Source organism: Camelus dromedarius, chromosome 14 (assembly GCF_036321535.1).
Source record: "Camelus dromedarius isolate mCamDro1 chromosome 14, mCamDro1.pat, whole genome shotgun sequence".
In the NCBI taxonomy this organism is placed as follows: Eukaryota; Metazoa; Chordata; class Mammalia; order Artiodactyla; family Camelidae; genus Camelus; species Camelus dromedarius.
In genome coordinates, this window is record NC_087449.1 from 12390698 (window position 1) to 12462786 (window position 72089).

General features: G+C 38.8%; 1 protein-coding gene across 3 annotated transcripts; it reads right to left on the reverse strand.

Moving 5' to 3' along the window:
• Positions 1-12233: 12233 nt before the first annotated feature.
• Positions 12234-55262, reverse strand: PTGFR (prostaglandin F receptor). Of its 3 annotated transcripts, XM_031465449.2 has the most exons (4): positions 55040-55262; positions 52729-53598; positions 44290-44363; positions 15265-15395 (listed from the first exon to the last, which is right to left on the reverse strand). In XM_031465449.2, exons 2-4 carry the CDS (start codon positions 53524-53526, stop codon positions 15392-15394), a joined length of 876 nt encoding a protein of 291 aa, XP_031321309.1. In that variant the 5' UTR covers positions 53527-53598; positions 55040-55262; the 3' UTR covers positions 15265-15391. The 3 variants fall into 3 exon arrangements, with proteins under 3 accessions (XP_010987371.1, XP_031321309.1, XP_064349486.1); XM_010989069.3 differs by lacking the exon at positions 44290-44363 and having other exon boundaries at positions 12234-15395; XM_064493416.1 differs by lacking the exon at positions 15265-15395 and having other exon boundaries at positions 43332-44363.
• Positions 55263-72089: the final 16827 nt, after the last annotated feature.

Here is a 72089-nt window from a genome sequence, read left to right on the forward strand (position 1 = left end):
TATCTCATTTTCAGTGTTTAAGAGACTATAAAGAGTAGTTATCATTTTTATTCTCCTGTGATATAGCACACCTTTTGCCTTACAGTAGCTTTACAGTAAGTCTTAAAGTAAATTTAAAATCTGCAAAGTAGAAACTATTAATGATGTCCAGCTTATCAATTATTTCTTTCAAAGGTTATCTTTCATGTTGTATCTAAAAAGGCATCACCTACAAAAAAAGAGAATTATAGGCCAATATCACTGATGAACATAGACGCCAAAATCCTCACCAAAATTTTAGCAAATAGAATCCAACAACACATAAAAAAGATTATACATCATGACCAAGTGGGGTTCATTCCAGGGACACAAGGCTGGTTCAACATATGCAAATCAATCAATGTAATACATCACATCAACAAGAGAAAGGACAAAAACCACATGATCATCTCAATAGATACAGAAAAAGCATTTGATAAAATTCAACACCCATTTATGATAAAAACTCTCGCCAAAGTGGGTACAGAGGGAACGTATCTCAACATAATAAAAGCTATATATGGCAAACCTACAGGCAGCATAGTACTCAATGGTGAAAAACTCAAAAGCTTCCCACTAAAATCTGGGACAAGACAAGGATGCCCACTATCACCACTCCTATTCAACATAGTCCTGGAAGTCCTAGCCACAGCAATCAGGCAAGAGAAAGAAATAAAAGGGATCCAAATTGGAAAAGAAGAGGTAAAAGTGTCATTATATGCTGATGACATGTTACTATATATAGAAAACCCTAAAAGGTCCACAGAAAAGCTACTAGAGCTGATTGAAGAATTCAGCAAGGTAGCAGGTTACAAAATTAACGTTCAAAAATCAGTTGCATTTCTTTACACTAACGATGAATCAACAGAAGAAGAAAGTAAAGAAACAATCCCCTTTAAAATAGCACCCAAAGTAATAAAATATCTGGGAATAAATCTAACCAAGGAGGTGAAAGAATTATACACAGAAAACTATAAACCATTGATGAAGGAAATTAAAGAAGACTTTAAAAAATGGAAAGATATTCCATGCTCTTGGATTGGAAGAATCAATATTGTTAAAATGGTCACACTGCCCAAGGCAATCTACAGATTTAATGCAATCCCTATCCAATTACCCAGGACATATTTCACAGAACTAGAACAAATCATAATAAAATTTATATGGAACCATCAAAGACCTAGAATTGCCAAAGCATTACTGAAGAGAAAGCAAAAGGCTGGAGGAATCACTCTCCCAGACTTCAGGCAATACTATAGAGCTACAGTCATCAAGACACCATGGTATTGGTACCAAAACAGACATATAGACCAATGGAACAGAATAGAGAGAGCCCAGAAATGAACCCACAAACTTTTGGTCAACTCATCTTCAACAAAGGAGGCAAGAATATACAATGGAATAAAGACAGTCTCTTCAGCAAATGGTGTTGGGAAAACTGGACAGCAGCATGTAAAGCAATGAAGCTAGAACACTCCCTTACACCATACACAAAAATCAACTCAAAATGGATTAAAGACTTAAACATAAGACAAGATACAATAAACCTCCTAGAGGAAAATATAGGCAAAACATTATCTGACATACATCTCAAAAATTTTCTCCTAGAAGAAATAAAACCAAGAATAAACAAATGGGACCTAATGAAACTTACAAGCTTCTGCACAGCAAAGGAAACCAGAAGTAAAACAAAAAGACAACCTATTGAATGGCAAAAAATTTTTGCAAATGAAACCAACAAAGGCTTGATCTCCAGAATATACAAGCAGCTCATACGATTCAATAAGAAAAAAATAAGCAACCCAATCCAAAAATGGGCAGAAGACCTAAACAAGCAATTCTCCAAGGAAGACATACAAATGATCAATAGGCACATGAGAAAATGCTCAATATCACTAATTATCAGAGAAATGCAAATCAAAACTACAGTGAGGTATCACCCCACACCAGTCAGAATGGCCATCATTCAAAAATCCACAAATGACAAATGCTGGTGAGGCTGTGGAGAAAAGGGAACCCTCCTTCACTGCTGGTGGGAATGCAGTTTGGTGCAGCCACTGTGGAAAACAGTATGGAGATTCCTCAAAAGACTAGGAATAGACTTACTATATGACCCAAGAATCCCACTCCTGGGCTTGTATCCAGAAGGAAATCTACTTCAGGATGATACTTGCACCCCCATGTTCATAGCAGCATTATTTACAATAGCCAAGACATGGAAACAGCCTAAATGTCCATCAACAGATGACTGGATAAAGAAGAAGTGGTATATTTATACAATGGAATACTACTCAGCCATAAAAACTGACAACTAACGCCATTTGCAGCAACATGGATGCTCCTGGAGAATGTCATTCTAAGTGAAGTAAGCCAGAAAGAGAAAGAAAAATACCATATGAGATCGCTCATATGTGGAATCTAAAACAAACAAACAAACAAACAAAGCATAAATACAAAACAGAAATAGACTCACAGACAGAGAATACAGACTTGTGGTTACCGGGGGGTGGAGGGTGGGAAGGGATAGCCTGGGATTTCAAAATTGTAGAATAGATAAACAAGATTACACTGTATAGCACAGGGAAATATACACAAAATGTTATGATAACTCACAGAGACAAAAATGTGACAATGAGTGTGTATATGTCCATGAATGACTGAAAAATTGTGCTGAACACTGGAATTTGACACAACATTGTAAAATGATTATAAATCAATAAAAAATGTTAAAAAATTAAAATAAAAAAATTAAAAGGCATCACCATCTTCAGGATTATGTAGGTTTTCATCTATGTTACCTTCCAGAATTTTTATAGTTTTCCATTTTACATTTAGGTCTATGATCCAATTTGTTAAAGGTATAAGGTCTATATCTAGATTCATTTGTGTGTTTGAATGTCCAGTTTTTCCAGCACCATTTGTTGAAAAGACTATCTTAACTTCATTGTATTGTTTTTGTTCCCTTGTCAAAGATCAGTTGACTTGTATTTGTGGGAATCTATTCCTGGGTTCTCTGTTCTATTCTATTGGTCCATTTGTCTAGGCTTTTGCCAATACCATACTGTCTTGATTACTATAGACTTATAGTAAATGCTGAAGTAAACATCAGTTCTCCAACTTCGTTCTTCTTCAATTTTGTGTTGGCTATTCTGTATCTTTTCCCCTCTCCATATAAACTTCAGAATCAGTTTGTTGATATTCACAAAGTAACTTGCTGGGATTTAGACTGAGATTGCATTGAATCTCTAGATCAAATTGGGAGGAACTAACATCTTGACAATATGGAGTCTTCCTATCCATGAACATGGAATATCTCTCCATTTAATTAGTGCTTCTTTGATTTCAGTTGTCATAGTTTTGTAGTTTTCTTCATACAGAACTTGTTCATATTCTGTTAGTTGTATACCTAAGTATTTCATTTCAGAGGGCGTTAAAGTAAATAGTACTGTGTTTTTAATTTCAAATTACACGTGTTCATTGTTGGTTTAACATGCAAAAGAAATTGACTTTTGTATTATGTAACCTTGCAGCTTATTAGTTCCAGGAAGGTTTTTTGTTGTTGTTGTTGTTGTTGTTGTTGTTGTTGTTGTTTTCTTTCATATCATCTAACATAGACAGCCATGTCATCTGTTAACAAAGAGTTTTACATCTCCCTTCTCGATCTGTGTGTCTTTTACATCATTTTATTGCCTATTGCATTAGCAAGGACTTCCCGTATGAAGTCAGGCTCTTTGTCGGGTCTCTTTGAGTTTTCTTCCCCGATTTAGAAAAATAAGCACCTCAGGAAATGGAGAATAATGTTGGATTGGTTTACACTTTCCTCATTCCTGCCTTTCACTGTAGTCTTAAATATCACACAACTTGGCAAAAACCCTTGGATTAATATAACCCCTGACACTGGCTGGGAATGAAGTGCTCTCCTTCCCCGTTTCACTCCCATTTCTCCCACCTTCATTAATCTGTAAGGGTCTGGACTACCCTCCCAAAGAACAGCTACACTGAAGTATTTAACCTGCCCAATTTGTGGTCTCCTCCATGTGCTTGAATTGGTAGATTTCTATGTTAATTTTCTCACATTAGAAGTAGCTTCAGTTTTAGGTTCCCAGACTCAGGATTCTAAGCCAAAATGTCGAAACAGCTTGAGTTTATCTCAATTGCAACAGCATCCTTGACCTAATCTGTTAAATAATTATTATTCTTTACTTCTCACTTATTTTATCAATATGCAAGACTCCAGAGTTATAAATAAAAAGCACATTTAAAATGTATTTGCTGCCTTCATGTCCACTTTTAAAGTTTTCCATGTTGACTTCTAAATTGCTCAGTACAATATTCTTCACCTAGCAAGTTCTGTAATGCACGGATGATTAAGAGATATTGAAAAAGTACACACCAACAAGATTGAGTTTTATTAGTGATTGGTTTTATTAGTGATTAATGTATTTGAATACTGTATAAAGGGTAAGCCTTTTGGGACCCTGGTATTTTAAAACATCATAGTCAATATCTCAAAAATATCAACCACTTTGATTCCGGAAATATATTACTAAAGCATTCAAGAGATGAATGGCCAATGATTAAAACCCCTTAGCGAAAGACTTCCCATAATGGGTTTTATTTTGCCAATTCCAGGATGAGGTTGGGGAAGAGGGGGAGGAAATCCTCTATTTGCCAAAGGCATTTATAAAATCAGTTGCTTTACAGGCTAATGATAAAAACTATAAGAGCAAGCAGATCTTCTTGGAGTATTACTTGAAGGATAAATAAGCTATAGAGTAAAAAAAAATATTTAGTCACAGAATTCACCTTTTTTTTTCTTCCAGTAGCATACATAATCTGAAAATTGAACCAAGATTAAAGAAAGGCATTTTAGGAAAAAAGAAGGAGGAAAAAGAGGAAAGACACGGAGAAAGAATAACAAAGCATTTTTGGTTTTCTTCCTAAAAGAGAGGAGAAGGCAAGAAACACCGACAAAGAGGGTGGAAACCTGGAAATCAGTAACCGACAGACCAAGGTCACTGGGTGGGAAAACTTTTCGTCATCTTCAACCGTCACTAGAGAAGTGACCCCCCCCTTCTGATTGGAAACTCTTAGGGCCGTGGCCTCACCCATCAACATGATGATGACACTGCATTCATTCCTTTCTCCTTCTGCTTCAACTTCATGGAGAAGAGTCTAAAGAAATGAGAAAAAGCAGCACCCGTTTCTAGAAAAGAGTGCAGATATTTATTTGTTAACTGCACAAATCAGATTTATTTATTTATTCCTTCAAAAACCTCAACTGGTATAATAGTCTGAAATCAGCCATTCTACTTCACCAAGTGATTGGCAATAACAACTCACCAAAACTATGACATTATAGTTGAGACGAAGATTTTATTTTGGCTGGTCTAGATTATTTTCACTTGTGTCTGACATCCTATTAATCATCAATTTGCGATATTTCCATATCCTAAAAGAAATCAAACAGGCAATGAAGAGAAGCCAACTAGTTAGTCTGAAAGAAACATACCCAAATTACTTTCCCCACTTTGTTTGACTTTCTATTTTATGGATAAATAAATAAATATCACTTAATACACTGCCTTTCCACTGGGTTATCTTTGAGAACAACTAATCCTGGGAAAGTGATTTCATGGACTAATTGTACATATTTCTCACTACTAGCTAATCCTGGGATTTGCTTCATTTGCTGCAGGAGGAGCAATTGGAAGAATTGAGAATAGCTAAGAGAGGACCATGGACAGTGCAAATTTGGTATTAGATAGTGGTTTTCTCCAGCCAGAAGAAATTTCCTAAATCCATGTCAGAGAATGGTAGTTTTCCTTCACAACTAGTTTCCATTTAACACCTTCTCACTGAGTTAACAACTGTCTCGGACATTCAAGGATGAAACCACATCAAACACATCTTCGGAATGTGAGAACAAGAAAGAGATTTCTCTTAAGGAATGAATGATGAAACACTGGAAAATGAAGCAAAAATTGAAGTGTTACTTCATCTTGTCCCCTCAGTAACTTTATTTGAGCCTTCCTGTTTATCTTCCTTTTTGATGAATGTGAATGTTCAGGGGTCAGTAAAGCCGTCTTGATTTAGTCTCTCAAAGATCAAGTATACATAATAGTATTGATGATTCTTGGAATTTTTTGTTATTTTATGGCTTTCAGACCTATAGTTTTCCTTTAGCATCTAAAATAGTAGTACTCAGGAAAAGGTCACAAATTATAGCTAAGAGCAACAGGAAACTGCTCTGCCTATCAAGAATTTCACTCCCCAAAATGATGTTGAGGGATTGCAGCAAGTATGCCAAGCAAGAAATTTTTGCTCCAGCTAAGACATTTTTCAAACCATTAAACAAATTAAACAGGTTTTTATCCTCTTGTGAATTTAAACACACCCTGGTAAAGACTTAGAATCAGTTTCTCAAATGTAATTTGACCAAGAAAGTCTTCGTTTAAACAACATCAATTAATGGTTAATCTTTGATGCCTTACCCTTTTGAACATGCTAGTACATGAATATAGAAACCCTGAAGGCACAGGGTACCAAAGTCAAAAAGAAACCATGAATATTGCTCCATAGCCTTTCCTAGTGCACGAGAAAGTTTCCAGATCTCTAGCACTAAGTGATTCCTGCAATGGCATCTTATGCTTCTGCCCCCAAGTGCTGACCTAATCAATTCTTTGTGATTTTCCTTTAGGTAACCTTCATTTGCACCGGCGAAAGAAAGTGGTGCGAATAATTTTTAAAACTGGAGGTTTGCAAGCTCCTAGCATCACACTTGTCTGTCCTAGTTTAGTAATTCCAAGAGTAAAATCATTTAACATTCCCATGACAAAAATTAAACATAGATGAGATTGACTATCTTAGATTTTCTCTTGTTCTGCTAACCACAACTTTATCAATGCAATTTTTCTAATAGTTTTTTGTTTTGGTTTTGGTTTTGGTTTTGGTTTCTTGCAGAGGGGTAGGGGATTACTAACATAGTTCTCTACACTATTACCTTTAATGGTAGTGTTATGATGTGATGTGATGAATGCACAAAGCCTTTTAGAAATCTACAAATTGCATTTTCTTTACTTCAGTTTCATTGAAAATAGTGACAATAATACATGTCTCATGGAGTTTTCTTGAAGATTAAGAAATGTGCATCAAGCACAATGACTCAAAAAAGGTATGCCCCACCACTCTGCTCCCGACACACACACAAGTTATTCCCCCTTTCCCAGCTGTCCTCTTGAAATTGGTGCAGAAGTATATGGACATTAGTAATGTCAAGGGACTTTATTGCCCCTCAAATTTCTAAGAACCAATTATCAACCAGAAATGAATATTTCTTTTTAGAAAGATACATTCTGTACATAAATTAAAAGAATTTATTCTACTTTTAAGAAGAATAAATAATATTCATGTATTATATATACTTACAATGCTGATTAAAAGTGGCCATGTGTATTTCTGGGAAAAAAAAACAAAAAACGCAATGAGTAATATTAAGAGTATATATGCTAAACAGAGAAACTTTTAATTGCTTTTAGATAACATCAGACTAATGGAATTTTTATGGATGGTTCCAATGTCCAGTCCTATTAATTAGGTAATTTATGTACCTCTTTAATTTTACCACCACGTTCAAAGTTATTTTTCACAGCAGCTGTGTGACCTTGATCTTAAAAGACTGGTGTTTTTAATCCTTTCTCTGTGCTTTTAAACAAATAGTGTAAAAGTCTTCCCAAGTTTTCCCAAGAAATAAATTTTTGCCTATTTAAAGTGACATCATAGTATAGTGGAATAATAATACCAAGTAAGGATCAAATTAGATCACTGAGGAGCTTATGAATCCAAAATTCCAGGCAAGAGAATCTGATTTTCCCAACTTGATGAAGAGGCCTGCTTGTCATCGAATTCCGTGAATTTACCAGAGTTATTGGTAAACACCTCTGAAAATGACAGGAGACTCAGAAGTTTCAGAGAAGGGAGTGTAGTGTATAGAATTGCTCAGACTTTCCAGAAAGGATTCACTACAGACAAGATAATAAAGAGCTTTGTTTGTCATGCTAAGTAATTTGGACCAAATTTGAAGACAATGAAAAATGGAAATAATTTGCAAGCAGGTAGGTAGAATAGTCATAATTCTTCTTTAGGAAGAAAATTCCACATTCTAATGGTCAAAGTGGTGACTCTTGAGGAAACAAAGTGATTAAAAAAAAGAAAGAAAGAAAACCCCAGCTAGGCAGCTATAGATGAGGTAAAACATGATGATACTTGACTTGCCATGGTGATTGCAATGGGGAGCAAAATTTAAAAGCTTTTATGTTGGGACTAAACAGCCATCTACCCTCTCTCAATCAACAGCACAAAGAATAACTTGTATCCATAAAGACAGGTGTCATTAGGCAAGTGAAGGTTGAACTACACAGGCTCAGATGATATTAATAGTTACAAATTTAATAATGACACTTACCTACTTGCAAAATTTACTCAAAATTACAATTGAAATGTTGAATTTCATGGGGTGGTCATAATCTTGTCATGAATTCCTGGCAATGCTTATGAGAGTTGAAATACTTCCTAGAGCAGTGTTGTAATGTGATGGTAGATCATCGTCCATTCTTGAAATCTGCAGAAGTTTTTCTTCAGAGGCTAGAGACATTAAAATCATTCTCTTCCCCTCCGTGCTTACTCCCCACAAATCAAAATTCTGGCAAGTTTCTAAACACATACAGGTGAACGATAGCAATGCCAGCCCATAAGCTAAGTGGTACATGCTGCTTCATTAAGTCAGAATTAATTACTGTCTCAATTTTAAATGGAATCTCAACCCATGACAGATTCTCTTGACATGTAAAGCCAAACTGGTCCAAAATACATTTATATTTTAGTTGGTCATAAACTACAATGGGCTTAAACCAGTAGAGGATCAACAACTTATCATCAAAGGCATGGAGGATGGGGTAGCACATTTAGAAAAAGCCAGTTGATAACTTTATTTTGGCACAAAACCACAGCCACCACACAAATCCACACTCCTTTCACCTCAGGGGCTTGGCACATGGGGTTCTTCTTGGAAGACTTTCCCGATCATCGTAAGTTTCTGATTAGTGCAGTTAATAAGGGTTGGGAGGTGTGTACCACAAACCAAACAGAGGGTAAGATCGACAGCAGCCAGAGCTAAATCTTCTGGAGAATTCGACCTCATGCGAAATGCCGTTATTTCTTAAGCCATCGCTAAAAACATCACTAAAGGACAATTTTAATATCTGCCTAACCACAATTTGGAAAACAAATAGCTATATAGTGCTTCTAATTCTAGCTTCTTTAATTCTTGGGACATTTTTAAGCCCTTTGTTTTGCATTTTCTTTTGAGCATTGCTCTGAGGAAATCACTAATCTTATAAAACCCAAATCATAAAGTGATGACAAATGTCACAATCGTCAGGAAATTATGTCCAGTTGCTGTTTTCCATTCTTTTAATAGTTCAAGTTTTACGAATTAGTGTATTTGGCACTGAGACTTGAGAATAACTATTTAAAGAAGTGACTACTTAAAATGTTTTTATCTGTGTTTACGTTTGATATAGTTTGTAAGTTTCCCCGAAACCAACGATATATTATTCCTAAGAGGGAGAACTTTCATAGGTAGAGCTGTGTCTTAAAAGAGCACAGCCTGGGCTTTTGCACCTGTGGCTTTTTTTCCCTTTACCATAGAAATACTGCTAATTTGAACGTTTATAAAAGTCCTTGTATTTCAGTGCCTTTAGGATGTCATTTTGTGTCCAAGTATTTTTATTTAGTTTCGGTCCATTTTGTTGTCTACTGTTATTCTCATTGTTTTTAATAAAATCCACTATAATAATTGACTTGTCCCAAAAGTATTTGTATTATATTTTATTTGGAAACTGAAAAAGTTTCAGTGCCTCTCTGAAAAGCCAAAAACTGACTAAAGATTTATTTTACCGGAGCAGGAAATTATTTTACGATCAGCTGGACTCAAACAGGAGTGGAAAAATGCAAGGATCAAAGAAGATTATAAACATTCAAAGTGTGGGGAAGAAAATGTAAAATTTATCCAAATAGCCTTGTAAAAGGCTTTTGGTTAGGATTATAAAATAAGAGCAATATTTTCAGACTACTGTGGGAGTTCTGCCTGCCTACAGCACGACACAAAAATTCTTTTGACACCAAGCAGAAATGTACAACCAGCTAAATCATGGCCTCATTTATGTCTGCTTTGTCTTTTATGTATGATTATTTACGTCAAACTATATCAGCCCATGTTCTTCCAGCCCCTTTCTGTATAGGTTTTTGATTACATAAAAGCCTTCAAACTACTTTTTCAGAATTGTGTATCATATCTTCATCATATTACTTTCCGTTGATATTTCTGCAGGGCAGAAAGACAGCTGTACCACAAATTGTTTGCAGCGACTCCCTAAAGAAGCTTTATATATGAACTGACATCTCAAGATTACTAAAATTTAAATTTAGCCAAGTTTTGGGTTTATCATACGCTGTCATGTTTCGGTTCAAAATGAAGAGACTGTTGTCACTTGGAGAAAAAGGAAAGAAACATAGCTTAGTCTCACTCTAGTGCTGCTGTTACTACATTGGTTTGTCTAACAGTTTGATAAAATTCAGTGGCGAGGAGTATATCAAGGTATCACGATATTCTATTATAAGGAAACTAAAAACGCAAAGGCAAAAATATATTTCAGACACTCTCATTTATTAGAAAAGCAACTGGGCAACTCTTGGGCATCGTACAGAAATGCCCCACTCCCTACACTTTTAAGAACCAAGGTTTTCACTTTTTATTCTATAGTGTCTTTTTGTCATCTAAAGTTTCTGTAATTGCAAAAAGCATGTGGAATATACATGACCTTCATTCTACCTTATCTTTGTACATTGTGAGACACTTAGAGGAATGAGACCTAAATATTTTCATCCCATGTTTATAATTTTTTTTTTTTAATTTTTAAGCCTGGTTCCATTTTGAATGCTGTTAGGAAGCAAGGATGGAAAAAAAGTTACCTAAAGTGGAAATCAGCTGTGCTGTCCAGCAGTTATTTTCAGTTCTCCTCCTGGGCATATCACAGCATTGCACTTACCTGCCCTGTGTGAAGTTAGTAGGACCGTATCACCTGCACTGGCCAGAGACGCTTGAGCAAAGTTAATATGTATCACCTCCAGGGGGACGCTCTAAGCCAGTGAGTGACCACTGTACTGTTCCTCCCCTTTGGCATGGCAAACAGCAACACATTGTCAGCTGAGGTCTCTGAGTGGTTGTAATGAGCAAAGCTCCCCTTCTGAGTGGACAGAAGCCATCAGTGAGACACAAATCTTTCTGGGTTCATGGCCCTGAGATTTGGAGGTTGTTTGTTATCGAAGACATATCTGGGTCACTAAGGGAAATGATCAGATTCCTGTCAGAATTATGACCTACGTACGTAAGGTGAGGCACAGGAGAAAGTAAGCAAGCAGATGTCACAGAAGAGGGGGCAGGAGAGGGACTGCACAAGGTAATAATGCAAAATATGCTGAAATTCTTCCCGTCTCAGAGCAGACAAGAATGGCAGTTTAGGTTCAAAAGTTCCAAGTTTTTTATGACCTTCCTTAAAATAACCACTCTTGATAAACATTGGTCCAAGTTTATTTTTGAAAAATCATTTCATGTTTTAAACTAGTCCAAGCACTAAAATTACATGAGTTGCACACTGATGCAAGCAACAGAATATACACATCACTATTTACTCTTATACAATCCAACAAGCACGAAGAGCGCAAAATATACTCGTTCAGGTAACACATTTCATCGACTGTTAAATATCAAGATGTCAACAGCAAGTTGAAGTCCAACGCTATTTACCAGATGGTAAAATATTTTCTGACTCTAAGACAAAGAAGTAAGAAAATATATACTCCCATCCTTTATATTCCGACCTTAGACAATTAATTTGGAGCAATGATGGTGATACAGGTGATGTTAAAGTGAGTTTCACAAAAAAGTTCACTTTATGTATTTAACAAATGATCTTCTCTGGATTCTAAACTCAGGCACAGAACTAAAGCAGGTTTTTTTTTTTCAAGACTGAAAATGAGTGAACAAGACCATTTGTTATACAAGACAGATACATCTCTATATATGTGTGTGTGTGTAACTTTGAAGTATTTTCCACTACAGCAATACAGATAATTAGAAGCGACTTTCTGCTTTCAAAAAAAAAAAATGTTCCGAGAATGTATTTCTATCACTTAGTTAAATCCATCAGTAAAAAGTCTGATATTTTGGGATACATCTGCAGCTAATTATGAATCAGTATTACCTGTCTCTATATTCATAACTTTAAAGACCCATGTGCTATTGGTTTTTTGGTCCCATTTATTTTAATGTTTGCTAACATCATTTAAAAATTGGCATTTTCAAGTATTTTGCCTAGAGTAACATAATTCTCCAGAAACAATGTGATCAAATTGTGTGTGAAGTTGCCTAGATACTACTTTATCCAATGAGAAGGGAAATTCAGTTACTCCTATGTTCTAATGATACATTTGAAAATGAGCATAAATCTTCAAAATTGGTAGACTTGCTAAACACTATTTGTACTATTTATTTCCAGTAATTTGAACAAATGTACTTTCACTTTCAACATTTATATGAAAATTGTTGGTGGATGTTCCACTTTATTATTCATTATACACTGAATGGCCAAACTACACTAAAATGCATATAATAACACAAATACAATTCTGCAGTCAGCTATGCGTATAGTTAGGTTCACTTTGTTTCATCTTCCTGGGGCAAAAAGCCTAAAACAATGTAAACGTACATTCTTTTACAAATTTTTTTTATCAATTTTCAGTGTCTTCTTCTTGGGATTCACATCATCATAAAACCAATTTAGTTGCCCTAAACCTTTGCTCAGAGAATGTACATAACCCTTCCAGGATACACAGAGACTCACCACCCTGCCATGCCCCCAGATCTTGCATGCTAAGCTCATACATTCCCACACATGGTCGTGTCACAATATCTCAACACAGATACACAGTCCCAGGGTGACATCATGGCAACAGAGCAACAATTCTGTCATTTGATTAGAAGCCTCAAGAAGAAGAGGTCTAAAACCCTGGATGAGGGTTTCTCCTCCATGGCTCTCCCTGATCAGGACCCACGGGAGTGTTTACATCCTATCCGGCGATGGGAGAAAGAACGGAGCTTCAGTTCTTTGTGCCTCAGTTTATACAACGCCAACACTCTCTCAAGCAACTATGGGAAATAAATATCTCCTCTAAACCACCTGAAAGTTCTTTTAGACTTTAAGTGTTCCTAAAACACATGAGAACCTTTATGTAATATAACAGCAATCACGAATTGCAGTGGCTTTTTTAAAAGCATATACACTGGTAATATACATGTACCTCAAAATAACCCAATATGTAATTGTCAGTTTAAATTAAAAATGTACAAAAACTTTTTTGCACATCCATGCTCATTTTGCACCAAGAAATTCTTGCCAGTGATTCAATTTTGCAACTATCGAGCATCTACTATGTGCTCTATACATGAGAATGGTCTAAATGTGTGTGATTAATCATTCACCGGTCATACACAAAGAATATCCCATGCCAGTGTGTGGATATGTCTGTTGCCCTACTTTAAATTCACTAGAAAATAATAGTTGTCTTTAAATCTTCAGTGAGGCTATTTGCTGAGTTTCTTTTCATTTATTCCTAAGAATTTATCAAAATTCACCAAAGTTAACAAAGACATCCGATGTAAATTACCAGTCAAAAGCAAAAATTTGTGAAAATACTAATTTAAGCCTAATTGAACTGCACAGATTTCCTAGAGGATCTACCATCAGTCTCCAGGGTAAGAGTAATTTTTAAAGACACCAGTTAACAAAGGCAAAGAACTCTTTTTTACAGAAATGCAATTTCACTACTATAAGGCAGAACTAGCTACCCTATGCTCTGATAGACTCAGGACATTTGGGATGATTATGAAAACTCTTTGGGTTAAATTATACAAACAAGCAAAGAAAACGTTTAAAGTAGTATGGGGAAATGGGGAGAGAACTGTATCCCTTGATCTCTTGGTTCCCCATTATCAGGGTCTCCAAATGCCTGGCTAATTGCCAGCTCTCCCCTTGACACTTGTAGTCTAGGCTTTTTAGAAGATGCCATCTTACAGATTTAATGAGACCTCTTTCAACTGAAATTTCTCATATACTCTGTGTGTGTGTGTGTGTGTGTGTGTAAGTGGAAAGCAGAAACACACTAGCTGCATGGTAGTCTTTGAATATCATACTCTAGAGGTTGTGTTTCTTTTGCTCTCTGACACAGAAATGACAGCTCAAGGTACAGCGCCTTTGCCAACATTCTACGCACCTGTCACTTGGGACATAAGTCCTGCTTGTTTGCATCATCTACAGCAGAGCTTCTCAGGAACCATCATGTAATGCAAGTCACCTATACACGTGCTGACAGATCCTTTGTTTCTCTAAAAATTATTGACTATGCACTAGAATTTTCAGAGGCAAGGGTGGTGACTAGGAAACTGCACAAATCTATGACAAAAAGAATATCTTCAAACAGCAATTGACCTTCATAATAATAAGTGAAGGCAGTCAGATCTGTCAAATATGACAAGAATGGGCTTATTCTAACCAGGCTTCCAAGGTCAGGCAAGCTGACAGCCACACCTCACGTATATTGAGGTCATTATAAGAAGCCACAGTGAATCCCTGTGATGTGACTTGGCAAACAGGCCACGTACATGCTACAGGGTTCCAGAGAGTCACTCACTCCAAAAGTATCAACACCACAGATAAGCCCAATATTGCTTTCAGTTTGACTCCCATGGCATTATTCATCACATTTACAGTTGACAAAAACATGGAAAGATGTGCAACTATACAGTTAATTGAACAAATGTCAAAAGCCAAATCTGACAAACGTGCCCCCCAACTGCCTGTTGAGGGCTGATTTTTCCAGTTGGGCTTTACATATTTATATAATTAACTGAGATACTGCCAAAACTGTTCCTAACTCTGTCCTAGATCCATGCTGACTTATTGTCCCACTGAACCGGGCACTTGCTGAGCTCCTTTCTCTGCGATGGGAGACTCAGAAACAGCAGCAACCTTCAGGGAATTTTTAATGGAGCTAAGCTCCCAAACATGCAGGCTGATGACGTTCACCCCACAGCAGCGCCTGGCGAGCTTGTAGAGGTTCTTGAGGACAGCCTTCCGCAGAAGAATATACACCCAGGGATCTAAGATTTGATTCCACGTTGCCATTCGAAGAGTAAAAAGGATTGCTTCACAGGCCTGCTGAAAACCATTTCCGTTTATTCCAATGTTGGCCATTGTCATCTGCAAAACAAACAAAATAGGGAATTTGGTTGGTTGACAGACATTTTCTCAGTCCTACAGTTTTTTTACCTAAACTAGTTATGCTATGTGGTAGTCACTTCACTTTCTACAAAGTGAGGTTCTTTTGCAGAGCACTGACAAAAAGACACCAACAGTAGCAGAAACATGGATATAGACATCTGAATCCTTTGAATTCAAATTGACATCAGAACTCCAAAGACGATAATTTATTTGATAAGTCAGATGTGCACAAATAGAATGACCCAAGAGAGAACAAGCACTGATCCTAGTAACTGATCTTTTCTTTACTTCTGGGAATAGTAAGTTCAAAGCCAACACATATTTGTATATTTCAATGAAAAAAACTAAAGTTTACGTATGTAAATAAATTAAAGTATAGATAAGCTAAACTACAGATGAGAGGTTTTAAAAATTAATTTAGAGCATGTGATATTAATTTGCCCATGGTATGTTATATTGTTCTGGAATGTTACTTTTAGAATTTTCTGCTTGGTAGCTACAATGATACCAGTATCTTCTCTTTCATATATTCTTTTCTTCATCTCTTACCTTAGCCTTAATTTGGCTCAAATATTCCAAAAGTGCAATGGAATTTCCTATGAGCTTTGAGGAAATGAGTTCCCCATCCCGCTTCATTACCTTTGAGACTTAACAATAACAATGTACATTTGGGTCTCTTTGGTCCGTTTCCTGACCACTCATGATGTTAAAGACCATTTTGTAGAAATAAGTTCCATACGTGGTCCCAGCTATATGCTAAAAATAGTCTAATCACTGAGCCCAGCTCTAACTTTTAACTAAACAGTTGCAGAACAAACAAGACATCTTTGAAAACACCTTGGATATAAAAACAAAGAACCAATAAATAAACAAAAGGTAAAACTGAAAAATTAAGAAAGACAGACAATTATGCCACCAGAATTAAGAGAAGATGTAACAAATTCTAAAACCCAAATGAAAAGAAAATCAAGTCTCCTTGGTCTTCTTAATAGACCATCATCTAAAAGAAATGTCTTCATCTGACCTGGTGATACTAATGGCTGAAGGAAAAATATTCTTTACCGAAACCTTCATTATTTACACCACAAAGTACAAACTCCTAACTTGGCTCCTTGATGATGCATCTAAAGTCCACCTCTACAACTTCATGTCCCCTCCAAGTGCCCTCTGCTCCAACCACTGTGAGGCCTCACCTGTCCCAGGTACACCATGCCCTTCTGAGCTTTGGCTTGTTTGACTCTCTTTGTTTTGAACTTCTAATCTCCTTTTCTCTGCCTGATGAACTCCTATCCATCCTTCAAATCCCATGAAAAATGGGCTCACCTCCAGGAAACTTTCCCCAACTTTACTGAAATGAATCAGCAAGTTGTTCACTTAGCACACTGCATGATAAGTATATATTTACCTGTGTGTGTGTGTGTATATATATATACATATCCCTCCCTTTCTTTTTATTTCTAACATCCAGTAGAAAGCTGATACCTAAGATGTTCTCAATAATCACAAAAAGGAATAAAGCTGTAATTTTTTTTATTTATTGAGGCTATTTTGAGACACACACAACTAGTCATCAGAGAATCATCTGATCATCAATCACAGTGGTCTAATATTTTGAGGCTTAGAATATCTCTAAAAGTTTTAACCCAACAGCATCCACTAGTGAAGGATTTCAGGGTGGTCTGTTGCCACTAAAAGGAACAAGATCTTGAGTCCATGCAGATCCTTTGGGAAACGGTTCTTTCCTTTACAATTCATTGCCTAGTGGAACAATGTATCAAACTGCGGGCCTAAAGATTCTCTAGCTGAAAAAAGCCAACAAGTTTCAACACAGAGAAAACTAGTCCCCACACAGTAATACCTGGGTCAGGGACAGACTCCTTTCACTGCGCCTCAAGTTGGCCAACAGGACTGAAGAAGTAAGCCTAGTTGAGCCTTGTTTCTCTTAGAAGCAAGCAGGGCCAAGACCCAGTTGGCTATTAGATTAAGATATTTTAACTTTATGCTTTTTCTTTACTCGTCAAATACCTATTGGTTATCTGCTATGTGCCAGGCAACGTGCTAGGCACTGAGGACACAACGGCAAGCAAAGCAGACATTGCCTTTCCTCATGGAACTTATAATCTATCTGCTGAGCTTTTGCGGGGATTTTTTGGTTCAAGGATGAAGGAATGAATCTTTCTCTTGCCTCACGAATATTAAGTGAATGTATTTCCCATTAATGACTAGGAGTGCTCCTAGAGATCTGAAAGTCCAACCAACATACTGCTCTGTGTAGTTGGGAACAAAGATGCTCGGTGTAACTGCATGGAACAGCTGGGCCAAGTTTAGAAACATGCAAATTTAAACCGTCTGAGTTACATGGCACGTGCTTCTCCGACCCTCCTCCCTCCCTTGCAGGCAGCAGTGTTGTCACCAGCCGTGAATAAACATTGAGTCCTCTGCTGAGGGCAGCCAGCCATTGAGTGCTCTGCTGAGGCTTCTCTCCAGAACACCAGGGCAGTGCCCAGGCCTCACCCGCAGCCCCGGCCTGGAAGAGAGGTTGCTCTGGGGTCCAGCTTGGGAGAAGCACCAACCACTTAGCCACCAACAAAGATGTGGATGGAATATTTACATAAAACTAAGATAATTAGTATATCATTGATAATAGAATATGACTGAAAATTCAGGAAGACCCAAGTATCAACAGTAGATAAATTATGGTAATTTCATGTAATGGAAAAAATATGTAAGTATTAACATGTATGATTCAGTGCTAATTGTTAAAAAGCAAGTTACCAAACTGAATTGACTGTGTGATCCCAATTTTGAAAAAAATCCAAATACGTGATTCATAATGCATAGGAAAAAAGGGGGGATGTATTTCACTGTTTTCATTAGTTAACTCTAGATAGTAGAACTACAGAGGATTTTTATTTTCTCCTTTGTTTGTCTCTAACTTACTAATGTGTTAGATAGATCATGTATTGCTTCTGTAATCTGTGCTTTTTTCCCAAGTAATTTGTTGAAATACACATGCATACCTCGCTTTATTGAGCTTTGCTTTATTGTGCTTTGTAGATATTGGACTTTTTACAAATTGAAGGTTTGTGGCAACCTTGTGTCGTCAGATGATGGTTAGCATCTTTTAGCAATGAAGTATTTTTAAATTAATGTATGCACATTTTTTTCAGACATAAAGATATTACACACTTAATAGCCTACCGTACAGTGTAAACATAACTTTTATATGCCCTAGGAAACCAAAAACTTTGTGTGACTCGCTTTATTGTGATATTTGCTTTATTGCGGTGGTCTGGAACCAAACCCACATCTCCAAGGTGGGCGGGCACTATTGTACTAAAGGATCAGAACTGTTAATTATTTATGAATGCCCATGGGTATGTGAGTGAGGTGCTGCAGGACTGCTCGGAATTTCAGCCCTGATGAGACGGGTAGACGTCTGGGAGTTGGAGTAAGGACTGGAATGTCTACCATTTTCCCTGGGCTCCGCCAACAGTCATTTCACAGGCATTGAAAGCATTGTGCTCCAGCCAGTCCACCCGAACTTGGATTCCAGACAGCTGTGCACAGATTCTCATCACATCCACAGCCTTTCACCTCGTTTCCAGGAGCTACCTGACACAAGGAACTATGATGTGTTATTTTCTAAAATCTCTTCCTTTAGAAGCTTAGTAGGTTACAGTTGGTCAACTTCATTATTTACTAGAATTCTAACTGAGAAGTGGACAGGGCCAAGTGTTTGGAATATTCTATGGAAAAATCAATTAACTGACCTGGTATTTCTCACACCACTCAACATTAAGATGAGAGAGAAATAATGAAATCAAAGAAGTGTGTGGGCAGGAGTGTTTATGTTCATTGTTAGTTACAAAGAGCAAAAGTGATAGACGATACAATAAAAATCTCCATTCATTTTGGGCCACATAGTACAATTATATCAACTGTTAAAGTCACTGAATTAATGAATCTGCCAGGCTACTTTACTCACAGATAACAGAGCTCAGGTTCACTACAGTTGTATTCTGGAAGTTTCTCCATCATCCCCTACCCTAAGTCTGTATATCTGTTGACTGCTGCCTGGACTGCCGGGGCAGTTCACAATCAAAAGCAATGGTAAATTCAAGATTTATGCTTCTTCTGCCCCTCTGAGTAGTCACGAAAGTAAATCAACCCAGCAGTGAGTCGTTTTTCAGTGTCTGCTCTATCCAGGCGTGGTGCTAGTGATACAAAGAACGATATTTAGAGAAATGCCAACATATGACATATTTTGCTTATTTATCTAGTTTTTACTTCTAGTATCTGACACAAAAGTACAAACTCTAAGGCATATCTTTTTGTCTGATGGGTTCTCTGCTGTATCCTCAGCACCTGGCAGGCAGTAGGACAGTCAGTCTCTGCTGACTGAGTTAAATGAATGAAGTCCCTATGAGAAGAGACTGACAAGACAGCAGACAGTTATAATTTGTAAGTAATGTAATAAAGACATATAAAAGGTGCCACAAGCAGAGCTACTTAGACAGGAACATGATCACAAATGTGGTCATTAAAAGCTGAATTTTTGCAATTTTTCCAGTATGTCAAACTTCATTTACTCAGACTTGACCAATTTTGAGTATATGATGATTCTGCTACAGTTTGTATTTCCCCTTGGCACCCTTTTAAGGACATTTAAATAAATACATAGTCAAAAAATCATTTCTGGTAGAATGTCCAACATTTTTAGATCCCAAACCATTTTCTAGAAATTTATCAACATCTATTTTCATGTGAACAATGTCTATGACAATGACACGTGGTTCTCATCGAGTCACTGAAGCAGGTATTTTCACACAGTTATCTTATTCCAGGAAGCAGACCATTCCTTTCCTCCTGTTTGTCATCACAGAAGAGTTGGTTCAGGAACACTTTCTTGCGGGAATGAAAGTATACACACAGAGGTACAATTTATTGATTTGCAAGTTATTGTCCCTTATGACGTTGTCATCCAAAAACTGATCTTTAGGTTTGGCCCTTGAACAACCACAGAGATCAGGGGCTAATTGTGGTTATGTGATTACAATCCAGGCTTACCAGATGACGAAAAAGGTCCATCTGGAAGCTTTACCAACATTATGTCTCCATGTTTGAGAATTTATATCTATACGTTAATTTGGATAACTAGGGACTAAAGAACCATGTATAGATGGTTGATTTTTAAATGTCACTGCCAGCACCTATGAGTATTTGCAAATTAGAAATTTCATCTTAATTTAACCTCAATAGCAATTTTGAAAAAGCTACATTACATAGATCACTGGATTAATCTCAATACAACAGGTAACTTTTAGAGTTGAATATATTTGTGGTGACTGAACTATATACCATTTATTCTTAGAATATTTTATCTTTGCAACAGTCACTATAAAAACCTTGGGAAAAAAATATTCTAGTGCAACTCTCAAATAATAGACTTTTTTTTAAAGCAATAAATTGAAATATAGAGGCTGTGACAGGACTGATGTTTCAATTATGAGACTTTTCCAAACCTAAACTATAAATCTCTGCATTATTGAATACAGAAGGTATTATTTTAATCATTTCCCATTTGTTGAAGAAGCATTAAATTAAGATAGTATTTGCACATGGTGAATGATTTGGAGAAAAGACAGAAATATTATAGTGGTGGGAAAAAAGAACAAACACACACGGTATTTCTTATACCACAACTCTAGAACAGCTGTGAAATGTTGCCTGCCCCCAGAGTATGCGTCAGGACTGCAACATCCAAACACTTGTGCTGACTCATTTTTTTTTTTTTTCTGTTTGATTTGTTGATAGAGAATTAACCAACGGCCCAACTGACAGCGCATTTTTGTCTCTGCCTAAAGATTTGGAGAGTTACAAAGATATGCTGTCTTGATACAGGGTATGCTGTATCAAGACAGCGCCCTCCAGAATGGGATAACCCCAAATCCTAATACTTTTCATGCATCTTTGGTCCTTCACGCCAGCCCAGGAAATGCTGTGCAAAATGAACAGTGGGGAAAAAAACTGAACGGAACAGTACACAAAGAAGAAAAGAAGTATAATGCCTGAAAGCCAAAACACTAATCTTTCAGAGAAGGGTCATTTGTATATTCCATATACTTTCATTTTTTTTATTGCAGGATCTTCTCCCAGGCTTGCACTCTTTTTGAGTCTGTTTAGGGAGAACATGTATGCCAGAACTCCTACAAATAATTGTCCATATGGTCCCCTGCTGCTAATCCTCACCAAAAAGTTGTAATTTCTTCTTTGGACACTTTTCAAAGGAATAAAATACAGTCATTTATCCCAGAATACAAAATAGAACAAAATTTTTTAATAAATAAAATGTATATATAACATATATATATGACACGTAATCATTACTTTAAGGAAAAAAATATAGGAAATGTGAAATGAATACAATCAAAAGATAACGTCCTACAAACCAAACAGAGATTGTCTTGAGTTGCAGTGAGAGTAACTTATTCATAACTGATTGAGAACAAACTGTACTGTTAGGAGAATATCTTTATTACAACCTGCAGACTCTATCAGAGAACTGGACCACTATCAAAACACAGGCTAGCATCAGTCCAGGGAACAGGTCATTCTAGAAGCCATGAGATCCTAAACCATGGCAAAAAGTCTCCTGTAAACCAGAGCGGTGTGCTATGCCACCTAAGACTGAGAGATACAGTCATGAATAATAACAACAAACATTAGAACTATTTCCCTGGGCTAGGAAACCTCTTTTTGGGTATTAGTTCAAATAATCCTCGCAACAACCCTATGACATGTGTGCTGCTTTATCTACACTTGGCAGATAAGAAAACTATGGTTCAATAAGATAAGGAACCTGTCCATGTTAAGTGTCAGTGCCTGAACAAAGGCATGTCCAGGGTCCGTCCTTCTAATTAAGAAGCTGGACGCCTAAGGGCCCTACAATTTACTTGCTCAATGTTCTTACCAAACTTCTCCCAGGAGAGCAGAGAAAGTTTCCCCAGGAATGGGAGACACTGAGACAGGCACTTGCCTGAGGAGACAGAGCTCTCACAGCAACTAGATCTAGGGGGCAGTGGTGGGGATGGAGGAGAAAATATTGCAGAACTGAAGCCCTGCGCCAGCTGTAAAAATGCATGAGGAAGCCCTTCTCTTCCTCCCTTCAGATTAAAACAGATATATCTACCTTGCCCTTGAGAAAGGTCAAGAAGAAGGCAGAGGCCACAAAACAAGGTTTAGGATTGATGTCTCTGAGTCAGAGAGGTCCAGGGAATAATGTGAAAGTTTCTCTGCCTGAGTCAAGTTCTGATCTACAGCAAACAATTATGTGTTCTTGGGATCACTATCACTAAGACCCACGTTCGTGTTGCAGACAGGAAAGCAAAAAGAGAATTTAATTGATCCTGAGAGCAGGGAAAACAAAACCTACTTCCTTCATTATGTACACACAGAACTGTCTACATCACTTCCCATGAGAAGACAGAGTCACAAAATCTTAGAAAACACAGGAGAGTTTCCTTTATCTAGCCCCGTCTTCTTCACAAAGCAGAAATTTCACACAGGTGCTGGTAAGTGGAGAAGACTCAGCAAGACTCGTGAAAGAATCTCTTCTGTAACTGCGTGAGTGGTTGAACGTTCTCTCTAATTACAAACTAAAATTTCCTCTGTGTATCTTAATTTTTGCTCTCCAAAGCATCATGGAATAAGTCCATTGGCTAAATGTCAGCCTTTCACATACTTTAAAAATAACACTAGCCTTATCACTTGCTTCATGTCTTCAACTGCTGCTCACACAACATAGTTTACAAATCCCTGGCTGTTCACCTTTTATACCCTAGTCTCTTAAAAAATGCACTTGTCAGAAATAAAATTAACACTTTATATATGGTCCAATTAGTACAGAGCTCAATGGGCAATCATTTCCTGTGATCTGGACAAGCTACTGACCTGTGCCTCCAGGATTATGTCAGTTTCTCTTTCCCTGCAGGCTGTGTATTGATTATAACTCCTAGGACATTTCAGGAAAAAAGCTGCTTACGAATTAACTGTACTCTTATGAATACGTAGGGTAAGATGCCCTTTACTTTTCCTTGCTTGTTTCCAAGTTATTCAGACTTAGATGCATGAATATATAAATATTTAAATATAAATATGCAGAGTTACAATTACAGGTTTGTGACTGTATTATTGATGGAGTTACACCATGGTACAAATATCTAGTTCTAGAACCTTGGATATCGAACCTGAGGCAGCACCAACGTATATGCCCTTTGACCCACTTTGATAATGCCCCCCACACCCACATCCTGCCCCTCTTTAGTGTCTTATCACTTTAAAAACAGACCATTATGTATATTACAGGCTCCTAACTGGTCTTCTAGACCCAGTTGCCTATTTATTCATTTATCTTATTTCAATTTGTTTAGTCTATTTATCAAATATCTCATAAATGCCGAAAACATGTCATTTTCCCTGTCCTTCTCTCACTGGGAATGACCTGTGGAAATCTCCCACCACTCCTACCCTATCTTCTCCAGGAAGCCTTCCCTAGGCTCCCTGTAGCCCGGTCATCTCTCAGTCTCCATTCCCATCGTGTGAGGCACCACTCCACGAGCATGGACAGACAGAGTAACAGCAGAGTGTGAAAAAGATACCACAATGAGATGATGTCAGTATAAGTACAATAGCCCTTCAATTATATTACAGGTGCCTTGAGAGTTGGAATTATGTCTTTAACTTTCTCAAATCCTTCTCCTCCACCTTACACGTAAGAGGGAAAAGACTCCCCAGTGTGTGTGAAAGAGACGAGAAGAAACAGGCAGTTTGAAGTACGGAAGTTCAGAGACTTAAGCAGAAAGCAGGTCTGGCAACCCCAGATCCAAGCCAAGGATTTCAGGTGAAAACCAACAGAAGTAAAAGAAACCCTACATGGATGTGTGTTTCAAAGAGTGGAACTGTTCATCCCTGGTCTGCCCAGAGTGCTTATTTACTTAAAGGAACCTGGTTCAGTTAAAGTGAGTTTTACATTTTTTTTTAAGTGATAAACATCTCCCCGGAAGCTTTTACTGTCCTTAGGAAAAGGCCATAGTCTCGTCAAAACTGAGAACCGTTTGGGAGGGTGAAGAGGAGAGATACAGATGCAGAGATTCCCACGTGGCTAGATGCCAGAAGGATCTGGGAGCTTGCAGATGGGGGGATGGGGCAGGGCTGGTCCCTTCCAGGGGCTACAACAGAGGCTTCTCTGCCTTAGAGGTCATCATCTGAGTTAAAAGGCTTGTGCCATCCCTGCACCTGCTGGGTAGGTTGTTAGAACCAACCACTGTTATATCAAACTCACTGGCTAATCAATGAGTTTGATTTAACTTCAGTGAAGCCGCTCACTGCTGGCCACTGGATGCTCCTTTCAGTATCTGACACCTCCAGTCACAGGAGCGGTGCAGGAGGACCAGGTCCACTGCGGGGGCTTGGGCCCAGGAGGAATAATGGAATTCTTTTATCCCAATCTGTCTTCAGTCAAAGGTAGAAAGGGAACATCATGTTGGCATCTTATATACATTAACAAAACTCCCAAGGGTAGTTACTATTTTTCTGATACTACAGATAAATCAGTAGGCAAAATTATTAGTTCTTGGAAGAAGAAAACATGTGTATGAAAATACATATGTCCTGCCTTGTTATAAAAGCAGTTTGAGGCATTTGAGGCATTTTACTTTGAACTATGCTTCTAACAGCATTGTAAACTCTGGCTTTTTCCAGCTATGATTATCTATCTCAAACCCATAGTTGGGCTAAAACAAAATATGATTATGCTCTAAACATTAGCAATGGTAGAGGTATAAGATAGTTGCTTTCTAATCAAGAAATGTTAACCTAAAATTCATGACTAAAGTAATTATTAGCAACTCACCTGTGACTTAAAGAGAGAATAACTAGTTGGAAGTCAGTTGAAGTATTGGAGATGCACTGTTTCAGGGACAAAAACTACGTTGACTGTTGGCAACACTTTTAACAGCAAAAGCAGACTGTAGCAGGAAGGTGTTTCAGGACGGATGTTAAGGTGTTCCAGTAAAACATCCACCCTGAGACGCATTATGTTTTTCCAAAGAGAAATTTCCAACTGGCAAAGTAGGTTTATTATTACAGAAATTCGGAAAGATTTCCTAAAGCCTTCTTTAGGGTCTAGCAATAGTTTATTATTTAATGGGAATTTTTAATAAGTCTTCCTTTAAAGAGAGAAGACATCCATAATTTTTAAGAGGAACATCAATCATTGAAAAAGCTGACCTGAGCCCACAGACCAAACGCAAAGGCTCTCAGTAACCTTACGGGTAAGGATGGTTACATCCTCTTTACACGTGAACAAATTGAGACACAGAACACAGGGATCAGGGCCAAGATTATGAGCAATGTCTATTTAACTCTAAAGCAGCATACACTTCTGGTCATGAAAAAGATCTGACCTTGCAGATTATCCAGTCAATTTAATTAAAAATAATTCCGTTTCATGGTGGCACTTCCGTCAACCTGGTTGTCTGGTCACAACGATGAGACAATTTGTTAATCATTGACTTTTTGTTTGTTTACTTTCTGAACTTACTTCTCTGGGGTTATGTAGTTACACTTTTAATTTTAATTTGGAGAATCTAAGTAGCAAGCTGAAATTCATCTTTAGTTGTAAGTAGTGTATACTCTAGCATTCTCCAGACAACAGCCTACTAGCCTAAATCCAATCAAATTCCCATGTGGATAATCGACACTCTGAATACATATCTTATCTCATGGCCCACAATACTAGCCAGAAAGCTCTGTTCCTAATCCATTTCCTCTATGAAACAATCTAGTGCAACTGCTATACTCCGTGTGGTTCTTTCTCTTGACACTTTGGTATTCGTCATCCAATCTTCAACTGATTCAGAAACATACACTATGGCGCCACTAAACCATAAACTCTATTAAGGAAAAGACTTTGTCTTGTGGACGCCTTTGTCCCCAGTGCCTGGCTCAATGCGTGGTGCATAACAGGAGCTCAATAAATACCAAATGAAAGAATGAATGAGAAGACATTTTAGGGTCCACGGAAGCCACAAACTGTGACTCTTACTTTACACTACATTGGGCACATAGTGAGTGCCTAACGGTTAACTGGCATACAGCCTTCTCTGTAACACACAAAACTGTCCCAATTTGCTTCAATGGCTGCATCATCACCATCAATAAATGAATGGCCAACATTCGTCAAGTTCATGATATTATTATGTTCAAGATCCTATAGAAGGCTGAGTTAATGGGTTGTGGGGTTTGAGGAGACGGGATGTTTTTTATTTTATTTTATTTATTTTCGGCAGGATACAAAAGTTATTTGAAGTGGTAAACTTGGGCCTTGAAAGTTTAGCATGAGCAAGTCACTTTGGTACGATCTCAGGGATGCAACTGCAATGACGTTTTTGCATTCCATGAATGATTACTTCCCTAAGAACTCAGAAAGGCTGTCATTTACTCGTGTATTAGCATCATCATTATTATCATCAAAAACTGCAATAACTTATTTTGTTAGTTTAAAATACAGTTAAACTATATATAAAAATAGACTTTAAAAAGTTTCTTCAGTCTAGTACAGGGAACAATGTTCAATATCTTGTAATAACCTTTAATAGAAAAGAATATGAAAATGAATATATGTATGTATATGCATGACTGGGGCATTGTGCTGTACACCAGAAATTGACACATTATAACTGACTACACTCGATTAGAAAATAAATAAAAATAAAAATAAAATTTAAAAAATACAGTTAAGACTCAGAGACCAGCAATCATTGTCTAAAAGTCAAACCATTTTACTATAATGTGAAAACCCACTGCTCTGATACCATTTAAACTTTTAATCCCATAGATTTTTTGGAAATCCAACTTTTGAAGAAAAAAACAAAACTTCACGATGCAGTATGTACAGTGATCAGGTTGAGCTGATGGTCTTTCTGAAACAAAGTACTAATAGCCAGATTTCTGTCTGTCTTTTATAAAGCATTTTATCTTACCTAAAACCTCGTAGTTGATAATGTGAATTACACCTGCTGCCTTTGCAGCTGAAGTCTACAGCTTGTGGTACAGAGTAAGAAGAACACCTTGAGAATTTGCCAAAGTGGTCCACTGGGAAGGAAACATTAGCCATGCCATCCTTTATCCTTAACAAGAGCTACACAGCCGTACAAGATCTGCCCTTTATGAAGCAGAGTGATTCATAATCCACCTGTTTCACGGATAAGTCATGTTTAGCTCTACAGTGAGCCCAGCGCATTGTATCCCTTTTACTGAGTGACTGCAGCCCATCCCTGGAACGTCTCCTTGACTCACTGTTGACCCCAAACTTTTGCTCCGCCAGAGGCACTTCATTCCCGTCCCTCTCACGTAGCCCAGTGTCTGCAGTGACTATTTCCTCACCGAGCTACTGACTGAAGTAGTGATGACTGCCTCACTTGTCACTCACTAAACAGTGACACACATGGTGATCCCATTCTTGTTATCCATCCAGAATGAGGACCTATATTGTAAAGAGTACACAGAAATGCTGGTGACCTGGCTGCGTTCCGATAAAATCCTTGGTGCCCTTGTCCTGTCCCTCAGTGTTCAGCAGGATCTACAGGTGAAACTGTTTGGGACCCTGTAGGGCTCTCCAGGTCACCTCTGCTCTGTCCACTTACATCACACATTTCTGTCATTCCTTGCTGACAAATGACACCAAACAAAGCAAAAGACAAGATCACTAGGTCACACCTAGCAGGATTTAATCAGCTCATTTAAGACCATGTATGCTTTTAACGGAGGTTCAGAAATGTTCCCGCTTTCCCTACTCTCAGTGTGGTGTTAAACTCGATGCCACATCAACCCTATCCTTCAGCAGCCTCTCAGAAGAGAAGTGTTGGTTATCTTCGACTTTTTATCACTAAGTAGGACACCACTTTGAAATGAAGACCTAGCAATTTTTTAGTTCCAGTGAATAACTTAAATTGCATATAGTTCTTGCAGGATGGGGCAGGATGGGATTTTTCATTGTTGGCTTTTGTTTTTAAGGGTATATTGTCGATCTAGTGTAAATAAGCCTTAGTAACAGACCAAAATCAACGGCAGTCCTCCTTGGTGTGATCGTTATGTGAAGAATTATTACATAAGCATATTACTAATTTCAGAAGATTGCTTCCAATTTATAACCAGTGACTTGGAGCAGTTTCTAAGATCTCAAACCAACAAGCAAAATATTGTAATATCACCTTTAGATCCTGGAGTATAAAAAGAATTTCAGTGGCCATTGTCTCCTGGTTCCTAGGAAGAAGCCCCTAAGCCCTTGGAAATTCCAAAATGATAGGTGTGTCTCTGTCATTCACAGTGGGCCCCTGGAATCAAGCCGAAGTTTATGCTAATGAGGTGACTCAGGATGGACCCCTAAATAATTTCAGGATGGGGACAGACCATGCTGAAAAGAGCACTCATGTAATTAGTAGGTTGAATCACTGAGCCACAGGCAATCAGCCTGACTTCCTGGGGACTGAAAAGGTCAATGATTCAATCAATCGTGACAGGTAATAAAATTTGATAAAAACTCTGGACACAGAAAGCTTGAGTGAGCCATCCTGCTTGGTGCTGCACAGTGATGGACTGGGAGGGTGAAACCTCCTGAAGACAGACAAGCTTGGTGTTTGAGACCCTCCCAGATCTTGCCCTATGTGTCTCTTCTTTTGGCTCACCTGATTTGTATCCTCTACAATAAAACAATGAACAGAAGTATAATTCTTTCCTGAGATCTGTGAGTCACTCTAGAGAATTATCAAACCTGACATGGTGGGGGGAACACCTGAATTTATTTCCAGTTGGTCAGAAATGCAGGTGGCCTGAGAATCCCCAAACTTGTGGTTAGTGTCGGAAGTGAGGGCAGTCTTGCAGGGGACTGTGCCCTTAATCTGTAAAATCTGAAATAACTCTGGGCAGTTAGCTTCAGAATTGCATTTCAGGTCCCTTGTTACATCCTAGAGCACGTAAGTGTGATAAAGGCTAAGTAAGGCTGGAAATATTATAATAGCCCTGGACTGCTTCAGTTCAGGCATCTTGATATTGATCTTACATGCTGGAACTGGTGACTGGGTTACCATTTTCATACCATTACAAAGCAGTTGGAGGATGTATATGAACTTTTCAATTAAGCCATGGTGGTTATCCTACGCATAGCTAGTAGCAAAAATAAATAAATAAATAAATCCTTGCACTTGTTCAAAGTGTAGAGTTTTGAATGAAGTTATTAAGAGCCCCCTCTGATTGACGTAAAACAAATACTTCATGATAGAAAAGTATAAGCGGTTGAAACCGGAAAGAACCTCCAACATCACATAGCCTAATTTTATTCATTTCATGGGGAAGAAAATAACTGAGGCCAAGGAGAGAAGTGATTTGCCCAACAGCTGTTCAGCATCTGGGCTGGGACCAGGTTAGACCTACACAACTCAAATCGCACCGTGCTCCCTAAGCTCTTTGTGGTAAAGCACGTTCAGTTACTGAGGCAGGTGTATTGTGAGGGGACCTTTGTCCCTCGAAAAAAATAAATGCAGCTGTATAACTCCGATGATTAAGGCCACGACAGAGCATGGAAAAGAAAGCTGAGGATATCATGGGTGGGTCTTCTCTGGCTGACTAAGGAATGTGGCCAATATTCTATAAGCATGTCAAGCCATTAAAGGATTTTAAATAAAACAAAACAAAAACCAGAAAGCAAAACAAAACTTCCCTATTGCATACATGGGACATGACCTTGCCAACTGCTTGAAGCTCTCAACAGAAACACTTCCTTTTCTTGTTGCTTTTCTTTCTACCCAAATCAGCAACAACAATGGTCCTCTATTATAGAAGTCTTGTGATGAAGAAGGTAGAACCGAGTCTTTGCCTGAATAGTTAAACTCACATCTGTAATTCCTGGCTCAAGTGAGGTCCGGGAAGGAACTTGAACTAGACAGACAGTAAAGGAATCAGGGACCTACTGATTCTAAGTACATTCGAGAGCCCCCACTGCGTCACCAGAGTGCTGTCTGGGGGAAAGCAGGGAAGAGATTTCTGGCTGCAGAAGTCCTTCCAACATGGTTTCTCCAGTTCCATAAGGAACAGAGGGAGGAATGCTGCCCCTTGTATAATCCTTGTGTAGCTCCTCAGGCTTCCAGGGACTAAAAGTGATACAGTCTACCAACGCAGACACACATATATAAATTAATTATACAAAAATTAATTCAATCTTTGTTAATAGGTTTAGCAGTTAAGGTTATCAGTTTACTATCAGGAGGCAAAGCTAAATTGAGGTGCAACCTACAAAACAATGACAAGAATTCTTCAAAAGTGTCAAGGTCATAAAAGACAAAGAAGGACTAAGAAATTGTCCCAGAGTCTAAGGGGTCATGACAATGTAATGCTGTATCTTGGACTGGACCCTGGAACAGAAAAAGGTCATAAGTAGAAAAACTGGTCACTCAAAGAGAATCTGTAATTAAGTACAGTAAAGCAAGATGTTAACATTAGGCAAAGCTGGGTGAGGGGTATATATATACATATATACATATATGTGTGTATATACATACACACGCACATATACATATACATATATATATGAAATTTCCTTGACATTTTTGAAACTATTTAGTAAACTTAAATTTAAAAAAAAAAAACATTTCCTATTGAAACTATCAATTCTATGTCTATGAATTTATTTTAAGGACATAAATAGGAATGTGTGCAAAAATCCACAGGATGTTCACCTCAGTGTTGTTTATAAAATAGAAAAACAGTAGCAGCCTCCAACAATCAGAAACTTGTAAAATAGGTTATTGTATACCTACACAATGGAATAGTCTGCAGCCATTAAAATGATGCGGCCTAAGAATGCTTACAGGTAACATAAAATATTTATATTATAGTTAAGAAAATAAAGATTATAAAATAATAGCATTTCAGTTTGATTACTATAGTAATAATTATAATAGTTGAAACTTATTGCATAATTACTACATACCTTCTGAAATAGGTCTACTAATAGGTCCTACTTCCATTTTAATGACAAGGAAAAAGAGACAAAATATGGTTAATTAACTTACACAAGGTCAAACAGTTAGTTAAGATAGTCTGGCTTCCAAAATCACACCCTTAATACATCCTCTCTAATACATGTGTGTATGTTTTGAGCAATGCATGGAAGAACATCAACAGAAATGTAACAGGACTTAGCAGAGGCTGGGTATGTACTTGTGGTAAGCAGGCTTTCTAGAATGGCCCCCTGAAGATGTCCCAACCTAATCCTTGAATAAAAGAGCTATGCCCCCCATGATCATGCTATACTACAAGGCACAGCTGACCTTAACACAGTGAGGTTATCAAATCACAAGAGCTCCTTTAAAAGCAGAGAACTTTCTTCAACAGGTAGCACAAGCAGCCAGCGAGCTTCCAAGTGTGAGGAGGATTCAGAGCATTGTTTCTGCTTTGTTGATGGAGGAGACTGTGTGAGAAAGGAGGTCTTCCAGCTGCCTGTAGGACCAGAGAGCGCCCCAGCTGACAGCCAACCAGACCTCACATCTACAGCTGCAAGGAACTGGAGTCCGACAACAACCTGAACGAGTTTTGCAGAGGATTCTTCCCCCGAGCCTCCAGGTTGGAGCCCAGCCTCACCCTTACCTCGATCTCAGTTCCCTGAGCAGAGAACTCATTTGAACCCGCCCCGACTTCTGACCTACAGAACTGTGAGATAATAAAGTGGGCAGTTTCACGCTGCTAAGTTCGTGGGAATTTGTTACAAAACAACAGAAAACTAATACAGCACTTAAGAGGGACTTAGAATTAGGAAACAGCAAAATTTATGTGTAAAAACCTACAACAGCATCACCCTTGATAGAGAAAATATAGAAGCATTTTACGATCTAGAACAAGATAAGGACATCTATTACTACTACCACTGCTTAAGTTAGGATTCTAATTCCTGACCAATGCTATATTTAAAAATGAGGATATAAGAATTAGAAGAAAAACTTTGTTACCTAAAGTGATTAGAATCAATAAATGATGAAACCAATAAAAGAGTTCAGTAAGTTGTTGAACACATGACCAACTTAAAAAAGTCAAAAACACTTCTCTACACTAGCATTACCAACCACAGAATATAAGAAAAAATACCATTCAAAATAGCACAGAAATGATAAACTATCTAGGAATTTACTTAATCAAGAAATAAACAAGCCCTTTAAAGCGGCTTATATTTTTCACTTCTTTTTCTGTACTTCTCAAACTTTATTTAATGAATATATATTAGTTTGCTAATAAAAATGTACCATATCAATAGTGATATTCAAAATATTTAGAGCATTGGCACCAATCAATCAGAACAACAAGGCAATAAAGTAGTTCAGACGTACAGCTATGTGCCTAGTAAAAAAGAGCCTTACGCCTTATACTTGTTAATTAATTGATTATTGTATTTCTCTCCTTCAGCCTTCCACTTTCTTCAAAGAATTTCTCAATCAATTATTTTTCCCTGTAGTTAGAAAACAAGTGAAAAGAGAGCAATTGGCCCAACAAGGCAAGCTGGCTTACTGAAAAGATTGCCAGAAACGAAAAACAGAGCTGGCTGGGAGGAGGATGTGTCCACGGAGATAGAGAATGACAAAGTAAGAAAGCAAAACCAGCGCATGTGGCCGGCAGGTGACCAGCAGGCTGGCCATCCCATCCTGCCTGAGGGGGCAGAGTGAAAACATGTGGCTCAGATTACAACTCCCTGCATGAACTCAGCTGTTCAGAGAATGCAAACACTGGTGACCTGCTTTCAAATTATGAAATGACAAGGTTAAAAATCCTTGGAGCTTGATTTTCAGACCCTGGGAGTAAGCAAAAGCTAGTCATTAAAGCACTTGGACATACCAAATAAGCACTTTTACAAAATCCCCCAGAGCGGTAAGTAAATTTAACATAAAAAGCAACTTAAGAGGTCAAATTGTTTTCACTGTATAAACACATTCAAGGAAGGCAATAGAGGCACCGTCTATACAATTTAACCATGATTGACCCCAAACTGAAAGCAATTTGTTGCCAAATTGCACTGATGATTCATTCATATCACTAAGAAAGGTGCAGTAGGTCTGAAAACGACCGCCAAAAGCATCAAGACTGTTCTTCCCTTGGGAGATTGTCAGCAAATGCTCCAGAAATTTCTCCCTTGCACTGCTGTAAAACTGGTTCTAATGCCACTCCCTTCTTTCCAGTATATAAACTCCTGTCATTTTTTCCATCAAGCTACCAAGTATTGTGGTATCACTTGCAATACCAGAAAGCCAGGCCCTTCCTCTGTGGGTATATAGAAGACATTGTATTCCTAAGAGGTTTTGCAAATAACACCACAAAAATGGCCTCGCTTAAAAGAACATGACGTTTCCCAGAAACAAGAGGAGAGGAACATATGAGATCAACAAGAAGTTGGTCTTTGTATTCAGGTAAGTGATTTGATAAAAAAGGGCTGAACTCGCCTTCAGATTTCCCTGGTTGGGTTAACCAGTGAAAGATACAAGATCCAAAACCCTAAATTGCAAAAGTCCAAAATCCCAAAAAGGTAAAATGGTGTCTGGTTGGCATCTTCGAGCAGAATTGACCTTATTAAACACTTTCATATTAAGAAGCACCTCATGAAAAGAAAGGAGGCAGTACAAACCTAAAATTGGCTTTTACTGCAAGTTTATGGAAAAGAAATCAGGGTGAGGAAAAGATGAGATCATTTAACCCAAAGAAGAAAGGAAAATGGAAAGTTTACAGATCAATGATTGAATCAAAAAAAAAAAAACCCCAAGAATTGCATTTCTAGAAGAGAACTCAGTCTCACGATTGATATTTAAGAGCCGACTTCACTAAATCCAGTGACCACCAGAGACAACATAATCCTGAATTCAAGGGTGCTTTGGTCAAGCATGCTACCCTCCATAGCTTGGTGTAGAGTAAACAGAGAGGAAGTTTCCAGCAAAGCTCCTCCTTGGAAGGTCATGGGCACCTGCTCGCAGGGTTCTTTTGTAATAGAGCGAGTTCTGCTCATGCCTCCCCACATAAGCTCTAAGTTCCTTTGAAGTGAGGATCCCATTTTATTCATGCTTATATAGCCATGTAGCACATGTGCAAATGCCCATGGTAGGCACCTAGGGAGCGCTTTTCAAACTACCACTGAGTTTTACTAGAGTATCATATGGAATCATGGGCATAACAGTAACAAAAAGAATCACACAGCACCTTTTACTGGATGCTCACCAGCTGTCATACGACAACTCACAGGTTACTTGATTAAATGAGTGATACAGTCAGTGAAGTTATCCATATTTTACAGGACTTAAAATTGAAGCCCACAAAGGAGGCGTGGTGAGTATGTGCAAACTTGGGCAGTGAGAAACGTCTGCGCACTGTGAGAGGCCACAGGACTCACCTAGTTAGAAGCAGAGATTCAAGTACAGCCTAAGGAGATTGAGTTGAGTCGTCTGTTGTGGAGTCAGGGCTGACAAAGATGCTTAGTGGTGGGAGACAACATAAAAATTAGGATGTCTTTGCCTATAGAAGGTGCCTGCTAAACATTTGGTAAGTGAATGCAGAGCTGGAGGGGGAAACTCAACCACCTTCCCCAGTCAGGGAGTCCTATGAGGTCCTAACGCTGGCGTTCAGCTGGGGATGAACGCCGATCCTTTCTTCCCACCAGCGGAAACTGGAGAATATTTAAGCACCTTGACTCAGAACGCACTGCCTCTTCTCCAGTCAGAATTTGCTGAGGCTTGTTATGGTAGGGCCTGCTCTCTCTCTGCCCTTAAATATTTTAAGGCCCTGCAGAAAAGCTCTGCGAAATAAAATGATAAGATGTTGTACACAGTTTAAATGGTGTCAACTATGATATTCAAATCATAGCAAAAAAAAAAAAAAGGTTTCTTATGCCAGAGTCAACGCCTAAAAACTCCAGACAAGGGATGTGTAAACTCCTGACCCACGATCCATCTGTAAAGTATTACACACCATCCTAGAAATGTAGGTATGTGTGTGTGTCCTTCATCATGTAATCACAAACACAGTCATGGTCGGACATTTCTCTTTTGTAGCAAAATAATTATTAGGGAATATCAAAGCTGAATTCTCTAGAGTCAAGAAACAGAAAACCACTTGTCACCGAAACATGGAAATATCTAATTTGTGTGTCTCTGTGTGTGCATAGCTATGCAAAACTGAAACCAAAAAAAAATTATAATAATACATAACAATAAAGAGAATTAAAAGAGAGACAAATAACCTCATCTCAAAAGCAAAATAAGCTAACTACTACACATAAAATAGGTAAAAAATAAGGTCCTACTGTATAGCACGGAGAAGTATATTCAATACCTCGTAATAGCCTATAATGAGAAGGAATATATATATATATGTATGTACAACTGAGTCACTATGCTATACACCAGAAATTAACACATTGTAAACCAACTACAGTTCAATTTAAAAAGGAAAATAAAATGGATAATTGCATATTCTCAAATGAGTGTTCATCAAAATGCCCTTTGCTAAGTCAGCAGAGAAGATATACCGAGGTTATTAACCAAGTAGAATAGATAAGATAGAACTAAATGTTCCCTTTAAAATTTGTGCCACACTATATAATTGTATCTTAAGCCTTAAGAAAATATCATTTTGAAAGTGTTTCCTTTGATACTCACGAGTGAATCCGTATTTAATAGTGATGTATCATTTGCCTTACTTCCCAACATAAGTTCTAAAAAAGTGATGTGTTCAATACTCATGTTTCAAATGAAATTTCAAACAACTTTCTGCTATATTCCTGTTCTGTTGTAATCCACTAGCAGCCAAAATTATCTTTTAAAACTATGTATCAGATCATATCCTTCTCTTGTTAAAAAGACATTCCAACTGAATTGAATCCAAACTCACAGTGACCCACGAGGTCACTGCCTCCCTCTCATCCTCAAATCCTACCAGCCTCACCTGGGCTCCCCTTGCTCCAGTTAATGGCCTTTGTTTTGTCTCTCATTACAAGAAGCTCATCCCCAACACTGGGGTGTTTTTTTTTTTATCATTATTATTACTGAACTATAGTCAGTTTACAACATTGTGTCAGTTTCTGGTGTACAGCATAATGTTTCAGTCATACATATACATTTGTATATTCATTTTCATATTCTTTTCCATTATAAGTTACTACAAGATATTGAATATAGTTCCCTGTGCTGTGCAGCAGGACTTTGTCGTTTATCTATTTTATACGTAGTAGTTAGTATCTGCATATCTCAAACTCCCAATTTAACCCTTCCCATCCTCTTCCCACCACAGGGTTTTTGTGCTGGCTGTTCCCTCTATCCAACCACCCTGTCCATATATCTTCCCATGGCTGACTCCTTTTAGTCACCCGGGGCTAACTTCATCCTCAGGCCATCCTTGACCATCCAACCTAAAACAGCCCCAAGTCCCACCGTCAGTCATAGCATTTACTGCCCTTTGAAATCATTCTGTTAATTTCTTTGTTTACTTATTCTCTCTCTCTCTCTTTCTCTCTCTCTCTCTCCAAACAGCCTCTACCTCGGGCAACCATCACCCTCAGAAGAATGAAATCTCCAGGAAAGCGGGGCTGAGGCCTGTCTTGTCCAGCACAATAGTCCTGGAAGACAGGAGTGTCCAACACATGGAAGGCACTGAGAAAAATACTTGTTGAATTAATAAGCAGTCTTCTAATAATGAAATCTATTCTATTTCTGGATGTGTTTTAGTTACTTTTTTACAGTGGATTCTCACTGAGGAGCCATATCTTTGGGTCTCTTTAAAAATCAGGACTATGGCTTCCTCCAGCTGCAAACATGCCTGGTATGATGGCAAGGCTGTTCAGTGAGAGATGAACACATTCTCAAGATAAAAGTTTGTTTTGTTGCAATCAGAATTCTGAAACTGGCTCCTCATGGCATCCTCTGGTTCCAATCAAGCCTCCCTGGTCCTTCCAGACATTCAGCAAGGACTCTCTCCCCTGGATGAGGTGTTAAATTTCAATGACAGAAGAGAAGAGAAAAACACTCTCAAAGTGTAAAAACATTCTGTACAATATCTAGGTTATCTTTAATATTCAATACCAACTAATAGACCTGCCTTTTTTTTTTTTAATTTACCCAAGTAAATTAGAACCCACTTACACTGGGGACAGAGAGGTAGGAGACTAAGGGCATCATCCACCTTCTAGAAGGGAGAAGAGAAGCAATCTTTTTCTAATTTATTGAAGGCAGACTTTTTAGTAAATTTGTTCAAAGATTTACTCCCGATCAAGCCTATGTCAGTAAACAGCAGAGTACAAAAATAATCCTCGTTTTAATCCTGTTCATCTTCCTCCACAAATCACAACCAACACAATGTCTTTGAGCTGTCTTCACATGTGAGCTGCTCCCCATGAGTCTGGACATCATTCTGATGATTCAACCTCATGATGCTAAATGCAAGTGATGTCCGGCCTTATGTGACTGTATCCTTTGGGTAAACCTTCTGAACATGTGGAGTCATAAATATTTTCCATGTCTGAAGAAATATACAACTGAAGAGGTAATAGGGAGTCAGCGGGTTAAACTGTAAAGTGCTGAGAGCGTGGCCAGGCATATGGTAGGAGCTACAGACGAGGGGCTTTAATTAGCTCTTATACAACAAAACAAAGCTTCTAAGCAAAAACTTGACATTTAAGATAAAGCCAATTCCAGGTTCTAGTTATATATCAAAAACTTAGTCCTTTTTTTCAAAAATAACATTTAAAAATAAAATCCTTGTGTGGCATCATATGCATTTAATAACCATCATCATAAGAATGTTGTTTCATTCATTAATTTCATTTCACTTATAATTATATAGAATTAAATGCTATGCTTTATCCATAAAAAGAGACATAAATGTGGGCTAGAATAATCAGAGCAGGTTTCATGAAGAAAATTATTACAAATGTAAATAAAAACAAATCAAGACTTTCAGAATTATAATTCCTCTAGTAAAAAGAAAACCAAATTTTCATCAGTGTACTGTGCTATAGTAACATCTTTTTAGAGAGCTGATATTTAGCCACTGGCCTTATATATATATTTGACTGTACTTCATGCTAAACCATGCAATTTTGACATCCTATTTATGAAACATTGGCCTTTCTTCCAGAAATTTTGGAGGGGAAAATACTTAGTTACTTAACTGACATTCATACATGAATGCTCTGACTTTAATTATAAAAGCAATACTTAATGAACTGTATTCACCTGTTCTTAAAGTCATGCTGCCATGTTAACTTCTCCCTCCCCTCCTCAGGCTGGGTGGTATAGGTCTGTCACTGATGGGGGAGGCCCAAGATCAAACTTCCGGGAGGCCCAGGAAGTTTGATCTTGGGCCTCCCGGTGGTCTTCAGTGGACAGGGAAAATGAAGTTAATTCCAAAATACAGAACTTCTTCCCTCAAGCAGAAACAGTTTTGAGTGTTTGGCCATGGGGTAGGGGTAAGAGAATTCTCAGGACTCACTGGGTTCTATCACTTTGCTTAGGATCTGAATACGCAGAGCATCCTTCAGAAATCATCGTGATGCATGATTTTTAATTGACTGCTTGTGTTATTATCGTGTTTAGCAGATAAATAATCTCTGGGTGACTTGAATTGATGTGAACTTGAGTTTTTGGCAACCATGTAAAACAAACCAAGAAGTCCAAGAGAAAGGCAAAACCCATGCTGTGGTTACAGTGTATGCCAATTAATACTCAGAGGAGGTATTCAAGACAAGGGCACTCATATAGGTAAAGCAGGTCATTCATTCATCTTAACAGCCAAATATTAAGCGGCTTGCTAAGGTGACCATGAAATCCACATCAACCCAAAACTATCTAAATAAGCAGACTATCTTTTGTATTATTACCACTTATCTTAGACAGACAAACCCAAAGTGGGCAATCAGGAGAGGCACAATGACACACAATGGAAATCGTCCCTAGACAGACAAACTGCTGTCTTCTCCACCTTCCAGGAAAGCTTTTAGCAAGCTGGTTTTGATATCCGTATCTACAGATCAGCCTGCTATGAACTTAGACAGATGATCTAAAAAGACAAAGATCTCCAGCAATCCCACTCCTGTGGATATATCCAGAGAAAATTCTAATTCTAAAAGATACATGTGTCCCCATGTTCACAGCAGCACTATTTACAATAGCCAAGACCTGGAAGCAACCTAAATGTTCATGGACAGGTGACTCGACAAAGAAGATGTGATATATACACACACACACACACACACACACACACACACACATATACACACTACTCAGCCATAAAAAAGAATGAAATTATGCCATTTGTAGCAACGTGGATGGACCTAGAGATTATTATACTAAGTGAAGTCATTCAGAGAAAGAGAAATGTCATAGGATATCATTTATATACGGAATCTTAAAAAATGACACAAATGAACTTATTTACAAAACAGAAATAGACTCACAGACATAGAAAACACACTTACAGTTACCAAAGGGGAAAGGGAGGGGGATAAATTAGGAGTTTGGGATTAGCACATACACACTACTATATATAAAATAGGTAACCAACAGGTCCTAATGTATAGCACAGGGAACTACGTTCAATATCTTGTAATGACATATAATGAAAATAAATATATATATATATATATATATTTTATATATATATATATATATATAACTGACCACTACGCTGTACACTAGAAACTAACACAACATTGTAAATCAACTAAACTTCAATAAAGAAAGGCAAAGATCTCCTCTAAATGCCACGCATTTAGAACTACTTAGTATTTCTTTCTTAACTGAAAACAGTTTGTTTGAAATAAGAAACAGTCTGCTTGAGTTGTCTTTGGATTTTAAGTGGAGAAAAGGATCTCCCTACATCCTGTAAGAGCTTCAAAAACACGTCATGCTATCAAAGTTTATACCGTGGATTTTTTTTTAGTTCTTTGGTACGTCAGGTAGTTTTTGGATCCATAAATACTATATGAAAGAAATATTGTCTCAAAAATGTCATTATAGAAGCATATAAAGATTAAGCTGTATCAGACACTAATTCTCTGTTCACCACACTATACACAAGCATAATGACATAGATATCTGTTGTCATTTGGCATTGCAGTTTGGAACCAAGCTTTCATACGAGGAACTGAGGAATAAGAAGGCATTCACACAGTTCGTTCTTTCTATGTGCAATTCCAGTCTGGCTTTTCCCCTAAAGAGTTCATTTCTAATTGAAGCAGATCCATAGGATATGCTGGGTTGGAGGAATATTCTCAGAAGTTTCTTCCTAGTGCACAGGTCTTGGGCAATTCCACACTAAATCCTGGAGCAGGACTGAGCAAGGAACAGGCCAGTTACAGGTGCTGAGGTCCACTGTGGTCTGTAGCAAATTCGTGGGACTAGGCAGAACTGATCTGCTTTCTAAACTAGAAATTAGCCATGCTCTTCCCTTCATTGACCCTCTTCCAATTTAACTTCATACATCCTAAGTTGGCAGAACTAAAGCATCTCCCAGAATACAGGCCATGGAATATGAGGACAGGTTCCTCCCCATGATGTATTTTTTTCAATTTCAGAATTCTGGAGCCCAACCAAGAGGTACCGAGGGGCATGGCTGAGAAGGAAAGAAAAGCTCTGCTAGTTTTGTTTGAATGCTACGATGATGCTGCATTCCATTGATAAGAATGGAGCTGAAGTGTCTTAGACTATCTCAATAACTAACAAATGCAGAAATAAAATCCAAAATACTGAAAAAGTCTACTGCTGTTATCGCGATGATCATGCTAAGCATCAGTATAAGATAAAGAAGATACCAAGGAAAAATGTTTTGAAACATCAGAGAGGGAAGATTTGTTTATATTTATAAAAGGAACAATTTATAACAAAGATATAACAGACATGAATTAGCCCCTGATGACATGACACTGAAATCTAAATCATAAAAATCCAATGAAATACAAATATAAGCTAACAAAACACGAACAGAATAAAATTCTAAGTTCTTATACACACACTGTCTGACAGAACAATTAGAAAAATAAGAAAATAAGATTCTGTAACTAATAATTATGATTCAACAGTTACATGTTGAACTTTGTAACTTAAAAAAAGAGAGAGAATGTAGATTCTTTTCAAATTCCCATGGGCTATTAACAAAATCTGACAATAAAAAGTTAACTAACTTGAAAACAGTAAGATTTATAAGTTGCTATAAGACATTTTAAAACTATTAAGCTAAACAACCCTTTGGAAAGACTGATTTTAAAAGAAAAAATACAAATGATTCACAAAACATTGGTAAAATAAACATATTAATGTATACATTTATAATTTGTATATGTATAATATATAAATTAATAGAGAAGAATATTTATAAGCAAATTCTCAATACAAAAGTTTGCTACTAAATTTATACTCTTAAAAACTGATTAAATTCTACTAAAATGTACCAATGTGGGATTAAGAAAAAGTGGAAAACTGAAACCAACAGCCAGAAAAAAAAACTAAAGTTCTATTTAAAAAAAATATTGAAATGGTGTCAAACCATCACAAAAAAGCTGTCATCTAAATTACTTCAATTATTTCAGTACATAGAAAAAAATTTCCCTACTGTCTTTTAAAACTAGTATAATTCTAGTATTAAAAGCAGAAGAATAAAAGAAAAGAAAATTAGAGAACTTTTTTAAAAACAAAAATATGCATGAAAGTTTCTCCAAAAATGTATACAAGTGCCCAACATCCACATGAAAAGATGTTCAACATCATTAGTCACCAAGGAAATGCAACTCAAAAGCAGAATGAGTTACCACTGGACATCAACTAGAAAAGCCATAATAAAAAATTGTTAAAGAAACGAAGTTTGGGTGAAAATATGGAGGCATTGGAACCCTCATCCATTGCCATTACATGGAAGAACCTTGAAAATCTCATGTTAAATGAAAGAAGCCAGACACAAAAGGCCACATACTGTAAGATTCCATTTATATGAAATATCTAGAATAGGCAAATCTGTAAGGCCAGAGGACAGAGCAGTGATTGCAAGGAACCACAGAGAGCAGGGAATGAGGATGGACTGCTAGTGGGCATGGGATTTCCCTTTGTGGGGGGTGAAAATGTTCCGGAAAAGACAGGGGTGATGGTTACACAGCACTGTGAATGTACTAAATGTCACTCAATTGTACCCTTTAAAATTATTTAAATAGTTAATTTTATGTTATGTGAATTTTGTCACACTAAAAATAAAAAAAAAAGTATCAAGATCAGTGCTTTCTTATACACATGCATGAAAAATAAGAGAAAATAATAAAATTTGATTGACAATAGAAAAAAATGTTTTAAAATCTTAGAATAAAAATGATGTGAAGCACTGTTATGAAGAAACTATGAAATTAATATTCAAAACATGATTCTGATCGTGAAAGAGAACACTCTATATTGTAACTGACAAACTGAACACAAGTCTAAATAAAATCTGAAGAAAATGTTAACTATAAGCAAACCTAAAGTTAGATCAAAATAAAGGGTATAGAAAGATCCAGACACATTTAAGTTTACATATAATAAAGGTAGGAATTTAAAACAGTTGCAAAAAGATCATTTAATAAATGATTTGGGGATAACTAGCTAACCAGTCAAAAGAAAATTCATGTTATTAACCTGCAAACTAACCAAACCAACATAAATTACATGTTTTTAAAACACAGATACAAAAAAGGAAAAGCAAAAGTTCTAGAAGAAAAAAGAAATGAACACCAGTATCATCTTAGCCTGAGAAAGTACTTCTTAACAAGAAACAGAAAGCAGTAACTACAAAAGAAATTATTGTTTCATTCGCCACTTGTATAATTAAGATGCTAAATTAAAAGGCTAACAATGAACCTGGCAAAACAACTACTTTTATAACCATTGATTGCATAATTACTTTTATTTATTAGCATTATCTGTTCTTTGTTATTCACAGAGTCCTTGAAAATACCCACACATTCACCAGAAAAGGAGATAATGCTCAATAATATACGACAAAAAAGTTTAACTACTTTGTGAACCAAAGAAATTAAACTAATATTCATTCTGTCTCAGCTGGGTAAAAGGATGCACCCAGAATGCTGAGTGTTTATCTCTGGGTAGTGAGATTTGGATGATTGTTTTTAATTTTAATTTGCAGTTTACTATATTTTCTTACAATAAAATTTTATAGTTAAAGAAAACATTTCATTTTTCAAAGCAGCTTGAGGGAACATAATACATGAAATTTAATACGTTCCCCAATAAGGAGAAAATGTCCGTGGAAATAAAGGGAGATCTTTCCAACGGAGTTCCTAAAACACGAGAGCGCCCTCTCCACCCTCACACCTACACACGCCAGCTTCCCGGGGCCTCTGCTGCTTCGTCCCGGCTCCTACATTCTCTCTCTCTGTCATTCATGTGGCTTTTATTTTCTTTGTCTTCTGGTCCTCTGCCCTGACCATAAATGCAAGAAGCCAAATAAAGGAAGATGGAATCATGGTAAGAACAATAACAATTACTGTTGCTGCTCTAGCTACAGCGTTATTATTTAATACTTAACTAATGCCCCGCTGGGCCCAGAGTTCTCCACTATTACTGAAGCAGTTAACCTTCTGCCCTGCTCCCAGGCAAGGCCAGAAAAATATAAATGGTTATATTTATGTCTTGTTAAAAGAGGAAAGAGAAGGAAAAGGACGATGCGCGTAACAGATTGGAGGAGCGAGTGCAAAGATCGTGGATAAATTAAAGGAGCTAGAAAGGACGGTTTCTAGAATCTGGGTCGGGAGTACCTCCCCTGGTCATGTTCTGTGTCTGCTTTTCTCTCCGCCTGGAGAGACACCCAGCCTCTTTGTTCAGCAAAAGCCTGCCGAGAGAATAAACCGATGAGTGAATAGATTAACAAGCAGATTAAAGCATAAGTGATTTTTAATTGTCTTCATTTACATTATTAATGTTCCCAGCCTTGCTTTTCTTTATTTTCAGTCCTTTCTAACACTTTCTTAGCCTAAATTCTTGGAAAGAGTTAGTGGTTTTTGTAACCTTCATTTTACCAACATTTATTTCTCTTTTATGTCCTGAATCACTTTCCTTGTCAAAAGATAGTATAAACCATTAATCTGAATTTTTAAATTTATGTTATCTGACTTAATTTTTCTTCTACTCATGTTTCATTGCTTGAAAAACCTTCTAGCTTTTAATATTAACTTCTTCCAACCTGCTATATTCTGATCTTGTTCTAACCTTGCTAGGACCTGTCCACAACACTAGTTTCTTATCTGCAGCTTTTTATCTCTCTAGAAATTATATACATTATTATCTCTTTTCTCCTTGGTTTTACATTACAATTTGCATTACTTGACTTTGGATCACATTTATTTCCAGTAATTTTTCCCTCCAAATCATATACTACAGATATTTATATGTTATCAAAAATAATCTCATCCATTCCATTCATGACAGAATACCGGCTATTCTATTATAAAGTATAATCGAATATCATCATATTTCCATTTTCTATACATGTCCTCTCTTCTCCTTTTCTATAAGTCCTGTTGATTAAGGCCATAGATATTGAGACCAATTAAATCAAAGAGACTGTTAATCTGTATCTAGAACACCGCCCAGCAGTTGGTAGGTGCTCAATAAATCTGTCAATTAAATAAACCAGTAATTACTTGCAGACCACCAAATCAGAAGTAATAGCTTCCTACTCCAGTGCCATCATTCATTTAATAACTAATTTAAAAGTGCCTTTGATCATTGCGTTGACAGATGATCTCTCGTTGGCTTTTATGGATTGGAAGCATTAATATTTAATAGTAACAGACAATAATGATAACAGTATAATGACCGAAGCATATGGTACTGTGTCACGCACTATTTTAACTTACGTACGTTAATTTATTTAGTTCTCACAGCAACCCAATGAAACAAGTACTATGACCCTACCAAGTCTACACATGAGGAAACTGAGGCAAAAAGTGGTTAGGGACACCTAGAAAGTGGAAGAAACAGGACTTGAGCCCAGACTCTTCTATTGCCTCTTCAAGAGCATATTACCTCTTACTCTATATCTTTTACTCCAACTAAGTTATCAGCTCTTTGAGGAAAGAGCTTTATCTTTTACTCCCTGGAAACAGTCACAGCCCCAAGAGTAATGCCTTACGCATAACATTCTCAATATTTTTTGCTGATGTTAACTTGATTCAAAAATGATTAATACCTCATAAGTTATTATAATGATAAGTTATTAGAATATTCGAACTCCAATAAGATGCGAAAGATCAGCACAAAACATCTTTACTTCTCATGAGGCAGTGAAATAAGGAGCAATAATCTGAACCTTCAAGTGGAAAATGCCCAAGAACGTTTTCTGGAGCTATGAGCTCCCCTGTCCCTTTCCAGTGCAACCAAACCTTCTCAATAGAGGATTGAAATGGAAAACATCTGAACAGATGATTGTTTCTAATTGAGATGCTGGGTGGCAATGCCTGCAATGGCTTTTTGAGGATTTGGAGATTGTGTTGAGCATTTACTCTGTGCCAATCCCTGTGTCTCGAGAAAAATTGCAAGGGCAGATTATATTTTCTGCCCCTTTTAAGTGCTTTTAAGTGAGTACTGTTATTATAATCAGTTCACAGATGTACAAAATTGGCTGAGAGTAACTCCAGGTCACTCCAGGTGGGGTTGGGACCCTGCCCCCTGCCTGAGCTTGAATAATTACAGTAATCTAAAAGAGAGGCTTGATTTGGGTACACTAAAATAACTAAAGAGAATCCTACGAAATCCAATTGTCTCCGTCTCCTTTGCCATCACACCGCAGCCACACTCCATTTTAGCATTTCACAATCTGAATTTAATTTGGGGATTCAATAGCTCAGGAGGAGTGAGTGAAACCACCTCCTTTTCTGTATAAAGCCACAACTGCACCCACACCTCGGGGGCATTGCCATCCTGACACCCAGCATGGAGGATGGGCAGAATGATAAATTTACACAAGCTTTGAAACGTAGTATGTGCAAATATCCAGAGACAAATTTCTCCTATTGAGTGAAATCCTCTGTAGATACAGAGCAGCAGCATTGCTATACCAGGTAAAACATATCTGGTGTGGCTGTAAGCACCTTCCAAAGCAGGTGTAAGTGGAATGCATTTTATGTACCTCCTGTAAGGGTAAGACTAAGCAAATGAAGTTACAGTGGGCAACCCAGAGAGATTCTGGACACATCGACATCTTGAATTGTTCTTCAAATGTTTGGGAGTTTAATAAAAACCCCAAAACACATTAAGCCAGAAGAGTTTTAGATCCATGAGGGTATAAATTTAATCCACATGTTTCTGATTCATTTACACTTGAATCATTCAAGCAATGTTTTGTAAGTGCCGTCTCAAACGTCTATGATATCTTTGGCCATTTTTATGTCTTTCTCCTTAAAAACAGGAAGTCATATTTTGCCAAGAGTAAATAAACTTAAAATACCAAAATATTCCAGACCACCATGCACATCTAAAGCAACAGATTTTTGTGTAAAGTCTCAACCTAGCAGTGTCTTTTTTTTTTTTTAATTGATTGACTTTTGCTGGTCCAGTTTTACCCCATACAGTTCCATGAAGGGAGACAAAATACTCAAAGGAGTTCAATTCCAAAGGCCTATACATAGCTCAATATATACCAGATCACACTGTAAACCTATGTGTAATATGCTGTACATTGAGATACTGTGTGAACAGAAGATCTCCCCAAGCTGGCTGGATTCTGCAGGAAACAGACTTAGAGACAGAGATCTTACATGCAGGAATTTTTCTGGAGAGTGTGAGGCGATGAGGAAAGCAGGATTTCACAGAGGGAGAAGCAGGTCTGGAATGCAATTACAAGCTCTGAAGCACGGATGACCCTTCAGAAGTGTCCGACATGAGGCAATGAGGTCAACCAATTGAGTCCTGACCTCATCAGCATAGTTTCAAAGTGGAAATGAGGACCATGACCCACTGAGCCCTCCTTCACATGAGATTCATTTAGCAAAGGAATTAAGCCCAATTCTGTGCCAGACGTTGGTCCCTTTCTTGAAGGAGCTTACATGCCAGAGGCAGAAGCCAAACAACCACGAAACAAACACAGTTAAATGTACCCCATGTTGTCAGATCCTGCTAAGTGCTATGGGAGAAATAAAGCCAAGGAATGGAAGAGAGAGAGAAAGGGTACTTTTGAAAACAGCCCAGCTAGACAGCATGACATTAAAGAGAGGAGTTAGGGGAGAGCCACGTGGATGTCAGGAGGAAAGCACTCCAGGCAAGAGGACACCGAGGCTTCAGGGACAGGGATGTGTTCCCAAATCTCTTTGAAGGTCCTGTCGCTGACCTCACACCATGTACTCCGTGCCCACCCAAACATGAGAGCAGCCTGAATTCTTATCATGTAAAAATACATTAATATATCTCTAAAGCATACCTTTTCTTCTGGATATAAATTTTGAGTTATTTAAGAATGTTTATACATTGTTCACATTTTCTTTTCACTTGAAGCATATAAATGTACCTCTGTCCACCATCCTTTTGGTGTAGAGACAGGTGCACAGACACATACACGGAGTTCCATCACCCAGTTCTTAATTACGATCCTGAGAGCCAACCTTTCAAAGAACGCAATCCTCACTAATAGCTGAAATGTCCTCTTTTGCTGTGTTGTTCTGTCATTTGCCACTCGCTCTGTGAGACCTGGTCATTATGATGCCAATGCCTTTAGCAATTCAGTAAAATTCAATTAACCATTCAGTTCTTTGATTTATATCTGACAAATATCTTCGTGACCAAATGTTTGACTCTGTTGACTAGAAATACTAGCATAAGATTAACAACCTCAGGAAACTCAAATTCAAACTCTGCTCATGCAAGAAAACACATTTCCTGGGTAAACTCACCTACGTAAGATACCATTTTTCTCTTCAGATATTTTATACTTCTTTTCCCAATTCAAAATGATCCTCTACTCTTGAAGAGAAGAAAAACACCTGAATGGCCTTCCAGGAACAGATCGCTGAGGTTTAATTGTAGTATAGAGTGACAACTGCTGACTTAGGGAACAGATTAAAAACGACCATTTGGTTTCAACATCTGCTCAAGTAACTCTCATGTACAAAACTCAGAATCCACATTCTGGTCAATCATTTCCAATCTCTTGACATTCATACTACTTAAGTTACAGTCACCCAGTCAGCAAGTATTTACTGCTCTGCCGAACTAGTGAGACAAGCACAACAGTAATACTAAATTCCTTTTAGGATTACATATTCTAGAAATGGAACATTAAAAAGAACCATTACCCACAGAAAGACAGAAACAAACAATATTTTTTAAAATGTTATCTGAAAGTGCGGGCAAATGTCTTCTTTTCACCCTCACTCTAGAAACATCAAAAGAATATCTTCAAGATTGATTTATTAAGAAGTGATTCACTTAGGATGCCCAAAAGACAACGTTATAATTGCCATTTGGCCATCAAGGATATCTGTATTAACTTGTTCCTAAATGGAACTGTAAGCTAAGTGCCTATTGTATTTTCCCTGTATTTTTCAGTTAGGATTGTAATGAAATGAATTTATATGAGTTAACCGTGTTTAAAACTATAAAATTCAGATATTGTAAAGTTTTAAAGGTCCTTAACAAGTTATATTTTCAACTAATATTATGATTTTCTATATTTCTAAATCTCAGTTCCTGAAAGCACACATACACTTCCTACTTTGTGAAAATAAAAAAAAAAATTAAATTAAAAAAAAATCACCACAGGGGATTTACAGGGTAGTGGAAGTATTCCATACGATACAGTAATGGTGGACACATCTGTCAAACCCCACACACTGTACAACACAAAGAAAGAACCCTAATGTAAACTGTAAACTTTAGTCAGTAATAACGTATTCATATTGGCTCATCAACTGTAGCAAATGTCCCAGATGTTAAAAATAAGGAAGTCTGGGGCAGGAGGGGTGGAGACACAAGAAGGTATATGTGGACTCTGCTTTCCACTCATTTTTCTGTAAACCTGAAACTACCCAAGAAAAATAAAGTCTATCAAAAGCGAGAGAGGGAGATTTCATGATCAGTTTACCTTTGTATTAGTTAAAACGAATCGTCAAAATGAATAAAGTATCCCCTTTTTCATCAGCTACGAGTTGAAATAGTTTTAGAAATGATGCCACTATTGATAAGTTTTGATGCAATAAACCCTGCCAAGCCCAGGCACCATCGTCGGCACGACCCACTGCCTCCCTTTAGTGTACGCTCCTGGACCCTTCTTCCAGTTTGACACTTGAAAGTGACAGTGAACACAGGAGTCAAAGAGTGTGTACACATGTTCATTCCAATTACAAATTCAACATTTCATACGTATCAACCACAGAGAGAAGGCACGTGGTATAAAGGAGGGCATTGACCTGGGAGCTGTCACAATTACAGTGCATCTGTAGGCACTCATAAGCTTGGTTTCAGAGATACGTTAAAAATCAAGAAGTTTTTAAAGTAGGGTGGACTGGTAAATGGGGAGGGTGTAGCTCAGTGGTGGAGCGCATGCTTAGCATGCACGAGGTCCTGGGTTCAATCTCCAGTACTTCCATTAAAAATAAGTAACTAAATGTAAATAAATAAACCTAATTTATCTCCCCCACAAAAGAAATAAAAAATTTAAAAAATAAAACAGGGTGGAGAACGATGGCTCAGTCTTTTACACCCATGCAGTCCCTCCTGGGCATTTAGGGGAAACAGAAGAAATGTTTCAACTGAGGAGTGAGTACTGGCTGTTATTGTGGCATTCCCAAGCCTGACTTTTACACTCTGGTTCCCTTTAGAGCTGTCTGATGACCTCAACCTAACATGCCAGGCACTTGTGTCCAGACCACAAGTTATAAATCCCTTAGCCAGAACTTGCCATAAAGACCCAAGTCTCCACAAGAGAAAGAATGCCAGGAACAACTCAAAACATCAACCCCCAAGAAGTATCTGTGGGAGACCTACTACGCAACCAACACAGAAATAATGTTTACCCTAAAAAGCGTTTTAGAAGCATTGACATATTGGCGTCACAGATGTAGCAATAATTCTTAAAGAGAACGCAGACCTCAGAAAATGTTCCACAAAAATATAAAATTATGTTTCCACTAGGAAATATGTTTAGAATATGGATTAAATTGTAACATCTATTTTAACAGTAAAGAAAGCCAAAAATTCAGAAAAAGAAACTAGAGAAAAGCATAAATTCAAAATATCCACGGCAAGAATAAAATTTCGCTACCGTCCATCATCTTACTGTATTTGACCTATAACTCCTATTTCTCACAGTCAAAAGGCAGAACTGAGCAGACTTTTAAAGATGACCCAGAACAAACTAAAAACTGAAACACCAGTGATTACTCCAGTTGTTCAGATTATCTGTCTCTCACTGAGTTCACTATTTCACGGTTTCTGGGTTTTCTCCAGAGCTCTGATCTTCATTTTAAATTTTTCATTAAATATTTTCAGCTACCTCTTTTCTCCCCTTCTCAGTATTCCCTTTCCAGCCCTCAAATTCATCTCATTTTTTTTTCTCAGACTCACTTTTTTATTTCGAAAAGCTACTCTATCTCAAAGTTGAAGGGAAAAAAAGGAGCATTGTCTAAGGGAATTCCCTTTGTCAAGCAGTATAAATTAAACTCTCCAAGGATGAACACTGAAATGATTCCAAGTATTGATAGAACTGGTCTCTGCTATTTAGATTCAAACAACCAAACCATGAGCTCAGATCAGACCCCTACATGGGTTCACCTAAGGCCTCCTAAACTGACAATAAGCAGGCCTCAGAAGGTTGACTTCCCATTGACAGATGGAGCCCAGCCTCTCCTAGGTTGGGCACCGAGGACCAATTCCAGGACATCATAGGAGAAAAGAATATTTAAATGATATAATTCAAGGAGCTAAATTCCAATTGTGAGAAAATAAATTGGAAAAGAAATCAGGAAACATTTAAAAAGTAGAAATCATTTTGCAGAATAAAATTGACTACCATAGGATCTGTCCACAAAAACCCAAAAAGCAGCTCTCAAAGACTTTTCTGTTCACCAGGACCATCAAGATTGTCTATGAAAACTTCACTGGCAACAATTTTTGGACAATGGACCTGTGGGGACCTAGAAAAACTGCACTAGTAACTAACAAGCCCCTTCATACTACTACGCGATGTATGACCACGACCTCGGTGTCACATCTGCCAGCATCTCACCTGTGTATTTTTACCTTACTTCTACCTGCGTATCACCTGTATTACTATCTTTGGATACCGGCCTGTTTCCCCACTGGTACAGAAAAGGGAATGAAAATAATCTTTGCTGCCCTGAGTAGCTACCTACACAAGGATGTTTCCTCTTTCATATGTTGTCACTTTTTCCATCATAAACTGCTGGAGTTATGGTCATACGTATCAATCATAAGTATTTTTCGTCTTCCACCTAGAAAGTCATATAAATGATTTATGTTTGTGGCTAATTCTTTAACTTTAGCTTTCTGCCTTCACTTCCAAATAGAAATAACAAGATGTTAAATATAGCTGCTGGCTAAATTAAAAAAGAGAAAGGATTGAAATGAAGAGAATCCCAGGCTCTCCTGCCAATCATACCTCTCCCTGCCTTCCTGGCAGCCTGGGTTAGTGAATTAGTGACTTCTTTACCTGATCTACCCACTGAGCTCACCTGAACCATCCAACTATTTCAACTCAGCACCTCCCTTTGCAGGCTGAGATTCGGTCCTTGTGTGTTGAGAAGAACCCAGTCTATAAGTTAAATGTCTATGAGAATTGCTACCAAGACTTACTGGAGTCCATTCCAATATTGTTTCATAGTTGGTTGTTTTCTTTCACATTTTAGAAACTAATCGTATTCAGTGTATGTAAACTATGTCACTTTTACTAAAGTTACTTGATTCCACCCTGCAAGCAGGTCACACTACACTACACTACAACTGTTTAGCAAGATATATCTTTTAATTCAGGGCTTACAGGGAAATAACCATCTGTGTCATAAATAGCTTAAATCTAAAGCTATTTAGAGTGCTAAAATAAGTTCTGAGTAGGGGTAAATTCCAGCATTTAAAAGATGAAACAGCACTGCCCATCAAGGCTAACAACTTTGAAAAACTCAGCAAAGACTACACTGAATGTAGATTAACTGAAGAAAGCAGAAATTGTCAAAACCATAGGTCCTTACCAGAAACGGACTCCAGCAAACACAGGAGACACACATGATAGCGAGGAGCTGGATGACCATTTCAAAGTGATGAGACTTGCCTTGTCTGTGCTGCTGACTTTTAAATGTAACTCTTAAAAGTGAAATGCCTGTGATGGCATTGCACAAGAGTGAAATACCAAGGGCTAGGAGCCCCAGAAAAGAAAAGAGTAGAAGATAAAACCTATCTTCCCAGTCTTTGATGTGCTCTGTTTTGTAGAAACACCACGTCCTTGACGCCTGAATTTTATAGTCACGATGCCCAAGGATGGGTAGCAAAGCGATGAAAACGGCAAAAAAGCACACGCCACTCAACATCATTTTAACATGTTTGGATGTAAGTTTCGTAGAGTGAAATATTGGTTTGGTGACACCAATACATCGCTCAATGGCCATCACACTGCCTAGAAAAAGTGGGCACAGACCAGAAAATACCAGGCAGATACCAAAAATACTGCAAAGGACGTTTGATTGGTCAAAGTGGATCCAGTCTTTATCAGAAGCATATACAAAGACTGCTATAGCTCCATTGATGAGGTGGCCAAAAAAATCTGTGATTACCAGAGCACTAGCCAAAAGCAAAAACGATGCCTTGTATTTCTGTCTAAATCTCTGGTATGCCTTCATGAGAATCGCGATGGCAAGGCTGTTTGATAATATTCCCACTGTCATGAAGATTATTGAAAAAGATATTGAAGTCCCTTTTTCTGTCTGGCAAGTCGTATTTGACAGGAGCCCAGCTGCAGGAGACACTGGCTGTTTGGAATTGTTCATGGACATTGTTGTGGAGATAAAAGCCGTCCACTCAAGTCATCTCCCTCTCAAGACAGTGCAGGCTTGCAGTCCAGAGATCTGTAGTATGAAGACAGAGAAATTATGAGCACTGGACTGCTGTTCGTCTGACATTTAAGGTCAAAGCACCCCAGCACCCTGCGGTAGGAATCAGATTTATCTGGCCTATCACGAGCAAGATTACATCATCCAGAAAACAGCACACATCTGCCTGCGGTTCCACATTTCATTTTCAAGGTAAAGAAGCTACCAGAATTGAGACCCCCGCCCCCTTGGTTAACCTCTGTGGCTAACTCTGCAAATGGGCACCTCCTACATCTCCTCCCGACACGTCACTGACACCTTAAAACCCTGAAGGTTTACAAAGTCACTAACAAGATTAGATTTAAACCCAATCGAGTTTTTAAAAGCATAATAGCCTATTTTAATAACCGGATGACCTTCTAAAGTTTCTGCTTTTTTCTCTGATGGGTTTTGTCCCCAAAGTGCAGATTATTTCTTTAGGAACTGTGTCTGCTTGTCAGGCAGACAAAATACTCTCCAAACTTTGGGAGGGAGCAGAATTCACTGACGCTGAATGGGGTTTCTCTGAATAAATTCTAAAACTATTTGATCGAGATCAAATAGCAACAAACCACACGCATCAGTGGCCCAGGAGACGGGTCGGTGTTGAGTCTCTAGGGGGGCTTTCTGGTCCAGCTACCACCTGTGCAGAAATCCCGGGTCCTGACGGGAAGGGTTGGCTGCGCTCACTGTGAGCACATCTGCCTGTGCTGCTGATTAAGCTAATTTCGGGGTAGCAGCATGCAATGTGAATTATTTATTTGTCGCTCTTTCCCTCGTGAGTCGAGAACTGAGTCACAGACCCTCTATACCCACCACCACTGTCACCCCGCCCCGAGCTAATTCGCCTGGCGTTTCCCGAGCAGCTTTCCGGGAGGCTAGGAATTCCGGAGCCAGCCTTTCCTGGGACCGGCCCAAGCGGGGCCGCCCCGGTTGCCTGGAGGGCCGCCGCCTCCTTCGGGTCTTACTCACAGCTTTCACCCACAACTACCCCGCCGCCCCCAGGCCTCTGCTTGCAACATCCTTCCCAAACCTCTTAACTTGCTGAAACTTTCAGCGATTGCTCAAACGCCAGAGGGCCGGCTTCCCTCCCACCCGGGGGTGCGCCAAAGGCCTGGGCCGGCCTCGGTGCCGGAGTGGGGCGGGCAGGGAACCAAGGGAGCATTTACGCATTTCCTTCTCCGAGACCCTTTCTACCCGGTCCCCATGAGCGCAGCTCAGAATCCGGATGGGTGAGCAAGGATACCCTGTTCTCCGCGGGCCTCCCCAGCTTGGGCATCTGGTCCAAACTTGTTGCCAAGCGCAGGCAAAGGTGCGCTCTAGCGCTGCCGGCTGCAGCCGCCGAGAGCCCGGGGGTGAGGTGGCTAGACCTCAGTGGGGTTTGAGCATCCGAAGGCCAGCTCGTGGGAATCCAGCCACTAGAGGGGTGATTGGTTACCTTGTGATCCCGGGCCGCGGGCAGGGCTCTCGGCGGAGCAGAAGAGCGCGCCGGGCCGTGGGCCATCCCGCCCCAGCTTCGCTCCTCCGCCGCCGCAGGTCCCGCCGGCGCAGCGCCGCGCTCTTGCTCCGGCTCCGGCTCCGGCTCCGGCTGGATGGAGTTCAGTCTAGCGGCGCTTCCCCCCGCGCGCTCTGCCCGCACGGAACCTGCCCGGCGCGCTCGGCTTCTCCGATCTCCTAGCACCTAGAGGCGCTCGCCTCCTGGGCGGGGTGGAGGGCGTGGGTGACCTCCGCCCCTTCCTCCCTTCTCTCCTCTCCGCCCCTTTTGCCTTTAGCCCAGAGCGGGGCCAAGAGAGAGTTGAGCACCGCGCTGGGATGCTCCGGCCCCCGCATCAGCATCGGAGCTGCCCTCTCAACAGCCCGACCGCTTAGGGGAAAGTTTTGTTTTTAACTCATTTTCCAGCTAAAGTCGCCATCTCTAAGTCTGAAAAATAGGAATCTGGGGAGCTGAGGAAAGTCTTCGGACCGCTGTCGTGACAGCGTGTTGAACTGTCAGATTGTAGTTTGCAGACAGTTCATCCAGGTAGAAAGAAAGAGACGATGTATTTGGGGAAGGATTAGTGGCCGATATCCTTAGGAAGTTAAAAACGGGTATTCAGCCCAAGTGTTGTCAATGGAAAGTCACTGCCTTAGGATTCATTGTGGCTTAGAAGACTGGACTGTTTGTTGCTTTCTAAAGAATGAGAGAAGGGTTAGGGTTAGGTTTAGGCGAAAAGTATTCTCAAACACCTGCAGATAAGACATTAGTAACATTTTAATGATTTAAAAAGCCCAATGGTGAGAGAATTTCTAGTGGTATGTTTACCCAAAGAGATATGAATCTAACAAATTTTGTGGAGATCATTTCATGATTAAGTTTTAAAATATCCACTACTTCACCAGGTTAAAATTGAGCCATTTTAATCCTGTAACTGCTTTTTGCCAGCATTGTTTTGATCCATACCTCTTAACTGTATCTCATTTTTATAGCTAAACACTTATGGGAATCTGCTACTGACCTTTGCTCTTTATTAGTAAAATGTTGCCACCACATATGTGAAAAACCAATGTCACAAGAAAACAACCCGTCTTTTCTCCATTCTAAAATCAGAAAGGGCCTCTAAATTCCTGGCAATTGAAAAGGATCATAAAATACTAGAGGGAGAGAAAATAAATTAGTCATTAACTATAGAAAAGAATGGTTGCAGAGTTTTCCCCTGTGGCAGATACTGAGATGTTTTTAATGATATGATCATAACATAAAATAAACTGTTACTGAGGTATGGGGAGAATTGAAAATTTTGGTTGATCAAATATTCTGGTTAGCAGAGAAATGTTATATCTGGATGATCAGTATCCATAAAAACAACTATGTAATAAACCACACTGAAAACGTGAGTGACACAGAGCACTGGTCTTTCCTTTAATGATTAATAACACTTAATCACATTATATGCAATTATCCATTTACTTATGTCTCTCCCACTGAACTAAATGCCTACAGAGGTCTTAGTCATCTCTCCATCCTCACCCAGGACTATCCTGACCACTTAGCAAATGCTGTTTGAATTCGTCAGTGTTACAGTCAGCATTTCCTGTATTATATCTCAAGATCTTAGAAAGTCTCATCTCTCATTGGTGCATCTTACTAACATCAACTGCTGTCTACAGGGTAAAAGAGGAAAAATCTCATTCATGCCATTTCAAATTGTAACATTTATTATGTGATCTGTTCAAAACAATATTAATTTATTTTTCAAAAATACTAGATAAATCCTAATTTTTGAAAAGATATCTTCTTTGCATGTACTCTTGGAGTTCCTTTTTTAGAATCCATTTCTTAATCAAGACACATTTCACCTGAGTATCAATAAAAGATTCTAAAGCACTTACATTACTTCTCAACATAGAAAGTATATATTAGTATTAGTAGAGCAAACAGCCAATTTACATGGAAGATTAAACACCTAACTACTCATAAAAAAAAAAAAATGTATGTGTCTGGATTGTAAGACCCAAGTCCGATCCCCTATTCAAAGTTCCCGATGGCAGCCTCTGACTGCATATATAAGGAGGAAGAGCTGGTGAATCTGCAGATGAGGGAAACAAACAGATCAAAAATTAGCAGGGGGTGAGAGGTGGCTGATAAACTCTTCTGAAAAGTGGTAGTTGGTATTATTACTGCTGAGAAGTGGGTGTGCTTAAAACTCTTATTTTATACATTCCTTCAGCAAATTTCTTGAGAACCTACTTTGTGTCAGGCACTGTTTCTAGGAGGCAGAGTTACAGCTGTGTGAACAAAGCATACAAGCTCCTGCTCTGTCTGGCTTCTGGACTGGAGGAGGACACTTATTTTTGTGGAGTGTGCGCCCAGAACCTGGACGTGATTGTGTGCATTCCATTTGGGTTAATGGAGATAAAGCTGATGTCAGCCTGTGTACAAGGAGCTAATATACCATGACAGGTGTGTGCCTGGCAACCACCTTCACTCATTAGATGGAGAACACTTTGCTCAGAAGAGTGTATAGGCTATAATTAAAGTCAGAGAAACCGGGACTCAGTGACACTGAGGCTGAAATAAAAATGCCATAAAAATCAAAGAGTGTGTTGGAAGTTGATTTTTATAGTTTTAATAAAACTGTCTTGGGAAGCTTTTCTGATATTTACCATCAACATTAATGCTAGGAAATATGCCTCAGTTTGGTAGTAATGAAAATAATAACAACTTCTTTTGCCTTTTTATTTTCATTATGTAACTGTTTGAAACACAAAAAGTAACATGTAAGGCATTTGTAAGTTGTGAATCACAATATAAAATGAACACCCATGCACCTACCACCTAATGTAAGGACTGCATTAATTTCCTAGGGCTGCTGTGACAAAGTATCACAAACTGGGTGGCTTAAACAGCAGAAATGTATTGTTTTACAGTCTGGACGTTAGAAGTCTGAAATCAAGGTTTTGGCAGGGTTAGTTCCTTCCGAGGGCTCTGAGGGAGACTGTTCCACGTCCCTGTCCTTGCTTCTGGCAGTCTTTATTGTTCCTTGGCTTATAGATGCATCATACCAATCTCTGCCTTCACCTTCACATGCCATTCTCTCCGTGTCTGTCCTCACATGGCCATCTTCTTATAAAGAGCCCAGTCTTATTGGATTAGGGATCCACCCTCCTCCAGTACGACCTGGTCTTAATTGATTACATCTGCAACAGCCCTATTTCCTAATAGGGTCGCATTCTGTGATACTGGGGGTTAGGATTGAGACGTATCTTTGGGGGGGGTTAATTCACTCCATAGCAAGGACTATACTAGAACATTACTAATATTGTTACATCTCTCTGCATATTTCTGCCTCCATTTCATTCCTCTGTATCCCTCCCCGACAAGTAACAGAGATAACCATGGTCCTGAATTGTGTGTCTGTCATCATTCTCTTGCATTTTATTGTTTTATACATAAATATGCAGATGAACCAATGTATTATTTAACTTTCCTTGTTTTGTAATGTTAACCTTCTGTCACTTGCTTTTTCTTAATGCAAGAGTTATAGGGTGCATGCATGTTGTTGTATGCAATGGTAGTTATTCATTTACAAAATTCTATAACTCAATGATCACATAATGAAATTTTTAAAATACCATTCTGTTAATAACCATTGGGATTATTTCCAGTTTGGGGTTCTTAGGGAATAATCTACCATGAATAATCTTCTATTCATCATTTTGTGTAGGAATGTCTGTAGGATCTACACCTAGATGAAATTACTGGGTCATAGGGTATGAGGATGTCCAACTTTCCAAGGCAAGACTAAAATCTTGTGCTGACTCGCAGTCCTTCAAACTGTGCATAAGAGTTGTCTTCAGCCACATTTGTGATAATTCTTGGAATTGTCTCTCTTTTTAATTATTACCAACCAGATGATTGCAAAATGGTATCACCCTGCGGAACTAAATTATATTTCCCTTTGCATTCCTGTTTCTTCTTCTGTGAAATATCTGTTTACCTCTTTTGTCCAAATGTTATTAGGTTATTTGCCTTCTTACTAATAATTCTTCATGTGTTCTAGATGCTAATCCTCTACCAATGATAGAGGAAACAACTTTTTCCGTATCACAGCTTATCTTCTCATTCTCTTTATGCTGTCGTTTTTGTTACAAACAGTTCTTAATTCAATGTGATCAAATTTAAATATTTTAGGTCTTATTTTTTGTGATGCTGTTTAGCTTTTTTGGTGTCATATTTTAAAATGCCTTCTAGAACCCCAATTATAAAGATCTACTGTATATTTTCTAAACATTTTGACATTTTTTCCTTCCACATTTAAGTCTTTAATCCTTCAGGTAATGACTTCTGAGCATTTGTGAGATAGGAAGCCAGGGTTTTTCTCCATATGGATAATCAATATTAGTGGTGCCATTATTAAATAATCCCACTATTATGGGTTGCATTGTGTCCCCCAATATTATTGAAGCCCTAACCCCAGCACCTTAGAAAATGACGTTATTTCGAGACAAAGTCTTTACAGAGTAATAAAGTTTAAAATGAAGCCATGAGGATGGGTCCTAATCCCACATGATTTGTGTCCTTATAAAAATGGGAAATTTGGAGACAGATACACATCCAGGGAGCACAATACATTCTAGCCTTGTAACCCACCCAGTTTGTGGTGCTTTGTTATGGCAGCCCCAGCATATGTATCCATCCTCCCTTCCCCATTAATCTGAACTATGGATCTCTCATAGACCCTGTTTCCATATACGATGGGGACATTATTATTTGCTGACTGTCTACCATAGAATCTAACCTGCAGTAGGCACTTTCGTCATGGTATAATGCTTAATCCTCTAAACAAATGTATGAAGTCCAGGTGACCATCATCTCTTACCTGAATTATGGTGACAACCTCCTCCCAATTGTCTCCAGTCTTGTTTGACTCCAGTCAATAGCCGCCCGCCGTCGGATTATTCTGTTCAGTATAGGCTCCCAGGCCAGACTGGCCAAACTCATGTTCAAGACCCTCCACTTATAACTAGTTCCATAACCTTAGGAAATTACCTAAATCTTGCATGCCTTGGTTTCCTTATTTTAACAATGCAAAAAAATAATAGTACCTACCTCCCGGACTTCTTACAAGACTCACACTAAGCACATTGAAAGTACCTGGTGTCCCATGTGTGGTAGATGTCATTGTGTCTTTCTAAAATGCCAATATGGTTTTCATGTTGGACCCCAACATAACTATATCGGCTCATCACTTCCCCCAAGCAGGTTCTCTGGGACCTGAGTTCCTATGAGGTTAATTTTTTTTTTCAAACATTAATTAGCTATGGGAAAGCCGTTAAACAAATGTTATATGGAATTCTTTAATCGAAGAACGTTAAGAGATACTCATGTGCATTGTGAATCTTCTGGAAGGGAGAGAATGCTCACTGGGTCCTACTGGACTCTAGTCCCTCTGGGAAGAACTATTTGGGAAATGCTACTGTCACACTGAGGATAAACTCTGAATTCTTTAAGGATTGTTTCAGGCTCTTCCTAATCCATCACCCTGCTTCTGCCCCAAGGCTTACCTCTCATTTGTCACCCTGAGAACTCTGTGCCTCGGCAACACAGACATCCTCAGCTCCTGGGACCTGACCCTGAGCCTCCTGCCACCTCCGTCTTTAGCCCTCCTCCTTCAGCCCTTCACATGTTGCCTGAGTCCTTGTCAGGCTTCAGGGCTCAGCACAAATTAGTGTGCTTTCTGGACACCACGCAAACTGCACACCTGTCATCACCGCAGTGTTTCCAGTACCTTTTTTTTTTATCTGTAGAAGTAAATTTTTAATGGCTGCTTAATGATATCACTGCATTTTTATTGCTGTATAGTACTCATTTAAGCACTTAAAAATAGGAAATGTACAAAGATTAAATTAAGACACAGTAAATTGACAACACATTTGGTCTTTATATAAGAAAAGGTCATAACCACGTTGTTGGCATGTAACAGTTTTAATACAACAGTTAAAATTGTGAGTCTACAGCAGAAGTCATCTGTAGTTAAACAGGAAACAATGTTGGAAAAGACCATGTTAAAACAAATGCTGTGGAGGTGCTCAGGAAGTGAGGAAGGAAGGAAGGCAGGAAGGCAGGAAGGAAGGAAGGAAGGGAGGGAGGGAGGGAGGAAGGAGACATACTACAGATGTGGAAATCCAAGCACAAAGAAGTTAAGTAACTTGCCTGATTAGAGTGGCAAGTACATGTGACAAAACCAAGTCTGTCTGACCACAAAACCCTTACTCTCACCAACTCTTCGTATTGCCTCTGGGATTAAAAAAACAAAAAGTGCTGTCCTTTCTGCAAACAGTTTGTTGCTACTGAGTCTACCACCAGAAGGACAGATGCCCGGATTGTTTTTCTTTCAGTGCAAAAAGTTTTGCAATAATCCATCTATAGTCTTTCATAACATCCAAGACCAACCGTGCCACTTTTTTAGCACTAGTATTGTTGTTAACTCTTGAAGATAGGCAGAATTGAAAGTCTATGAGGTTGAAAGAAGGGAAAGGTTGGAAAGAGACAGAATTGAAAGATAGTGTTTATTGATTTCCTGCCCTGTGCCCAGAACTGTGACAGGCTATTTTTTTTTTTAATACAGTTGATTTACAATGTTGCATTTGTTTCTGGTGTACAGCACAGTTATACATATGTATTCTTTTTCATTATGGATTATCACAAGATACTAAACATACTTCCTTGTGCTATACAGTAGGACTTTGTTATTTGTCTATTTTATATGTAGTAGTTAGTATCTCCAAATCCAGAACTCCTAATTTACCCCTCCTACCCCTTTCCTCTTCAGTAACCATGTTTGTTTTCTAAGTTTGTGAGTCTGTTCCTGTCTTGTAAATAAGTTTATTTGTGTCATTTTAGATTCCACATATGCAGTATTTATCTTTGACATAACTTCACTTAGTATGACAATCTCTAGGTCCATCCATGTTGCAGCAAATGGCATTATTTCATTCTTTGTTATGGCTGAGTGGTATTCCATTGTCTTTATCCAGTCATCTGTGTGATAGCTCTTCGCATGCACACATCAGGTGACCAGGTGTTCATTTTATCCTCATTATACCAAGGAGAGATGAAGAAACCAAAGCCGAGAGAACATAAATTCTTTGCCCGAGATCACACAGCTATGTTGAATGTAAGATACAACACAAACCATGAAGTGCTCAGCAATTTCTGTTTCATTCAGGGAACGGAGACCAGTGCAGATCTTAAACCTTCTGTCTATTCCCACACATCCCCACCAGCCAGGACCCTGCTCCTGGCTACTCCCTCTGGAGTCCTGGGTGCCTATGACTATTCACTATTTATTCTACAAATGTATTGGACTCAAAGTGACCAAAGTGCTCTGCTAAGGACTTTTGAGATGCAGAGATCATGCTGCCCCAGCCCCTGTCCTCAAGAAACTTAAAATCTAGAGTGGCATGTCAGTTCTTGTCAGTGATCCCGTATTTTCTTTCACTTCTCTTTCCACTTCACCTTCATCCTTTTCCAGGCTCCCCATATGCCCTTTTGATGCTTTTCTTCCTGACTTTCCTGACTTCAATATTTGATGTCAGTATCTCGGATCCAACTAGGAAACAAATTTAACCCAGTAAAATAATATTTTTAAATAGCCTTAAGCAGGGGGGACACGACATATAGCGTTTGACAAAAGTGAAAGTGACAAGTAATAGTCTGCATCATGGGAGAGAATGGACCAGCTGCAGCATCACGGAAGGCACTGGGGTCCCCAGTACAGGGGCCAAAAAGAAGGACAATGTTGTGTGAAGAAATGTTGCCTTTCTCACTTTTTTCTTGCATGCTCGCACATGAAAAGGTATAGAATTTATATGTATTGAGAATTGACTGGGTCTCAAGGATCATGCTAAACACTTTACATATATATTCAATTAACATTACCAGGAACTCTTTTTAAAAAAAAGGCAAAACCATGATCATTTTGCACATGCAGGAACTGAAGCACAGAAAGATTAAGTAGTTAAATCACACAATGGTAGAGGAAGAACTCAGTCCCAGATCTGTTCAACTCCTGAGCCCCTTGACCTAAGCCCTGGCCCATCCTGCCCCCCTGAAAATGATCAGCAGGCAAGACTCCCCTGCCCTCTGTGGTTGGACACGCAGGGTTGTCCCCGAACTGGCAGCTGTCACAGAATGTTCTTTTGTGGCTAAGTGGTTATCAGGGATCATCTCAATTCCTTATCTGCATTCAATACTTGTCCACAGTTTTCACGTGACTTTGCTTTAGTGACATTTCCAAACACCAGCATCCAAATCCAAAGCAAATCTGAAACCACCATGAAGGGGGATGAGGCCGTCCTTGCAAAAGGAAAGAAAACCACCCCTTAAAAAAATATTTAAAATTAGTCCCTTGAACAGCAATTCAAGTAAAGAGAACTTGAAAAAGAAAATTTTGATAGGTTCACTGTTCCTCCAACTCAGCGCAAAGGGGAAACTGCTTTCCCTGAAAGCTGGAGCCATCACAGCTGTGGAAACCTTATCAAAAAGCTGAATTCCATTTGTAGATACTGACAGGCATATGCAGAATAGATAAACAAGATAATACTGTACAGCACAGGGAAATATACACAAGATCTTGTGGTAGCTCACAGCAAAAAAAAAATGCAACAATGAATATATGTATGTTCATGTACAACTGAAAAATTGTGCTCTACACTGGAAATTGACACAACATTGTAAACTGACTATAACTCAATAAAAAATGTTAAAAACAAACAAACAAACAAACAAACAAAAGCTGAGCTCCAGAGTAGGACTGGCTTCTTGGCCATGCAACCAGCTCAACCTTGAAATTCCTCAATTATTTTATCTTTGAACTTGTGTATTTAAGTGAAGTCCAATGGGACAATGGAGCCCGCATCAGGGGCTTAGACCTCCAGCTCCCACACAATCCCACCTGGCCTGGGACAGGTTCTCAGCCACCCATTCCCTTGTCCCAAACTTCAGCCAGCCTCCCCTCAGCAGCCCCGCCAGGTGACTGCTGCCACTCTGCACCTAGGAAGGGGCCTGGCCACAGCTTGGGTAGGGTGGGGTAGACACACACCCTGAGGCATCTCAGGGCCGAGCATGACTATGGCTGCTCCCATTCCAGGTGAGACTTGTCTGGGCCAAGGCAGGGGCAAGCCTCTTGCCCCCCTAACCAGGTGCTGAGCACATCCTGATACAGAGGTTTAAGATCTTTAATAGTCACCCATCTACTATGAATTGGGACTGTGGTCCCATGTAAATAGGGGACCACCTGGCTCAACGCCTTTGACCCAAGCTCCCTGCTGGGACACTGCACATGAGTCCCTTGGCTGATAAGAGGAGGAACCCAGTAGCCATCAGGCCCCAGCAAACACACGCTCACCCCAAATCACAGAGCGGGACCCTTGGGTACCTGTGGAGGGTTGGTGCTGACTCCTACGCCCCAAGTACCCCTCAGCCAGCTCCAGGCTGGGGGATTTTCTCTTCTTCCTTTCAATCTTCCTTATTCTGTGTTGACTTTGCCTCTGACCAGCTAGAGGTACCCTCAAAGGACAAGCCACAAAATACAAATTGTGTAATTTCAGTGATTCCACACCCCAGTGAAATGTGATATTTGTGTTTGCACTGGCGTTGCACAATATAGAGAACGGTAAAATTCATGCTAGTAATGTAGCGTTTTAGTTTTTATTTTCTTTGGACATCAAATAGCGAATAAACAAAACCATAACAAATCCAGAGAGAGCCCACACACAAAAAAGCTTTATATTTTAATACTTTTAACATTTTGCATTTCTTTCTCTACTTCTACATACCCAGCACTGCATCCTAGTCATCCGTGTATGGCGCCCAGGCTCTGACACACAGACAATAAACATTTGGTAAGTGAATGAATAAGTTCCTACAGCAATTTCTCCCTTCCAGCTGGCACTAAATACTTTCTACCTGCTAAACTGACCAAGAGGCTGTGTCCTCTGTATTTTCGCATCTTCCATAAAACTTAGCACAGTTCCTTTGTTGATGCTCATTACTGTGGATGGAATAACCACATACATTTGTGTTTTCCCTTGTCTCAGTCAATGTAGCTCTCTAGACAATGTAAAGTCGGGATAAAAATTATAGACTGTATAAATTAAAGCAAAAAATACTCTCAAGGCAGGGGAAAAAAATTGAGGGGAAAAGTGGTTCTCAGACAGAATTGTGCAACCAATTCGCCTCGTTCTCCACACCACGTTTCACAGTGAGGCAGAGTTGAAGCACCAAGTATCATTTTCTGGAAAGCCAGTTACAACTTATTCTAACACAGTCAACATTGTTTCTCGTATCATAAAATTTTTAAAAATCAAGTTGAAAGTTAAAAGCTCTGTATTGTCACGAATTTTTTTTAAGTTCAAAAAAACAAAAACCTTGGCTTTCAGAATGTGACTCCTCCGCCAGGAAGAGGCGCTCATCTTGTGAAAGTGACAGCAGAGCCAGTCACCACTCATCAGAGGGAAAACGCTGCCGTCAGAAGTCGTGTCCTCGGCAACTGTTAGCTTTGCTTTTTTTCACGAGTTGGGCGTTTGGTCTTTCACGTCATAGTAATTGAGAATAATATTCTTCAGGGGATAATCATCTGACAGAAATGTCTCCCTTTCCAGAGCACATTCCAGAGCGTTCCAGAACACGTCTCCTGCACATTTGAATCCCATCTGCATCTCTGCTGCTGCTGATGGTTTAATCACAATTGAAAGTGTAAAACTTGGTCTCAAAATGTGAGCCTTCTCCTGCCATCTCCTTTCCTTTCAGCAGTCCCAGGTATCCAGTGGGTCACTATATTAGGCATCTTTGATGCCCCTTCTCCCCCTACCCAACCCAGAGCTCAGTATGCCAGCTCAGTCACCAATGAGCTGATTATCTTGGACAAGTCACTTGAGCCCTCTGATCTTCAGACGTCCCATCCACCCACTGGAGAACAGGCAAAGGAAAGAAAAAGAGAGATGGTCAGACTAGAATGGTCTTTAGGATTCTTTATAAGTCAAGGTTCTCCAGCAAAACAGAATCAGTAAGATGTGCGTGTGTGTTCATGTGTGCGTGTTCACATATACACTACAGACATTACATCTATATGCATTATATGTATTACATATGTGCCTTATATGTAAAATATATACTATATATATATACATTATAAATAGTTATATGTATATAGAAAAGACATACTACATGACTGTTCAGACCATAGGCAGAGACCCTGAAGAACAATGTCCAGCTCCAGTCCACATGTAGACTGCTGGAGAATTCCCTCTCGCTTGGGGAAGGCTTTTTGTTCTATGCAGGGGTTCAGTGTATGTACATAGACACACATCTTATTGGTTCTGTTTCTCTGGAGACCCCTGGAAATGTTGCTGGAAAGTGTGTCGCAGCTCAGTGTTACAGCTCAGATGTGACAGCAACCTGGATCCCAGCAAGAGACCAAGCAGCACTCGGAGGGTTGGAGATCTCAGGTTTATTATGCCAGCAGGCCCAGAGGAGTTAACACTCCAAGCTCTGGACCCCGTCTGTACGTTTACACAGGCTTTTATAGGCTGCCAGTTTACACTTTGCAACATTTTATGCAAATAAGATAGAACAGAAGTTGACTAATTAAGAACAAGCTTTGTAGAAATGGACCAATCAGGAGGGAGAGAAATGGACCAATCAGGAGTGAGGGAAATGGACCTATGAGGAGTGAGAGAGATAACCAATCAGGAGTGAGCTCCATGCAAATGAAGCACTACAAATGGACCAATCAGGAGTGAGCTCAGGGAAACAATAGAATTTTAGAGGTAAGTTCCGCTTTCCTAGAAGTAAGCTGTTTCAGAGCCAAAAAGTGAGATAGAGCTGCTGGGCCAGGGAATCGGATGGTCCTGGCAGGAGAGTAGTGGTACTGCCTGGGGGTCCTGCTGGTCTTTTTTATGGGGCTTCCAACCTCAATACAAATCCTAATCTTACTCCTTATCCTACTAAATGAAACTGGCCCTCTCATGCACCATGCAGGTGATCAGGGCAGCAGCCAGCCAAGTAGCATTCCAGACAGAGAACCAGCCACACAAGGAACTAGAGGATAGAATAAGAATAGAGAGAAACCAGTTTGTAGGGAGCAGATGAATCCCAGGCCCCCAGATGCAAGGTCTGCTCCAGCTCCCTTTGGCTTGTGGTTTGAGTCCACTGATACATCCCCATCAGAACGGGCCCTGGAATCTGCCAGGGAAGGCAGGGACAGACACTCCCTGTTAATTCTACTGCTGGTTTATTCATTTATTCAACATTTATTTGTTTGGCATGAACAAAATTCTGGATGCAGTGATTTTAGACTTTCTGGAGTGAGTATGCCATCAAGTTATATAGCTGAAATTTAAGTGGGCAAGAAATCTTTGATAGAATTGGCATGGTGGACATAGTCCAAATACAACATTGAAGAGGAGAGGGCAGTGGAGTTCATAGTCACACCACGTCTGCAGGTGATTTTAGAATTTAAACCACATCAGGGTGCAGGAGGGAAAACACACTGGGTAAACCATGCTGCCACTGAAAGGCTGAAAGTGCTTAGAATATGAAATGAACCCCTGGGCCAGGACTAGGCTGGCAATCACTGTGTTGTTATGCCTTTCATTTGCCAAGACATGTGCTCAGAGCAGTCAGTCCAGGCTGCTCTGCCATGAGGACCTCCTGAGACTGACCTATCTGACTAAAATTTAGTTACTATTCCTTGACACGCCTTATATAGAATCTGACAGTTTCAGATACATTGAATCCAGAGATAAACTCCACCAAAAGCACCCGCTGTAAACCAAACCTATATGACAAAAGAAGAAAAAAAATTAAGAAGAAATTATTTCATCAAAATTATTGTTTGACCTTAAAATAATCAATCAAAAATTTATAAAATAAAAGGAGGCAGTGATACCTGCTGAAACTCGGTTGATTTCAAGTACGGTCCTATATTTACACTCAGAAGAAATGGAGAACGTTTGTCTCACGCATCTCATCAGCTGATTGAGTTCACTCTTCCACACCTCTTGGTGTTTTAAAACTAATTTAGAAATGTCTCTGTGTCTACAGTTAGCTCCTGATTTACTGTATCAATAATTTTTTTCAGTTGAAGCCTATTTAATTTTATTGAACAGATATTTATTATCATCTAGAGAATAACTTGTAGCAAGTCTGTGAAAGTCTCCTCTTTCTAGCCACAGGCTTTACAATGGCTTACATGATCAGCCTGCAAGCTGCCTCTCGAATTATCCATCTTCCCCGCTCCCCATAACCACCCTGGCTCTTTTCCTGCCTTGGAGCACGTGTACTGTTGTTATCTCTGCCTGGAATCATTTTCCCGCAGATATGCACTTAGCTAACTCCTTTACCAACTTCACGTCTTTGTTCAAATTTTGCCTTCTCAATGAGGTCTCTTCCTGGTTATACTGTAAACTGTTCCCCACAAGCCTCACCAGCACCCCTGCAGGAACCAAACCCTCTCCATCCCTCCTACCCTGTGCTAATTTTCCGCTTTCCCATAGGACTTACTACTTTCTAACATAATACATGATTTCTTTTCCATTTACTTTTATTTTTTATTTTTTAACTTTTTTTATTGAGTAATAGTCATTTTACAATGTTGTGTCAAATTCCAGTGTAGAGCACGATTTTTCAGTTATACATGAACATGCATATATTCATTCTCACATTTTTCGCTGTGAGCTACCACAAGATCTTGTGTATATTTCCCTGTGCTATACAGTATAATCTTGTTTATCTATTCTACATGTGCCTGTCAGTATCTACAAATTTCGAACTCCCAGTCTGTCCCTTCCCACCCTCCTTTCCCTTGGGACCCACAAGTTTGTATTCTATGTCTATGAGTCTGTTTCTGTTTTGTATTTATGTTCTTTTTTTTTTTTTTTTTTAGATTCTATATATGAGCGATCTCATATGGTATTTTTCTTTCTCTTTCTGGCTTACTTCACTTAGAATGACATTCTCCAGGGACATCCATGTTGCTGCAAGTGGCATTATGTTGTCATTTTTATGGCTGAATAGTATTCCATTGTATAAATATACCACATCGTCTTTATCCAGTCATCTGTCAGTGGACATTTAGGCTGTTTCCATGTCCTGGCTATTGTAAATAGTGCTGCTATGAACATTGGGGTGCAGGTGTCTTTTTGAAGTAGGGTTCCAAGCAATAGAAATAAAAGCAAGAATAAACAAATGGGACCTAATTAAACTTATAAGCTTCTGCACAGCAAAGGAAACCATAAACAAAACAAAACAACAAACTATGGAAGGGGAGAAAATTTTTGCAAAAGATGAAACTGACAAAGGCTTGATCTCCAAAATACATAAGCAGCTCATACGACTTAATAAGAAACAAACAAACAACCCAATCCAAAAATGGGCAGAAAACCTAAACAAGCAATTTTCCAAGGAAGAAATACAAATGATCAATAGGCACATGAAAAAATCCTCAGTATCACTAATTATCAGAGAAATACAATGATACAATGAGGTATCACCTCACACCAGCCAGAATGGCCATCATTCAAAAGTCCACAAATGACAAATGCTGGAAAGGCTGTGGAGAAAAGGGAACCCTCCTACACTGCTGGTGGGAATGCAGTTTGGTGCAGCCACTGTGGAAAACAGTATGGAGATTCCTCAAAAGACTAGGAATAGACTTACCGTATGACCCAGGAATCCCGCTCCTGGGCATATATCCAGAATACATGATTTCTTTATTCATTGTCATTGTTCTTTGCTGTCTGTCTGCTCTTCTCATATGAAATCTGCATGAAGGCATTCGTGTCCCATGGCTGCAACACCAAATTACCACAGACTTTGTGGTTTGAACAACATAAATGTGTTCTCTTATGGCTCTGGAGGTCAGAAGTGAGAAATCAGTTTCCCTGGACCATCGGCCTGGTAGCTCCGATGGGCAGATCCACCTCCTTCTCTTTTTCAGCTTAAAGAAGTCACCCTCGTTTCTTGGCTGGTGGTTCCTCCCCATACCTTCAAAAATACATCACTCCACTCTCTGCCATCTCCTCTTCTGAAGGAAATCCCTCTCTGCCTTCTGCTTGTAAAAACACTGTAACTACATTTAGGGCTCACCAGGATAATCCAGGCTAACCTCCCATCTCAAGATCCTTAACTTAATCAGATTACCAGCAAAGTCCCTTTTGCCACAGAAAACAACATATTCACAAGTTCCTGGGACTATGATGTCGACACCCTTGGTGGGCATTTCTCAGCCTACCCCAGTGAGGATAGGAATTTTGTCTGTCTTGTTCCCTCAGGTTATCTCTACCCAAACCCGGAACAGAGTAAGGACTCAATAAACACCAGCTTAGTAAAGTTAAACTGCTGTATATGGTAAAATCATACAACTCATTTAAAATACTTAGATCAGAATTTGAATGCATCATATCTGATCTTGAGAATCATTCACAGAGAATTTCAGTCTGGTAAATGTATCCAAAGGAGCCATACTGCCGAGTGTTATGCACATCATTAATTTACCTCTGCCATCTTGTAGGACATTTCTCTCCGTGAAAGAAATGAATTTCTCTATTGAAATGAATCTCCCCTGAATGATTAAATTGAAATATGACCTCCTTTTGTTTCCTTTTTAAAAAATTATTCACTTTTTTGTTTTGTCTATGCCCTGTACAATCTCTGTGAAGGGCTGCTTCTCAAGACGCACACTAATTCAGAATGCTTAGCTAGCCAGTCAACAGTTACTGAGTGCCGTATTAGTCTTGGCATGCTCTTAAAGATGTTTATTACCTCACAGAGAAGAATGACAACTCCAGATGATAACCCACAATGTTGACTCTCAGAAATGAATATGTTACCATTTGGTTTTTGGAGATTCATAAACCTCATGGGGATAACTAGGAGCAATAGTCACACTCAGCTAATAACTGCTGGAGCTGTAATCCACCCTGTTCAGTGATTTATCAGGCTATGGATATAGACTTCATTCATTCATTCATTCATTTGTCTTGTTCCGCAAAAGATCTGACTTTGGCTTAAAGGGCGTTGTTTCAATAAACTGATGGTTAGATTAAAATGCAAGTTTAGAATTCAAAGTCAAAGCTGGGCAAAATACAAATGAGAGAGCAGGATATTAATACCGGGGAAGCTTAAACGTGCCGTTTACCAGCATGAAAGAACTACTATGCTTGAGTCTAACATTTAGATCTAAGCTTCTTAGTAGGCCCCGTGTGAAGGAAGAACAGTCGTATGGTTGCTGCAAATGCCGGTTCTTTGGGGAGTGAGGGGACTGTTCCTAGCACATGAATGAGAGATGCCATGATGGAATAAGCATAACATGAGGTGACAGGTAATGTGCAAAGTTGACTGAGAACACTGGAGTCATGACAATCTGGATTTGAAAACTGGCCCAACTGCTTAACCTCTGTAAGCCTCGGTTTTTTCATCTGTTAATAGGGCTTTAAAAAGTACCTACTTAATGGTATTATTGCAAAGAGTAAATTATGCTGTGGGAGGAGAGTCTGGCTCTGTGGTAGAGTGTGTGCATGAGGTCCTGGGTTCAGTCTCCAGTCCCTCCATTAACAGATACACACTACTATATATAAAATACACAAACAACAAAGACCTACTGTATAGCACAGAGAACTATGTTCAATTTCTTGTAATAACATATAATGGAAAACAATCTGAAAAAATATATATGTGTATATATGTATAATTGAAATGCTTCGCTGTCACCTGAAACTAACATTGTAAATCAACTACACTTAAATAAAACTCAAAAATTTTAAATAAATAAATAAACTTAATTCTCTCCACTGACCCAAAAGATTTTTTTTTTAAAAAGACTAAATTGTATGATCTATGCCAAGCCACTGAATGTGGATAGTAAATATCTACCTTAAAGGACTGCTGTGCCGAGGAAACGACGCACCACCGTCAGGCACAGGAGCAGGCGCTGTGCCAAAAGAGT

Excerpts from the sequence above, each read along its gene's own strand:
- PTGFR (XM_010989069.3), bottom strand. The coding sequence starts at position 53,526 with ATGTCCATGAACAATTCCAAACAGCCAGTGTCTCCTGCAGCTGGGCTC. Across the intron at positions 15,396-52,728 it reads TTTGCTGGAGTCCGTTTCTG|ATGACAATGGCCAACATTGG; the intron begins GTAAGGACCTAT and ends TTTGTTTTGCAG.